Source organism: Acomys minous (genome assembly GCF_964271855.1).
Source record: "Acomys minous genome assembly, chromosome: 12".
In the NCBI taxonomy this organism is placed as follows: Eukaryota; Metazoa; Chordata; class Mammalia; order Rodentia; family Muridae; genus Acomys; species Acomys minous.
In genome coordinates, this window is record NC_140493.1 from 58,449,415 (window position 1) to 58,511,144 (window position 61,730).

General features: G+C 45.3%; 1 protein-coding gene and 1 long non-coding RNA gene across 7 annotated transcripts; one reads left to right on the plus strand and one right to left on the minus strand.

Annotated features, from left to right (window-relative positions):
- Positions 1 to 12,499: 12,499 nt before the first annotated feature.
- On the minus strand, positions 12,500 to 45,812 carry FZD6 (frizzled class receptor 6). Of its 4 annotated transcripts, none has more exons than XM_084748714.1 (7): positions 45,649 to 45,806; positions 44,488 to 44,832; positions 27,651 to 27,847; positions 19,535 to 20,552; positions 17,288 to 17,436; positions 16,115 to 16,543; positions 12,500 to 14,631 (listed from the first exon to the last, which is right to left on the minus strand). In XM_084748714.1, the coding sequence occupies exons 2-7, from the start codon at positions 44,662 to 44,664 to the stop codon at positions 14,463 to 14,465; spliced, it is 2,139 nt and encodes a 712-aa protein (XP_084604840.1). In that variant the 5' UTR covers positions 44,665 to 44,832; positions 45,649 to 45,806; the 3' UTR covers positions 12,500 to 14,462. The 4 variants fall into 4 exon arrangements, with proteins under 4 accessions (XP_084604840.1, XP_084604841.1, XP_084604842.1 ...); XM_084748715.1 differs by having other exon boundaries at positions 45,590 to 45,805; XM_084748716.1 differs by lacking the exon at positions 45,649 to 45,806 and adding an exon at positions 45,417 to 45,578.
- On the plus strand, positions 44,852 to 60,738 carry LOC311578690. Of its 3 annotated transcripts, XR_014772932.1 has the most exons (3): positions 46,111 to 46,224; positions 55,293 to 56,188; positions 57,759 to 60,738. It is a non-coding gene; the product is annotated as an uncharacterized lncRNA (long non-coding RNA). The 3 variants fall into 3 exon arrangements; XR_014772931.1 differs by lacking the exons at positions 46,111 to 46,224; positions 55,293 to 56,188 and adding an exon at positions 44,852 to 45,058; XR_014772933.1 differs by lacking the exon at positions 55,293 to 56,188 and having other exon boundaries at positions 46,139 to 46,224.
- The last annotated feature ends 992 nt before the right edge of the window (positions 60,739 to 61,730 follow it).

Sequence of the window (61,730 nt, forward strand, 5' to 3'; positions counted from 1 at the left end):
AGGAACTGACTGGTGATGAGAAAAAAGAAACATCAGGAAGTTGACATATAAAACAATAAATGTGTGACTATCTGAAGAAAAAAAAACCAAGCATAACAAAGTAATTTATTGTCAACAAAGATGACACAGAAGTTTGCTATTTGACTTACTAACTACTGTGTAGATAATTAAGTCCAAGTGAATTTCCTTCCTACATTCCTTGTAAGAATTTGAAAAATAACCCCTTAGCAATATTATTAGATATCATAATTCGGTATTATCAAAATTATCAGAGAAACCTTACTGCCTATTCCTTCTAATTCTCTATTAAATTAATGATTCATATGCTTATGGACAGTGTTGACCCCTTAATTTCTTTATTGATGCTACAGAAAGCATGATATGACATGTATGTCCTGGAGCCAGAAGAGATGTTAATTCTGTGTCCGGTCCACTTGCACCAAAGCCAGCAGAAGAGGCGATGGGTGGATGTTGTCAGGTGAGGAGGTGACCTCCTGGACTCTGGAATCAATTGACTGTCCTGAAACCCTGTGCCTACTCTGTCCCCCCTGTGACCTTGCCTTTACCCTTTGTCCTTTATCCACAACATCTTCCTGACTGTCCTCAAACCTGAAACGACCGTGTTAAATACTCCCCTTAAGGCTCATAAAATTCTCCCCAGAGTCCTCTTGGTAAACTTCCCTACTGTCTCACTGGTCAAAACTGCCTCACATGTTTATTGCCAAAACACGTCGCTGAGCAAGTAACTTTCTGCGCACATAGCTGCCTGAAAAGGGATGAACGGGTTATTGGGGTTTTTCTAGCAAAGACGGGGCTTCGCTAGTACTTAGTTGTTGGTTGGACAACTGGGAGCATCTGCCACAGAGGGCAGCCTTGCTGAGGTGGGTGAATAGCTTATCAATTTCCTCTTCCTGTAACTGGCAAAGTGTGTTGCTTTTATGATCTCCCTGTTAATGTCTGTCTAGGTACCTTGTGAAATGGGAGGCCTCTAGGGGGCAGGCTTAGGATAAACCAGGGTCACCAAATCTAAGTTCCAAAGTGTGGAGGCCTGCTCTTCTTGTGAGAGTGTAACTATAAAGATGTTCTTATGTCAGGCCCACCAGCCACATTGTCTCAGCTCACTGCTGACAGCAAAGGATCTCTGTACAGGCCAGGGGTGTCCTGTTCTTCCTCCTACAGATGCCGTCACATGCCTTTTAGAGCAGCCAAACCCCCAAACATTGACCATATCAACTTTTGGTGAAGATACAGAGCAGGAGGAACGCTCAGTCTCTACTGTGAAAATGCAAAATGGTGGCGCCACTTGAGCAGTCTGTCAGCTGTCATAAAACAAAACACGCTCTTGCCCGTGTGGCCCGGCAAGACTACTCCTTTGCATTTACTCAACAGAATTGAAATGTTCCGTCTACACAAGACTCTGTTTATATATGCTTACAGCAGTTTTATTCATAATTACAAAAATTTGGAAGCAACCCTGAGCCATCAATAGGTGAATGATAAACTGTGGTGCTTTCAGACAACAAAACGTTACTTAACACTGAAAACAGTTGAGGTGCTAAACCATGAAAAGACATGGAGGAGCTTTAAATGCATGTCCCTACTTTTTTGTTTTGTTTTGTTTTTTAAGCCAATTTGATAAGTCTACATGACATTCCAGAAAATGTAATGTATAAGAGGAGTGGTGGGGAAGGAAGGCATTTTTAAGCCTGTGATAACACCTTGGGGGGATGCCACAATGGTAGACACATGGTTGTGATGCATTTGTCTACACCCTTAGAATGTGCAACATTAGGAGTAAACTCCGGTGTAAACTATAGGCCCTGGGTGAGTTGTCAGCAATAGGCTCGCCAGTGGCCACAAGTACAGCATTCTGGTGGGAATTTTGATAGCAGAAAGAGCTTTGTGTGTTTGAGGGCAGGAGCATATGAGAAATCTTCGCAGCTCTCACTGGTTTTTTTTCCCTTGTAAATTTAAAATTGCTCTTTTAAACTGCTATTTTAAAAATAGATACAACTGGGTAAACAGGTCAATATTGACTTAGGTACCCATATGTGGCTCTGGGTCATATTTTGGACATGGCTGGGGGGTGAAACCCAAGGGCCTTTTGACTATCAGGAATCATTTTACCCTTGGGCTGAATCCTCAGACCTGGGTCATGTTTTTAACAAACACCCCCTAGAACTGCCATGGATCCATTGCAAAATTCACCTCAGCTGTGGCAATTCTCAAATCTCCAGATCACCACTTAGAGTGGCACTTTGCTATGTCCCAAAGAGAACAGGAGCATAGGGTGCAGGAACAAAACAAAGCAAAACAAAACTAAACTAAACTAAACTAAAACAAACAAAAAAGCCCCATCAGCACAGAGGAGCTGAAATTTGGGCTCACATAGATGCAGGGATGATCTCTAGTTGAAGGCATCATAGGGTCTGAATTATAGTCTTAGGATATTTTGGTAGACATCATCTTTCATGTGAGGCCCTCTACATTGGGGTGTAAGCATCACTAGCAAACTGATTAATATGCTTCTAGCAAGAGTACTCAGAACTCAGGGCTGGAGAGATGGTTCAGTTGGTAAAGTGCCTGAGTTCAGATCCCCAGTACCAACAAAGACAGCCAGGCACGGTCGTATGTGTCTGCACATGCAGAGTTGGAGGGGGTAGGGAGGGGAGGGGAGGGGGTAGGGAGGGGAGGAAAGGAGAGGGGAGAGGAGGGGAGGGGAGGGGAGGGGGTGAGAACAGTGCACCCTTGGAGTTTGGTGGTTAACCAACCTAGCAGAATCAGTGAGCTACAGGTTTAGTGAGAGACCCTGTCAGAGAGAGACAGAGAGACAGAAAGAGAGAGGGAGAGAGAGAGAGAGAGAGAGAGAGAGAGAGAGAGAGAGAGAGAGAGAGAGAGAACCAACATCTAACTCTGGCCTCCACATGTACTTACACACACATGTACACATGTGCACTTGCACTCACATGTGCACACACAGACACATACACACAGAGAATGAACTTAATACAACTTAAAAATAATAAGACCATTTATTTCCTTGTAAAAGGCGTTCAGAAGGCAGGCGGATCTAGAGTTGGGTAATTCAGTGACTCAAACACGTCGCCAAGGACTCGGAGCTTTTGCTTCTTCCTGCTTTGCCACTTCCTGGGTTCCAGCTTGGCCTTCATGCAGCCATCTTCCCTTGGTAACATTTGCTCCAGACGCATCTGTTGGATGCAACACATCTAGAACAGCAGTTCTCAACTTGTAAGTCGTGACCCCTTTGGGGGGTCAAACAACCCTTTCACAGGGGTCACCTAAGACCATCGGAAAACATAGATATTTGTATTATGATTCGTAACTGCAGCAAATTACAGTTATAAAGTAGCAAAAAAAAATTTTATGGTTGGTGTCACCACAGCATGAGGGACTGTATTAAAGGGTCAGTGTTAGGAAGGTTGGAGCCTGCTCCAGAGGCAGGAGGTGAGTACTTCTTTTTTTCTTTTTTTTTTAAAGATTTATTTATTATTTATACAGTATTCTGCCCACATGTGTGCCTGCCCACCACAAGAAGACACCAGATCTCATTACACGTTGTTGTGAGCCACCATGTGGTTGCTGGGAATTGAACTCGGGACCTTCGGAAGAGCAGACGGTGCTCTTAACCTCTGAGCCATCTCTCCAGCCCCGAGGTGAGTACTTCTGAAGTGTCCTCCTTCCCAGAGGCCACCTATCCTCTTTCCTCTCAGTGACCAGAAGCCAGCCACACATTAAACCAAACATACTGTTGAACCAGGTGAACATGAATAGACACTGAGTTGACAACAAAAGCGTTTGGCTGAGGACACAGATGTTTTAAACACAACTTTGGTTACTTTGGTCAGAACTTTGGATAGTAGTAGAAAGGATCTATCTAGACGTTTGCCAGAGAGGTGCTCGACACCCTAATACAACCTTTTGACCCTCATCAACACTCACCTCCTTCTTTGTCACACGGTTGCATCTGTCTTCCTTGACTCTGCATACTGTTCCTGAGGTCCCCAGATCATCACAGGAGTTACTAACCCCTAAGTAAAACCCCCAAACTGATGGCCACTTATCTGAGATCTCACCCGGCAAACACTCACATCTTAAGGGGGACACATGTATCAATTCCTTTCCAGAGGGGTGGAATTGGCCACGGGAGCCTAGAGAACCCCAAAGTCCTATTGCGCTGTGGCTTTGTGACGGCCAAGGACAAGAATATGCTAAAGCATATGATAGCGTCCGCGTGGTCAGCTCCCTCCCTGCCCAGCTGATGGAAGAGGTGCAGACACAGTGGAAATCCTGGGGGCTCCCAAGAGGTTTCTTTTGGGATTCCTTTCATTCTGAGATTGTTAGACATTACACTAGAAGGAAGAATGCAAGTCACACCAGGGGCTACCTCAAAAATATTCCTGCCCTCCTGTCTGGCAGAGACTTGGAACATAGGACGGCTGAGGGGACAGGGGACGGCGAGGCTCCCCTTATGTCCGAGCCTAACAGGGTGCATTATTAGCAAATTCCTGGCCTTGCGGTTAGAAATCAGGTCCAGAATAGCTAAGTCAATCCCACTTTTCTCTTGGAGTTATAATAATTTGAGATCTCAGCACATTCAGATCTATGAGCTAAACACATAATCCCTCAGCAGAGTTAACTCATGTGGCTGTGAGTCACTGCTAATATATTCAGCAGATACTCGGGTTTCCAAGGTGCATATCCAAAGGAAGGGTTTTGATTATTTTTCTTAGGGATTTGCTCATGTCTGCATACCACGAGTCAGGCTTGGCTGACCAAAGGCATCTTGAAATATTTAACTTAGGATTCAATATAGGACTGAGACATGCCAAATAGTTCTAAGCTTTCTATCCAGAGACGCGGGTCACTTGTCAAAGTTAAGTTTTAAACCCAGCTACAGTAAGAGAAAAGATCAACTACATCAGTGTGTGTCATGTCCTGGAAAGAAATACGTTGTTCTAAAAAATGGGGATGGGAAAAAAAGAAAATTTTTATTCTAGTGATTATTGAAAATTCTAGAGTGACAGTAAAATGCTGAATAACATTAAGCTTATTATTTTCACATGCACCTGGATATAAGCATACGGAAATGCACACAGAAGTTTGCAGTATGCCTCTATGTAATAGCCGTGTCAGATCGAGCACATAGTAGAAGCTTGCTAAACTTACATATATGTAACCATAGTAAACTTACCATATCATTCCCTGGGCAATGCTGTTATTTACAGCTACTTGGTTCTTTTGCTTTTTGTATCAAGGTATTTATATTTCTGTTCATTCCTTTTAATTGCCAATTCTTTATGTATTCTTATCTCTTGCATGCACAAATTCAGTTTTCTCCTCACTGTATGTTGAGCAGAGACCATATGCACTTGGTCTCTTGAGCAGGTTGGGAGCATTTAGGCTCTGCCTGGCCTTAAAAAACCCAGGATCTCCCTCAGCCCATGAAAACCACCTTTGGGGAGCCAGGTGTACACACAGAAAGAGCAATCGCCAAACATGCCTGAAGCCCACGTTCCATCTCTAGTGTTTCAACTACAACAAAAGCAAATCACCCTGGGGCCATATGAAGTCTGGAAAGCCTGCTCATGAGAAGGGAGGAAGGACTGATCTCTCTCTAGGGGGCTTTGCCTAGGAACTAGGTACTGTAAAATAGTGTTAGGAATGTTAGTGTTTAAGTCGGGTGTAGGGCAGCACACCTTTAATCCCAGCACTAGAGAGGTAGAGACAGGCAGATCTCTGAGCTGAAGGCCAGCTTGGGTTACGTAGTGAGTTCCTAGTCAGCTTAGGGGTTTATAGTAGAAATGCTTTCAAACCAACAACAGAAAAGAGCGGTGATGGTCAAATAGGCCACATTTTCCTTAGCCATTTGTCAGTCCCTGGCCGTCTAGACTGTGGCTGTTTCCTGGCTACCGTGAATAGGGAAGCAGTGAATGTCTACGCACACTATATGTATATGCACACTAATGTATACGCACACTACTCGGGAAGAAAAGTAATCAGCTATCTTACTGAGCCAAGAGCACTTGTTACGACAATGACAGGCCTGTCAAGACATGCCCATGGGTACAGTAGTAACACAAACATCACTCTCTGCTTGGATTAAGTCCCACTCCAACATGAAACCCAGACCTGACACCACTGTCAGGCCAAGAATCTGTTACTAGACATGCCCTAGGCTCAAGGGGTGGGGAGACTTATTACTACTACTCTACTGATGGGCGCAGCGTTAGACTGACTCCTACGGGTTCATAGTTACTAAATCATAGACGAATGCATCTATGACTCTTCCTCAGAGAAAGCTCTCTTCACAGTAGGTGGTGACTAACATAGACACCCCTAACAGGCTGAAGCTAATAGAATACGGGATTGTAGATTGTTTAGCCTGACATACTTTCTCCCCAAGCTCAGGAATCCTTGAAGGAGAGAGAGAGAGAGAGAGAGAGAGAGAGAGAGAGAGAGAGAGAGAGAGAGAGAGAGAGAGAGAGAGAGGAAAGACTGTAAGACACAGAGGCAGTAGATGACCACAAGGAACCAGTGTCCTCTGAACACTGTAGGGCAGCTTCATCTATGAACAGCATGGTTGTGACAACACACGCAGGATCTCTGCAACCTCAAGCCAGCCCAGATTTCCAGTGTGAAGAGGGGAGGTAGACACAGGGTCCCGCCCCAGCACATGGTCCCGCCCCCAGCTCAGGGTCCCGCCCCCAGCACAGGGTCCCGCCCCCAGCACAGGGTCCCGCCCCCAGCACAGGGTCCCGCCCCCAGCCAGGCAACCACTGGAAATTGATGGCTGCTGGGAGAGGGGGAGTCAGTTTTCTTTGAGAGTGCTGCTCCTGGTGCCTCGTCACCCAGGCTCCAGTGGAAGGCCACGCAAGAACATACAGGCAGCACCAACTGGACTTCATGTTTGAAGAAAAAAGACATAATTGGGTGGGTATGGAAGAGGTGGATCTGGGAGGCGCTGGATCAAATCAAATATGATAAAGAACACATTATAAGAAATCCTTAAAGACGTCTTTTTTTTTTTTTTTTTTTTTTTTTTTTTTTTTAGGAAAAGCAATCCTACTATTATCAATGAGTCTGGGAGAATGAGGACATAGAAGTTGTTGGAATGTTTGCCTTGCGTGTATGAATCTTTAGAGTCAATCCGCAGCGCTACATAAACAGGTGGCACGTGTCTGTCATCTCAGTGCTGGGAGGATCAGAAGTCCAAGGTCAGCCTAAGCTCCATAGCAAATCTGAGGCAAGTCTGGGCTACATGAGGCTCTGCTTCAAGTGATATTAACAACGATAGGTCTATCTTTACAAACACTTTATTGTTCAATTTTTCTTTCAAGTCAGTGAGCTAAACTGTTGCAGACCCCAGCAATGGTACTTTCATTAGACTCCTTTCTTGCACCTGGTGTCCCTGGCTGCCTTGAGCAGTGAGATGTCACCCAAGAAGCCCCTCTGTTGACATCTGACTGGCCTGTCATGGTGGCATCCCTGCTGACTTAATAAGTTCATGGGTGGAAACCTCACTTCACCTGCAGGGGACACTGAGACTGTAGCCGCAGCTAAAACCACAAACGTCCGCCTCAGGAAGACTTGCTCGGGCCACGGGGTCTGAGTCAGCGTTAGGGGCAGAAAACTTCCTATCAGCCATGGCCTCTGAATAGTTATAGAAGACTTGACTGTTCTAGAACTCACAATAGCAGTCCTTGACAATGTCCAGGACAGACAGAGAGGGGCTGTGCTAGCACAAACCATGTGATTAACACAAGGCCTGGGACTCATGAAGCTGGAAGTGGGCCCATGGCAGGCTGGGACCGGTGGATTGCTTATCCAAGCACAGGTGCGCCACACCCTTCTTCTGGTGACATAAAGACGCCTCTTCTAGTCAGTCTGGGAGGCTTCTGTCCTGGGCACCATCACCTGCCCCCAACCCCACATCTTGCCAAGTGTTCTTCTAATGTCAGCTCCTGTACAGGCTTCGCCTTTGCCTGCTTGTAGTCTTTATTGTGAGTGAAGTGGGCTGGAGCCACTGCAGGAAAAGCAGACAAAAGCATGGGCTTTCAGCCCAAGGCAGGCGTAGTAACAAGGAGGTGCCTGAGGCATGCCAGAAAGCCACTAGGTAATGGTTCTCAATTTTCCTAACGCTGCGAGCCTTTAACACAGTTGCTCATGTTGTGGTGACTGCCCCCCACCCCACCCCGCACCGTAAAATTATTTCTTTGCTACTTCCTAACTGTAATGCTGCTACTGTTATGAACCATAATGCAAATATCTGATATTTAAGATCCCAAAGGGAGCACGAGCCCCAGGTTGAGAACCACTGAATTAGACGGCGAGAGGCCCTATAGTCCCAGCTCGGGGCTGTAACACTCAAGCGGAGCCTGAGAGCCTCGAACCCTAGACGCAGAGATGTAACTGCGTCACTGAGTGTAGGCAGTGAGCCCTGCCTTGAGTACCCTACGCATGCGCAGACTCTGCCAGTGCTCGGAGCTTAAAGCTGCTGGATTTGGAAGGCAATCTTGTAAATTGCTGGACCGGTCAGTGCTGCCTCTCTATCTGTGATTTCCATCCAGACAGAATAAAAAAGTCTTTAGCCAAGCATTTGTGACACAGGAGCATGAGGGCCAGTGACAAAAAGGTAGTGCTGACTGTCAGGTAAGGAAACACAGGCCCGCTGTTTTTTTTTTACTTTTTTATTTTTTGTTTTTTGTTTTTTTTTTTTTAGTCAGGTTTCTCTGTGTAGCCTTGGCTGTCCTGGACTCACTTTGTAGATCAGGCTGGCCTGGAACTCACAGAGATCCCCCTGCCTCTGCCTCCCTGAGTGCTGGGATTAAAGGTGTGTGCCACCACAGCGGGGCTCTTTACTTTTTATTTGCCCAGTGCCTGCCAAGAGGGACAGCTTTAGAAACAGCAGGCTGTTCTCGGCCCAGAGAGCGCTCCAACTGTGGGAGTGGGAAAGAGATGCAAAGTGCCAGTAAGCGGTTGCCAGTGATCAACTTTGTTTGACAGACCATGAACATTTTCCCGTGGGCAGCTAGCAGAGCAGAGACCACTGGTGACTTTCCTAGCTAGAGTGTGGAGCCTACATAGACTTGGACATTTTGTGATGTGGAAACAAATTAGCCGGCAGTCCCAGCACTGATGGATTACCACAAGTTCAAGGCCAGCCAAATCAGGGTATTGACATTCTATCTCAAAAAAAAAAAAAAAAAAAAAAAGAACAAAATTTAAATAAATACATTATATGTAATAATATACTTACATTATGTGTGTGTGTGACTCTCCACAGAAGTGTGTTAAAATTTAGTGTAAGTAAAAATAAGTAGAGAACACAGAAAGCAAACACACATCTATAGAATATGTTTGCAAAATGATTTATTCAGAAAACTTTTAATAGGACAGCCAAGGCTACACAGAGAAACCCTGTCTCGAGTCCCCACCTCCACCTTCCCCCCAAAAAAGAAAAAAGAAAACTTTTAAAAGGACATTTTAATAAAAGCTTCAAGTAAATTCACCCTTACCTCATTTTGAGGCAGAAAATTAGAAAATTTCTTCAGAGTATTTTCTAGTCTATTTTTATTGAGGGAACGGAAAATGAAAACCTCGGGTTTGGCTCCAAACTTTGCCCATCTGAGCAACCTCTTTCCATCTGCACTGAGCGTTTACCACCACACATCTCAATTTTTTTGCAGTTGTCCCGAGCTGTGCAGTGATTCGCATGGACTTGGCTGTGTCAACTCCCCACTGCCGAGCAGCGCTGGGGCCCACGCCCTGTGGTCATCTCTGATTAGCCTTTAACCTTCCCTTGCGCTCTTCACGGACACGCTGCCGTTGAGAGTTGACGGTAGTTTGATTCCTCTGCATACGACGGATCATGTGGCTGTTGCTGAGGTCTTTGCCATCTGGAAGCGGTCTTTGACCGTGGGCAGTGAGCTATTGAAGAATAAGCTTTACAAGCAGAAAGGACACAGCGGGGCTCCGTGTGGTTATTATAAATTACATCTTTCACTTCCTGGTGGTGTGTCCACTGGCTGTTGCCTCGGCGATGCTGCTTTCCTGGGGCGGCTGGTGGATGCATCCAGAAGCGGCACATTTTGGGGATGAAACTAAGGCAGCAAGAAAACTGACTTTGATGATGGCTGGGAATTCCGAACTGGTTTTGGTCTAGTTTTACCTGGAAAGTATAGGCAACCGTTATGGGTTACCACGGACTATCTGGGACCTTAAGATGGCGTTCTGCTCTGTATAACTCTGTTGAGGATCTCGGAAGACTGCCTCATCACACTTCGGATGCTTTTGAGCATAGCTGCACACTGTGCAAATTTTGTTGCTGCAAATGTAAATCCAATGGTCTTATGCACTTTAGCCAAACTTCTTTAATTGAAAATGCTATGTAATCCCTTTTAATTATTTGTTTAATACATACGGGTATTGTACCTCTGTGTTCCATGTGTATCCCTGGTGCCTTAAAAGGGTATCAAATCTCCCCTAGGATAGTTGTAAGCCATCATGTGGGTTCTGGGAATCAAACCTGGGTCCTCTGGAAGGTCAACCAGTTCTCTTATGCTATGTAAGACTTATACAAATTAATGCCACCTCTTTCTAAGTTACTGGGCCTTTGTGACTTAGTGTGACTTCATAAAACACAAATACACACACACACACACCTGTTTTCTTTCAAACTAAATACTTTTGAGGCTTCTTCAAAGCATTTTAAATAAATGTTTTCAAAATTCAAGTTTTCTGTTTATAAACACTAAGCCAAGAATAAGTGGATGTGTATACATTTTGCTTTACAGAAGTCAACAATATTCAAATTCAGTCACATATTAAATGGCATATTGTGACCAAGGGGGGCTACTGAAAGAAGCACAGGGTGTCACTACATTAGTGGATTTATCACACACGTCACATTGCCTTACTGAAATGCTGGCTGGTGGCTCACCACACCCGTTTCTTCTCCTGGACATGCATCTTGAACACATCTCTCTGCCTCTCTGCTGCAAGGCATTCACTCGTGCCCACATTCTGGCAGATGGGACAGTGATGTGAATGTGCATCGCTTTTGCCTGTGTGACCTTCCTCGGGGGTGTGTGTGTGGGGGCGGGACATAAAGCAGCCGTGGATGGAGTGGGAGCGCGCAGGGCAGAACCATCTCAAGGACACTCATTCCTCTTCTTGTACTTCTGAGATTTGATGACTTATTAAGCGTGGCAGCTAGTTTAATATTAACTAACATTTAGTAACACTTTGCATCTATCACTAGTTTTTTGGAAACAAATGAAGATTAGGGTTTTTTAAAAAACTGATGTATTTTGGTCAATCACATCTCCGTTATTATATAATAGATGCTCTTTTTTTTCCCTTTTTGTGTCAGGGTCTCGCTACATAGCCCCAGCTGTCCTATGCAGACCATTATGTAGACCATGCTGGACTTAGAATTTAGAGCTATCCGCCTGCCTCTCCGCCTTTGGAGTGCTGTGATTAAAGCATGTGCCTTCTCCATGCCTGGCCTGATAGACACATATACATGAATATATTTTATGTGTCCGAGTGTTTTGCCTGTATGCATGTCTGTGCACCCCCTGTATATACAGTGCCCACAGAGGGCAGAATATGGCATCAGATGGCTTGGAACTAAAGTTAGGGCTTACCGTAGGTGCTGGGAACCATCTCTCCAGCCTCCAGGGTCTGTGGAAGGCCAAGCACGGTGGTGTGTGCCTGCAACTCCAGCACTCGGGAGGTGCAGGCAAGACTGTGATCCAGAGGCTTGCCTGGAGCACACAGCAAAACATACGCTAGTTTAGGCCAGTGACCCTGCCTGGAAACAAATCCGCAGAGTATAAACAGTAACTCTCTTTCTCCAAAAGACTTTCATCTGCTTCTGCCCGTGCATGAGGCTCCTAACTCAGAACTACCTTAACCCAGGTCAGAGTCTGAATTCTTCTGTAACCCCCAGACATCCTGAGGTGCTGCTGTTTCAGGCTGGTGGGGTCACAATTCTATATTTACGGCAGGTTCTGGTCCTTCCCCCTTGTCACAGCTTCTCAGCACATGGTCCTAGACAAAAGAAGCTGCAAGGTCTGGTGCTGGCGACTGGAATTCATCTCCTCCCAGACCTTACCCTGGCAATCCCTCCCTACTTTATTAGCTGTTTACTATCTGGAGAGTAATCTTGCTTCCCTGCACTGCTTTACTGCGGAGTTTGTTCAGATGACCCAGTCCACCGTGGGAGCAGACACAGGGCCCTGGCTCCCGTCGCCTTATCCAGCAGGCCTCCCGTTGGCTCTAACATGCTACAGAAAACATGGCTACATAACTTATACTTTGAGAAGAAACTGTGACAAAATGCAAGTGTCTTCACTGCCTTTTCCTTCCTTAGTTAAAAATATTTTTTCTGCTTTATTACTTATGCCTTCACTAATCTGAAAAAAATTACACAATTTCTTGGGTCAGTACTATGTATCTAGCACATAATACACTCTTTTATACAAAGAAAATTTTATTGATGAAAAGATCACACAAAAAAGTTCTTGTGTATAAAGTTTACATAGGTGGAAAAGTTAGTATTTACAACATTTTCCATACAGTACATGATAATTTTCACTTTAAACTTTAACAGAAAGTCCAACAGGTCCAAAGTATCCAAGAAAACTCTGTTTGAGAAATAATACTTAATGAGAAAAAAATTAAGAAAATTCCTTAGTATTTTTAAGTGTGTTGTTTAAATACATTTGCTTGTCTGGATAACATTTTCCCCATTTGATTCACTGCTGTTGTTAGCACACTTTATTTTGCAGGGTTAGTTGAAAATAAGAATTTTGCCTAGCATCTGAGAAAGACACGATACAATGAATCTGAGTATTTTAGACATTTTTTTTTTTTTGGTTTTTGTTTTTTCGAGACAGGGTTTCTCTGTGTTGCCTTGGCTGTCCTGGACTTTCTTTGTAGACCAGGCTGGCCTCCAAGTCACAGCAATCCACCTGCCTCTACTTCCTTGAGTGCTGGGTTTAAAGGTGTGCACCACCATGCCCAGTTTAGAAATCTTTTTTAAAGGTTAGACTTTACAGAAGGTTGAAAGCTGGGTGTGGTGGCGCATGCCTGTGGTCCCAGTGCTCAGGGAGAGATTAGTGGGCGTGGAGTGGGGCAGATGTCTGTAATCTGCCTGATCGACATATTGAGTACCAAGACAGCTGGAGAGGGCTATGTAGGGAGACCCCGGCTCAGAAAATAAAATAAAATAAAATAAAATAAAATAAAATAGGTATAAACAACTATAAATGGCCATAATTCAATCTTGAGTGGTCATGACACACTGAAAAAAAGAAAAAAAAAAAAAAAAGGAAATCAATATATAGCTTAATTTATTAAAAAAAAAAAAACAAAAAACAAAAACCCTAACATTTCACCTGCTAGTTAAAAAATGCAGAAGGGGGTGGGGCAGGACAGTCAGAAAGGACTGTGTTAGCAAGGACCTCCTTTCAGAGACTTACAAACCTCACACATACAGGTAAGCTACAAGTGGCTGTGAGAGCCGAATGCTTCTTGCAAATCTTTCAGTGTGAATCTTTATACTGTAAAAAGGCTGTGTTACAAGTTGCTTAAAAATCCAGTGTAACTGCTACCACAGTAGCAAACTAGCTAAAATATTAGAAAAACATCCTAAAATGTGTGAATCAGTTTTCTAGGATTTTCAAACAAAGTTCAAATACAAATAAGCACATTTTCAAATATATATATATATATGTACATATAAAGGGAAAATAATAAGTTTTAAATACTTCAGCAGAGAAAATTCCTGGTTTTATATCAAAAAAGTAGAACAGCATAAAATATCTTAATATATTTTAATGAAAGAATCTTCACAAACAGAAGGACAATTCCTCTAACGCCCTCTCTACCCCCACATTTAAAAAATATTATCAACCTGGACATTTCTGTTTTTCCAGGTATAAATGCATTGTACTATTCTTGATTTCCCCCAGTATAACAGCTGATGAAAAGCCGGGCGGTGGTGGCGCACGCCTTTAATCCCAGCACTTGGGAGGCAGAGATAGGTGGACCTCTGTAAGTTTGAGGCCAGCCTGGTCTACAGAGTGAGTTCCAGGGCAACCAGGGGCTACACAGAGAAACCCCAACTCAAAAACAAAAACAAAAAACAAAAACAAAACTAAAAACAAAGAACAAAAAAACGCTAAACCAAAAAACAGTACACAAAGCTGGTTTAAGTGCACAAGAAGAGTGTAACAGTGAGCTTTCTTTTTGCAGTGCTGGGAGGTGAACCCGGGTCCTCAAGTATTCCAGGCTGCGCACTTGACCACTGAGCTACCCTCCCAGCTCAACGGTGGGTTGTGTGTGTGTGTGTGTGTTTTTTTTAATAAGACAAATACATTGATCATCTCCAGTGTAATACACATGCGCTTCCAGCGTAACAGGATACAGCGTCGTCAAGTGTCTGAGTGACTGCCGGCACCCTGCTCTTTTCTGGCTCCGGAAGCAGAGTGAACAAGCAGGGACGTGGAGCCTTTGAGGCTGCTGGGCTCTGGAGAACTGGGCACCTGCAAATTGTTGCACTTCATGGGGCCAGTTTCAGAGATGCCACTCTTTGGACTGACCCTGGAAAACAAGAACGTTGACACGGGTATACACAGGAGCACGGACAGGTGTCAGTCATCCTCCTAACTGCTGCTCGTTTACCCCAAGCAGCTCTATCAGAGGATAATCCACCGACGCTCCTGGGTCACACTCCATACAAACTATGCTGACTTCCGACCTTTTACCCAGTGCTCGTCCTGCATGGCAGAGCAGAGCATCTCGCAGGGAACACCATCACTAAGGCAGAGTCCCACTCCCATTTTGCTTAGTCCTCGTCAGTGCCATTAAGAGTTTAGGAATAAGCTGAGCACAGTGGAGCATGCCTTTAATCCCAGCACTCGGGAGGCGGGGGCAGGTGGGTCTCTGTGAGTTCGAGGCCAGCCTGGTTTACAAAGCTAGTCCAGGATAGTCAAGGCTACACAGAGAAACCCTGTCTTGAAAAACAAACGAAAAAAGAGTTTACGAATACACTGCTGGGCATGATGGCAGCACGCAGAGGCAGGTGGATCTCTGAGTTTGAGGCCAGCCTGGTCTACAGAGCAAGTTCTAGGACATCCAAGACCAAAACTACAAAGATGACCGAGACCTCAGCCAGACCCAGTGAGGCTAGGCTAGCTGGCTACAAGCAGGCATATGGAAGCAGTACAGAAGCGGTGTGTCCAGCCCAGCTGGAAACCCTACCTCAGTTAGCTGTCAACACTGAGAAACAAACAAATGGAAAAACCAACCCTGTGCTTTGGATTCTTTTGACCATTGGGAAAAATTCCACCATATTCTTTCATGTTCAGAAACTAAACACATTTTAGAATCATCTTTGTATGAAAATTACACACTTAGACAGAATGATGTAATGTATTGCTTTGTTTCTTTGAGACATGTTCGAGCTGAGCCTGGCCTTGAACTTCCTTGTAAGTAGTCAGGTTGGCCTGGAATTCATGCCCCGCACTAACCCCAGCTCTCCAGTGCTGGGCTTACAGGCGTGGACCACCATGCTCAGCTGTGATGTATGATGATGACAGTTTGGCTTGCATTTCTGACACATTTTATTACTGAGACCATATTTTGCCCAAATGTGCACCTGCACTTGTTGAGAGGGCATAAGGTTTCACTATAAGCAGTTGTGAGCCAGAAGGTGATTACAAGTTCAGAAGGGATTTGAACTTGAGACCTTTGGAAGAGCAGATGGTGCTCTTAGCCACTGAGCCAGTTTTCCAGCACTTCTGACACATTTTAAATACTTACCTAAATGTCAAATACTCTAACAATTATTCTAAGAAGCAAACATCACTTCCCAACTTGAATATCATATATTAAGACTTTTCTTAAATCTAAGAACTAAACTATTAAGTAGTATATTTATTAGTTAAAACCAAACTTCCTTAGATTAAAAGTATAGGTATCTCATCATAAAATGCTCTTGTTCCAGATATGGTAAGTGCCAATAAAAGACCAATAATGCTCTATTTCAAATCATGACAATTCCAGATAGCAAGGCTGACCTCACCTTCCTTCACTGGGCGCCCCTTCGGACACACTGCTTTTTTCCTTCACACTGCCCGCTCGGCTCTTCCTGCCGTTCTGCTCCCCAGAGAGTTTGGAGTCGGGCGCTGCCAGGGAAGCGGGTTCTCCACAGTCCTGGTCCTTTGCTCTGGGCGTGTTAGCTCTGTCTGCTCTCACCTCTTTCACGGATGCTTCTGGAGAGGTCTGGATTTCTGTTGAAGTTTCTTGCCCCAGGTAATCATGGTCAGCAATGGCTACGGCAGAGGTGCCGTGCCCTGCGGTGGCTCCTGTACTGGTTCCCATCGATTTGGAAATGACCTTCAGCTTGTGGGGAGCTGGCTTGCTGTGCTTCTTCTTGTGTTTCACTTTCGAATTGTGCTTCAAGAAAAACTCACAGGACTCTTGCAGCACTCTTCGGCTTTCACTGATGGGGCTGCGGGAAAACCCAAGGACAGGACTTGCTCAGTACAGTTGAGGTGTTACAGACAGAATCGTCGCCCCATTTTCATTAGTAAGAAGTTCTATGGGTTGTAGCATCTATAAAATATGGGGTTCCTATGTCGTGAGGTCTTTTGTGCAAACAGTGTCTTTGCTTTTGCTAGCAGGAGCAGCACACTGCTGAGAAACTAAAGAGTCAAAACTCAAAGCTTGAGGGCAAGGAAACAGGAGCCAGCATGAAGGGACCAACTACACTTGTTATCACATAGAAACATGCTGACATAGGGCACAGCAGAAGGAAGAGGACGCAGCATAATCAATGACCTCTGGTTTCTAACGTTAAAGGTGACAAGTTACAGTAAAGTTAGTATGGGGACATCAGTATGAAATACACATGGTGTGAGCCAGGCATACGGTTCTGAATTAAAGTATTTTTGAGACAGAGTCTTGCTGTCAAGTGAGCCTCACATTTGCTATCTTCCTGCCACCAAGTGCAGGGCCCCCAGCAGGCTTGCCTGTGCAGCTGCGGAATCTGTAACATGAAGAGCTCAGTAATCAAATCAACGGAAAATTAAATATATAGTATATTATATACACTACAATAGCCAAATGAACTATTTTTTCATAAGTACGTATTGATATATTCCGTTGGTTTGAATTATGATCGTTTTGGGTAAACACATTGGTGTTCTGATCTGTTTACTTTAAAACATTCTTAAGATAACCAGTCAGCTCTTACTCTCGCTTGCGGTTTCGTTTAAAGAACCCGGCCCATTCTGTGCACGTCTTTTTGCTTCCAACCCAGAAGACCGCAGAGATACCAACAATTAATGTCATCAGATATTTTATCATAAATAAAGCCAATTCTGGTCGAGCTTTTGGGTTTGCCTACAAAACAAAACAAATACTAACATACTTAAAATATAAAGAAATGTCTGCATTGTCAAAGTAAAGCTTGAACAAATTATAAATTTTCAGTCTGTTTTACTACAAAAGGTTTGAAATAAATAATATGATGAACAGCATTGTAAGTTTGATACATTTTTATGAAGCACTTATGGTGATGTTTAGGATCTAGGCATGGCTTCTTGGCCTGTTCCTCTCCAATTGGTACACTGCTTCTGATAATTGCTAAAATATTTCTGAAGTATTTATCGATTTTCTTTTACTATATATTGAGGGGCTAGGGAGATGGTTCAGCAGTTAAGAGCCAGATTCAGTTCCCAGCACCTACATGGTGGGCCACAACCATCTGAAACTCCATTTCCAGGGGATCCAATGCTCTTCTGTCTTTTGTGGCACCAAGCATCCATATACATACACATTCATATGCATAAAAAGTAAAAAATAAAAACAATCAAACTCATATTTTCTAGTCCTTTTGCACTAACGCCCATGATATTAACTTCTATTTAGCTACAACAAGACAAATATTAATAAGGTGTAAAAGCATAGCCATTTCATTTAAAATCACATTTTTGTTTAAAATACACTATTTTTAAAAATTTATTAAATAATAACATCTTCAAATACTCTTGTAAGTATTATACAGATTGCACTGTATCCAGGTTTTGTTCTAATTAATTAGCCTGGGAACAGATATCAGTACAGACAGTGCTTTGCTTTTGAAGGCTTGTTTCTTTCTGAGTTCTAGCTTACTCAGCTAGCCCCTACTTAAACATATTGTTACTTCCTACCTACTTCCAAATGCAAATTATGTTGCAGTGCTCATCTTTATACTATTTAAAGTGATTCTTCATGAGGAGCTAAAGAGACTAGGAAGAAATAGGAAAGGAGATGAGGAACAGAGGGAGAAGGGGGACAGGAAGGAGGTGAGGAACAGAGGGAGAAGGGGGACAGGAAGGAGGTGAGGAACAGAGGGAGGAGGGGCACAGGAAGGGAAAGCTGTCAGGTCCCAGGGCCTTAAGCATGTCGCACAAGTGTTCTGCCACTGAGCTACATCCTCAGCGATTTAAATCTATTTTACTTTAATAAATGAATTTATTTGAGACTGAATCTTACTATATTAACCAGGCTGACTTCAAACTTGACAACTCCCTCCCTTGAGCTCCTATGAATCCAGGCACACTATGTACTACTAAAATTTATTTATTTTTAAATATATAATTTACCATTATGTCATGTTCATTGGTGTTTTGCCTGCATATGTATCTGTGCATCAGAAGCCCTGGAACTGGAGTAACAGACAGGTGTGAGCGGCCAGGTGGGTGCTGGGAACTGAACTGGAGTTACAGACAGGTGTGAGCGGCCAGGTGGGTGCTGGGAACTGAACCCAGGTCCTCTGGAAGAGCAACCAGTGCTCTTAACCACTGAGCCAGCTCTCCAGCCCCTAAACTTTAATTTTTTTTAAAGCCCCAAATTCTTATTTTAAAATGCAACTGAAATACTTTAAGACATTATATATTTTCAGAAATTTGCAATATTTAATTTAAAAAATGGCACCTTATACTAATCATAAGCATCAGAGACCCATGAAATGCATTTTCAATTGTGTGTTCTTTCTCAGTTAAGAATGGCAGGATGGGCTGGGCAAAAATCAAATTCTATTTTTAGAAGCATACACTGCACAAAATGTTAAACCCAAACAGGGGGTTTTTCTTACTAATCAAAGAGATGGAAATAAAAAAAAAAAAAATCAACCAACCTCCAATTCAGTAGAAGATACTTACTTTTTCTTTTCTCCCTATGATGAGGCCTATTCTTTATAGTTGTTAATCTGCTTTCATAACCCAATTTCATTGTTTTCAATGTAATGTTTCAAATTCTTAGAGGAGACCCGCTGTGTTGTAACTGTAAGCAGAGCTACTGCTTGAAACATGAACTCTTGGGACGGTCACCCAGCAGCTACTTGCTACAGCCGTTAGGGTTTCTCAGACTGACGCCCACTTTCATGACCGTGACTAACACATGCACTTCCAGGAACATGAGCAGTGGACAGTGTCCTACTCCAAACGGCAGCTCCTACCTGGTAAGGGCACGGGATGCGGTACTGCTGGCAGTGCTCGGAGAACCAAGTTATCTCCCAGGCGGTCCTGTTCACTAGCTCGTAGACATAGCAGCCGAGCAGCGTCACTAACGGCACAAGATAGAGGCCACTGAAGACTCCAATGCGAATCATAAATTTCTTGAGTTTCTCTTGGTTTCGGCCATCGTGCTGTATGACTTGCCGGACATGATTTAAGGAGATGATGCCGGCTAAAAGGAGTGACAGTCCAACAAACACACAGAGGCAGAGAGGCAAAAGGACAAAGTAGCGAGAGGCATCCAGGTCGTAAAGGCCGACGAAGCACACCCCACTGATGTTGTCACCCTCCACTTTGTTCATAGCGAGCAGCATGACAGTCAGGAAGCCAGGCGCCCCCCAGGCGACAGCGTGGAACCACACTGCTTTTTGTTCAATGGCTTCACAGCTCCATTTTCTTCCTGCGGCTAAGAACCACGTAATGGTGAGAATTACCCACCACACAGTGCCGGCCATTGTGAAAAAGTACAGAAACATGAACACCACACTGCAAGCCTTACTCTTTGACCCTAGGACAACCGTGCCCCCGAGCCCCAGTGTCCCGTCTGCCTCGTCACAGGCTGCGCTGGTGCCCAGCAAAAAGCCTATGAAGTACATGAGAGAGACGATGCTGTAACACACAGAGTAGTATATAATCGGACGCTCTGGGTACCTGAATCTTCTAACGTCAATTAAAAAGGTAAGAAATGTGAACAGAGTTGCACAAAGGCAAAATATTGAAACTATTCCTATAAAACTTTTGGCAAAGTCCAGTTCATCACTTTTAAAATACATGTTGGGGCATGGAGGGGCACACTGGCCAATGCCCAGAAACCTATAGCCTTGGTCCCCAGAAGTCCTTAGGTGCTTTGGACACCAAAATCCAATGTCTCTTGGGACTTGTTCTGTTTTCCTCTGAGGACCAGAAAGCTCTGTGTGTGGATCAGGAGTTACAGGAACAGTGTCATCACAGTACCGCAACCTGTAAAGTTCACAAAAAGTCAGTATGTGAATCCATCAATTTTAAAATTTCTAAGTATCATTTTCATTAATTCTTTGAGGATTTCAGACACGCATGCAATGTACTTTGATCACATTAATCCCCCTGCCCCAAATTCCTCTCAGATCCACCCACACACACACGCTTTATTTTATCTTATGATTTCCAAGTATAAGTTGTGACCTTGTTGTGGTCAGTTGATGGAAGGCATTCCAGGCGGAGCAGATTATCTTTAGGGTTGGGTAGAGTTCTGAAATTGACTAGGAACTGTGTTTTTTTTTTTTTTCACGAAGCACCAGCTCACATAAATGTAACAGCGAGAAGATAAAACACCGTGAAAATCCACTTCCTTGGAAAATAATTAGTTGCATCATAGTTTATATAGTTTCTGCTTTTAAGACTAAATCTGTAAGCGAATGTACAACTAACTTCATTTCTAATCTCCAGACGAAGTACTGGCTGCCTAGTTGTGGCCTATGGAGTACAAGCCATGAGGAAACATTTGCCTGGGCCCGAGTGTGTGCGTCTGCACAGACCGGCTGTGTGCTCTTCTCACTGAACCCTACCCTGCTTCCTTTTTCTAATGGCCACAGCAATGCCTGATGAGTCATGTGACCAAGTGGAATAAAACTAAGATGGTGAAAAGGAGACTCTTCCCTGGAGTCTTAAAAGAGGGACAGGGACAGGGAAATGGGGCTGTTTACCACATACTCCCCTCCACGCACCATGATGGTTTTTCCTGAAAGCATACTCCGGCTGAAGCCTGTGTCTGATCTTGGACTCCACCACCCGCTCAGGCTCAGCACCTGGGAGGCAGCTCCGGGGCTCTGCGTCTTGTTCTCCATGGCTGCGTTCAACAGAAATTCTCAGGGACCAGGCTAGGCCTGTCTGGGTTGTCCCCTAATCCTGGCCCTCTGAGCTGGAATGCACTTCTGTAAGGAGCAGCGGAGTTGGCCTCCTGGCCAGGTGCACCCCTGCCAGTGTCAGGTGTGGCCTTCTGTTTTTCACACATCTCTCTCCTTTGATACGTATTTTCGAAATGGTAAAATCGTATTGACAGCTTATAATTTGGTTGTATTTTATACCATTAAAAAAAAAAAAAGTACAGGGCAGAGCAGCCATCAGGACACAGGCTCAGGACCAGCTTGGCCCACACCACCAGCTTGATTGGCTGTTTGCCTCCTTCGTAGGAAAATCTGGGTGACAGACGGATATTTCTCATCTGTGCTGAACGTTATCGCTGAGTTGAGTTTGTATACACTAGTATTATTTTGATGGGCCAATGTGGTTTAAAAACAACACGAACACATTCAAAATATAAGAGGCTAAGGTTAAAGACAGAGAACAAGAGGCTGGAGAGGTGGCTCGGTGGTGGAGAGCACTGGCTCCAGCTCCCGAGGACCCAGGCTTGATTCCCAGCACCTTCGTGGCAGTCACCAGCTTTCTGTAACCCGAGTCCCACAGGCATATACACCCTCTGTGGGCACTGCGCACACAGGCTGCACAGACACACACGCAGGCAAAACACTCCTACACGTTTCAATAAAATACTTTTTAAGTTGAGAGAAAAAGGGAAAGAGAAATATGAGAAGAGAGAGAGAGAGAGAGAGAGAGAGAGAGAGAGAGAGAGAGAGAGAGAGAGAGAGAATATGAGACTGAATGATTAAAGCCTGGACGTGGTGTCACACACCTGACCCCAGCACTCAGGAGGCAGAGGCAGGCCGATCTCTGTGAACTGGAGACCTGCCTAGTCTACGTAATGAGTTCAAGGTCAGTCTGGTCTACAAAGTGAGTTCAAGGTTAGTCAGGGCTACACAATGAGACCTCATCTCAAAAGAAAGACAGGAAGATAGAAATATATTCCTTTTAAAATGAATACCCCCAATCTTTCAGCTTTATTATAAATGTCACATCATTCGGTTCTGCTTAGTATCTTTTTAAATAAAGCAACACAGCATTACAGTCAGGACTCCTTTTGGGTCTTACTCCCTTTTCTTGAGCCTAAGAAGCATTAATTACTGGAAACTTGGTTTTTATTCTCCTTAAGCATTTAAAAATATTCTACTCTATTATTTACTAGCCAAACCTTATATTGCAGTTTCAAAGGTTCTGAACGTTACATAAATGACAGGCTATAGCTTCTCTTTCTACAAGCAACACTAGTTTTCAGCTTCATGTTGACAGGTGTCAGTCAGCTGCATCCATTTCATCACCTGTATGGCAGGAGCTCAGTGTGTAAGCGCATCATAACCTGCTAGTTGTCTTTCCGTGAAGGACATCCGGGTATTTTTCTACTTTAAGGAAGGTAAGGGTGCTTGCTGCCGTGACAACTCAGGTTTGATCTCAAGGACCCACTGGCGGAAAGAGAGACCTGACTCCCACAGGTTGCCCTCTGGCCTTCACGCATACGCTGCGGCACGCAGACAGCACCTACCATAAATACACTTTTTAAAAGGGAATAATCAATAATCTTGTTGATGGCTCAAAATTTCATAGGAATTTCTATAGAAGAGGATTTCCTAGATTTAGGATATGGGCATTTTCAATTTACCAAATATTAAATTGTTTTGGAAAATAAAGTCAAGCAGAGTATGTGAATTCCACAAAGTTTCTATACTTTCTTCAGCCTAGAGATAAAAAACAAACTAATCTTCCCCAACTTGCTGTGTGAGATTTTACTCTATATTAACAAAATACTTAAAATTCTAAACTCCGACTGTCTAGAGAATAGGAAACAAAATAATTAATCAAGATTAAAGTGCAAAGTTCAATGAATTGATAAGGGTCATTCATAAGCTGTGTTTAAAACCCTCTCCAGTGAGTCACTGTGTGGACGAGGCTGGCCTAACCCTGGTGCACACCTCAGGCATATGTACCTCAGGCATATGTACCTCAGGCATATGTACCTCAGGCATATGTACCTCAGGCACATGTACCTCAGGCTGGGCTCCAACTCGGGGTTCTCCTACCTTAGTGTCCTGAGTGCTAAAATTACATGTGCGCACCACGGTGCCTAGCTCTTCAAATCCTATTTTCTTATGAACTGTAACTATCATTGGTCAAACCTACAAAATACTAATCACATTTATTCACTGCCATAAAAAAGCCCAGAAAGAATTATTTAAGTTAAAAAATATGTATTCTTGAGATTCTTATATCTAATAAAGACAATTTCCCTTACCCAAATATTGCATTAATACTAGCATGAAGGTATAGATGACAAATACAACTGGCATTTGACCCTGACATAGTAGGATATTTCACATTACAAAAACATGTTAAGAGCCGGGCGTGGTGGTGCACGCCTTTAATCCCATCACTCGGGAGGCAGAGGCGGGCAGATCGCTGTGAGTTCAAGGCCAGCCTGGTCTACAATGTGAGTCCAGGATAGCCAAGGCTAACACAGAGAGACCCTGTCTCGAAAAACCAAAAAAAAAAAACAAAAAAAAAAACCATGTTAAGTGAGCACTTTTGCATCTTTTTCATTAAGGAATGCGCGCACTGACTTAGAACCCTGCCACAGTATACCAGGTGAGTGGCAGAAGCACCTGCTGACAGACTACACTAGGAAAGTACATTTTCTTTCTTTAAATTTGTATGTATGTGTGTCTGTGCATGTGAGTGCAGGTGCCTATGCAGGTGAGAGGGATCAGATCCTCAGGAAGCCTCAAGTACAAGCAGTTGTGAGCCACCCGACATGGGCGCAGGGGACCAAATTCAAGTCCCCTGCAAGAGCAATGTAACCAGTGAGCCATCTTCCTAGCCCCAAAGTAGGATTTGTTGAAAGCTCGGCTATGAAAGACTGAAAATGAGAGACAGAAAGAGTGCGAGAGGAATTAAGATGCCATGACTCTCCCACGCTGCGGTAGGTAGGCTGTGCTACGGGAAAGGCAGGCGAGAGGACAGAGGGAGGAGGTGCAGTCAGAGAGCAGCACCGAGACACTGACCTACCAGCCAACTCTCAAGAGACTTCCTGGAGCCATGTCTTTGCCACATAGTCCTGCCTGGGCCTTGACAAGCTGGAGACTTGCCACCAAGAACTGAGGTGCTCTTTCTACCTGCTCCAAAGAAAGGCATTTGGAAGGGCAGAAGCATTGTCCTGGGGACACAGGGCCTAAAATGTGCCATTGTTCCAGACTCCCAGAGTCAGATAGAAGCCTCCTGTGTGAATGCACGAAACTTCTCAGCAGGCTAGGACTAAGGTTCTAGTCAGAATTTCTTCTGCTTTTGTATTTGCAAAATAAAATGCCATGAAACTTTGATGGCTGTCTTTACAGCTAGGAAGAAATGAGAGCACTTCTAGTGACCAAATCAGTGGACAATTTAAAGCGAGGGGCTTGTCTGCTTTACAGTAGCAGGATATGGTCTGATTCTGGGCTTACATTGTGTCTTTAAAAATGGAGATTCCACTTCCTAAGGCAATGTATCAAGCATTCCCAAACACAAAACAAATTTGATTTAGCATAAGAGAATAGTGTTTGTTTCTCAACAAAATCAAACTTTACAGATTAAAACTCCCAAAGTGGGGGAAATGTGAGCTTCGGTACCAGTGGTTGCTTCTGTGAGTCATGACCCCCTCTGCTTTGAAATCCCATAAAGAGCAAGCATCTTGCATTACCTTTGAGTATGCCTATAATTTATTTATTTCATCTCCCCGCAACTAAGAAGTAAGATCCACAGGACAATTGGATTTCTCCCCGGCTGCACTTTAGTGCTTAGGACAGGACAGGGATGCAGTAAGTGCACGGCGAGGATCAGGTGACGAGTTTTCTAGCCTTTCTTCTTCTTGTCATCGTCCTCAGTGATTTGACTGTCCCTGCTGACAGCTCATTAAACTCCGATTTCTTAGCCTTCTTCTCTCCAGTGATAACCCCTAGCCACTTTGGCTACCTGTTGTTATGATGACACAGAAATCTGGCCGCTTTCTGCAGGAGTACACTGTCTTCAAAAATCAACCCAGACATCCCGCCCTCGGTCTGGAAGCTCCGATCTCACAGCGTGTTTATCAGAAAGGGACATACTGTTTACACATGGCAATTCTTTAATTTTTTCCACCTCAGTTCTCATCTATTTAGATAGTCGCAGACTAAATTAATGTTGAAATACTACCCTTCTCGTTATTTTTCATCTTACTGTTTCTTGTTATTTATTTTATGTGCATAAGTGTTTCGTCTCCATGTCTGTATGTGCACCCCATGCATGCCTGGTGCCCTTGGAGGATAGAAGATAACATCAGATCCCCTGGGACTGGAGTAATGGTGGTCATGAGCTATCATGTGGGTGCTGGGACTCAACCTGGGTCAACTGCCGGAATAACAAATGCTCTTAACCGCTGAGCCATCTCTCCAACCCCACACCATGTCCTTTCCCACCTTTGTTTGCACTGTATCCATCTGATACAACTTCAACCACAGACAAACCCAAGCATCCCACCACGGCTACAGAATGTTTCAACACAGCAGAGCACCTGCTACAAACTCAGAATCACCCACATTACCTCAAGTGCTACAAAGTCCACTGACTTGCTCCTTTACTTGCTACACCTGTTGCTTCTTGAATTTACAAACTGCCCTCCAAGGCTCAGCAGGACCCAGACACCAGCTGCCTCCCAATAGGTACCAGTAGGTAGCACCCTTCAAGCACCTTGGTAACCACACAAGCCTGACCTCCATCCTGCCGTTCCAGCAGAGGCACCTCCTGTCCATGGGTGTGCTTGCGATCCTGTCTCCTCTCAGAAACCTCCATTGCCTGTTTCTTTTACCTTGTACATGCCTGTCTTTCCTGACCCTGGAAGTTCTTACAGCAGTCAGTTATCGCTCCCTTATCTTTATACTAAATCTGCGTAATAAAACCCTAGCCACTCTGTGCTTTCTTATTCTCACCACGTATCTCATTAAAGTAAATCCTATGAGCTTCCTTCTGGCTGCCACACCCTCTTCCTCTGTTTCAAAAGGTTCCTGGAGACCATCACCTTCCACACCCCCACCGGTCCCCCTGCAGTCTATCCTCTGCCACACCACTTTAGTACAGAGTGAATGCTCCGCCACAGTGACCGCACCCACGTGTGTTCAGCCTTGGACTCCTCCCTCCTTTCTGGATGCACATTTCCCCCTTTCCTTATTAGTTCAGTTGTGACCAAATTGGTTGACATCTTGTCAAATAAGGGCTGAACTCTCAGAGGCTGTTGAGGTGAGTTCTGTCTCTTCACTCCCTCCCTCCTCATCAAAGCTAGAAAAGGGAGGTGTCTGGGAGTTCTGAGGTGAACTTCCAAGGAGAGCTTTCCAGCAACCCTCAGGAGACTGTAGCATGTGTGCTCTGTTCTACACGGAGGCCATTCGTACCCTCACACACCTGACACGCTCGCCGCTCTCAGCAGAAGGCCACGGTAGGAGGCCTGGAGAGACCTAAGAGCCGCTTTGCCCTCCTTATCTTGCACCGTAGTTTTTCTTACCCTCATCCTACAACTTGCTTTCTTGTCCTACTTGCTTTTTGAGACAAGTCTCACAATAGAGCCTAGACTGGCCTTGAATTCTTGATCCACCTAGCGCAGCCTCCTGAGCACTGAGATTATAGGCGTGTGCCACCATGCTCGGCTTCTCACGGGCATTTTAGTCCCTACTATGTTAAGCTCTCTCCTGTCACAAGGTATCTGAACCAGCTGTTCCTAGTGCCCAAAGCATTCTTCCGTTTCCCATCACCTAGTAACTCAGCCTTTAGCTCCACAGTCAGCTCCCCCTGCCTTCTGCCCAGCCCAGGTATGGGGAAGGCGCCCGCACATGTTCTCGTGTGATGACGCACCCTCCTTTGCTGTGCCTCTCAAGTCATTACTGCAATTACTAGTGCAATTACTTGATTATTATCTGACCCCTTTGCCCGCACTGTAAGCTCCCTGAGAGCAGGGACTAAGTCTGTTAACCAGGAGGTCTGCAGTGCTTACCACCACTGTGCCTACCTACAAGTGTGCAGCCAACATTTGCTGAGTCAACTGATGCTAGTGGATTCACAGAGGGCTAACGACACTAAAATGCCATTCATTCTTCTTATTCGTACTTTTCATTTTCAGTGAAAAACACGATTTACCTGTTACATTCAAGTTCTTCAGGCCATCGGATCCCAAAAGTGTCCATTAATTTTTTGCAATCAGAATATACTTTCTCACACAATTTACGACAAGGTGGAAGCACATGGATTTGCTCTGTGCAGGTTGGCACGAAAGCTTGGCAAAGGAATGTTTCAATGTTTGGTGAACATTCCAGATTTGCAAGAGGCAGAAAGTGCTATTAAGAAAAAAAAAAATAGCAAGACACAGTTAGGAACAAGCTAATCACAATAAGCATATACTTTTCACTTACCCTCCAAAAGGAGTCCTTAACGCCTCCTCTCAATGCTTACATTTTGAGGTAGTAACCTTTTGTCTGTTAGATTTATGTATGAACCCTTCATACAGGATGGAAATGATCATTTCACAGGTTACACCTTTTCAGGAAGTCACGCTTTGTCCCTGTTCACTTACCCTCTGCACAAGCATTCACTATTCAGTTACGTTCATAATAGACATCATCGGGCAGCAGACGCTACCTTAGACGCTGGGGATACAGCCGTGCAGAGAATAGGCAGTTTAATTTAATCCAGGTGGTAAAGGCCACCACTGAGAAACAAATGGTATGTAATGACTTTTAGACTCAGGAAAGGACAAGTACAGTGGGAGGGGAACGTGACAGGATATTTTAGGGACGGTGGTAGAGGATGCCTCTCCAGGTGACAGGGGAGCAGACTCAGGTGAGGTCAGCAGTCATGACTGGCAGAGTGAAAGAGCAGTTGGTGCAGCTGCCCGTGGCAGCCACAGCCTGAGTCCAGTGGCCCCTCCCCGGCTCTGTATTCTACTTACACATAGACAGACATGGTTCCTCTTTCTGAAGATTTTTCCTTTGGTCTTACAGGACGATACTTTTCCTGGATTCCACCCACCCCCCCCCACCCGTCCCTCTTCCGGTCCTCTGCGTGTTAATTCTAAATAAGGAAGTGCTCTCGAGGGTAGATCCTGAGACACTCCAGCCAGAACACTGCTCCAGGGACCCCACCAGCTCCACCTCTCTAGTACACTCCAGATGTGAACATCTGCCTCCTGAACACAAGCACCTCACACTCAGTCCACATGCAGCACAACTCAGCGCCATCCTGCAAACAGCGCCCCCCCCCCCCCCCCCCCGGCAAGGACCCTGAGCTCCATTCCTTACTTCCTTCTTTCACTTTATATCCAGTCCATCAACAACTCCTACAATCTTCCCTTCAAGTATGTTTCAAATTTGACCATTTGCACTGCTGCCACCCACTGAAAAGGCCTCCTATGGGCCTCACCATATCCCATGCTTGCTAATCTTCCATCCGTGTCAATCCACATTCCCGCCAATGTGACTCTTTAAAATCTAAGTTTGTCCTCAACCATCCCCCCCAACCCCCCCGACCCTCATACCGGCTCCCACTCGCTGCTCTTTGCTCCCTATCACTGGCGGTGCTTCTGCCTCAATCTTTGCACCTGCTGCTCTTTCACTCTGCCAGTCGTGACTGCCGACCTCACCCTGTCACCTGCAGAGGCATCCTCTACTTATCTATCCAAAATATCCTGTCCTACTACTGTACTTGTCCTTTCCTGAATCTAAAAAGTCATTCACATACCATTTGTTTTTCAGTGGTTGCCTTTACCACCTGGATTAAATTAAAGGAGGGAGGAACTCTGTCTGCTCCAGGCACTGCTGTATCCCCTGCGCCTAAGGGAGCATGTGTTATAACCGAGTAACGAATGCCTGGGCAGAGACTGCGTCAACAATGACTAAAGCTGACAAAAGAAAAAATTATACCAGCAAAGCCAAGATCACAACTGTGTCCAGGGGAGGCAAAGGAATTACATCCGAAATATGTGATAATACGTCAGGTGCCAGAAGGCAATGAAAAAATAGTTCCCAGGCTCAGATGGAAAGCCATTCTCAAAACAGACTCTTTATCTAGCAAAATATTTACGCTAGGGTAAAATATTGACATTTTTGGCCCTGGAAGAAACTTCAAAAGTTAACTTTCAAATTAAAAGGTAGTGTATGCTCAGAGATGGTTCCTCCTGCAGCAGGTGGGAACAAATACAGACAGACTCTATGTAGAGAGTGTGAGACCTTAGGACAGTCAGCCCTAAATGCAGCTTCTCCACCAAACTCCTCCCCTCAGGAAAAGCTCTCATCAGTGAATTACAAGGTCTGAGAAGTTTCTGGAAGATAAAAAGGAATAGGGATTGTGCTTTCTTTGGTAAGGCCAATGAAATAGCTCTTGACACAAACCATTTAGATTTTGAATAACTTGTCACAAACACACTTTAAAATACGCTGCTGGATATTGCTTATACCTAATAAAATTTCCGTAAACTATAAACAGTAAAACAACCGGGAGCGATGGATTATCTCTTGATCACAGTGAGGCTGAGACAGAAGGCTAGAAAGTTCAAGGCCAGGCCAGGCTATCCAGTGAGATCTTATCTCAAAGCTTGCAGAACCCATACCCAACAGCCACAGGGCAGTAAGTAGTTTTCAAGACTGATGGACCCATGGAGTGTTCGCCCAACCTGACTGTCACCAAAGTGACTAAGAAAGAACAGAGACACCGCAGTTGGTATTCTGGCATTCTGGTTGTGGGCCTTTGAGCGTAGCCAAGCTTTCTCTCCAGCCACAGCTGATGTCTCTGTCTCTGTGTCTCTGTCTGCCATTAAAGCATTTAATGGTCGGCCTTTCACCTGGCCAGGAAAAATGCCCAGGACATGTGAGAGCCTCCACTGGGGCTGAGGCAGGTGAGGAGACATAACAGCTGGTGTGCTTACTTCTTTGTTTATACTGTCCTCATCAAGTCTAATTGTAGTCTAACATCTCTGAGTGTCTGGTAATCCCTCTGGCCAGGGAAGTAGGTAGGCCAATTTCAGATCTTCACCTCTCCCTCTGCTCCTCTAAGTCAAATCCCCCAGTCTCAACCCAGCTCTACACAGACCACCTGCTGCACCCTCCCTCCCTTCCTGCACCCATCTCCAGCGGATCACGCAGAACACCAGAGCATCCACCCTCCCCCACAGCTCCAGCACACACTCCCTGGGAACCCACAGGCCACTCCTGCCAGAGAGGCAAGTAAGCTAAGTGCAGAGCCCCCCCCCTCTCCTCCCGTTCCTCAAAGTCCAACCCCTGGTCTCATCCCCAGCTCTACAGCAAATATTCTGCTGTGGCCTCTCCTCACGCTCTGACTCCATTCCGAGGGAACGAACTTAGCAGACCTCGGTGGAACACCCTGCTTTCCTCCCTCTCTCGAAATCCCTTGTCTCCCCGGCCCTTCCCTATTCTTAAGCCTCAGCTCTCAATAGCCAGAACATCACCTGGAGGCCCCACTGGCTACTCACCAGAAGACTTTCCTACGAGGCAACAGCAGCCACCACAGACAGGAAACAGAAACCAAGGAATAAAACACCTAGCCAACAAAGACAAGATATCCGCACCTAGAATTACAATCTCCCGATCTCAGATGTCTAGACGCCAGCGTAAACACAATTAGTAACAGCCAGGACACTGTCTCCACTAGAGCTCAGCAACCCTACCACAGCAGGCCATGAATCTCCCAACATAGCTAAGCACAAGTAAAGACCTTAAACAGCCTTTATGAATATGGTAGGGGTCTTTAAAGTGTCTGATGACCAGACTCTGCAGTAGAAGAATGCAAGCATACTGTATTGGTTCTAAAGAGAAATCACTTTACAACTGCCACAGTGAGCTGATGGCCAACATTTAACATTTGATGTCCAGTTCAATGGCAAGATGAAAGTCGCATGTATACTTTGCTTTACAAGTTTCTTACAGGACCAACATGGCAAGCTGTGGTATCCTGGCAGCTACTGGCTTCTCAGCTGCTCCAGCACCTGGCCAGCCATTGTTGGACTACCCAGTCCATATGTAAGACAATCTAATAAATCTACTTCTTTTATTTGGTAGTTTTTTTGTTTTGATTTTGGAGACAAGGTTTCTCTGTGTAGCCTTGGCTGTCCTAGAAGTCTCTCTGTAGACCAGGCTGGCCTCGAACTCACAGAGAGGCACCTGCTTCTGCCTCCCGAGTGCTGGGATTACAGGTGTGTGCCACCACCTCCCAGCAAATCTACTTTTAATACATATTTATTCTATGGTTCTATTCCTCTAGAGGGCCTTGATGCAAATAGTTTGCCTACTGTAGCAAAACTGATATTTATATACAGAAAAGAGAGTAAATCACACTGAAAACTGAAACTATATCTGAAGGCCAGGCTCAGCAGTTGAAAATGTATGAGACAGGGAAAGTGGCTGTCAGCAGCTGCCACCCAGAGCTACCAGACCTTTGCTTGGAGGTGTGAACACAGAACTGTCAGAAACATCAATTTTGTATACACAAAAAAGAGAGCCTCGGTTTTTAGGTGAGAAAGCTCCCAAATATTGAATCTTGGCACTTTGATTAATGCATTAAAAATACTGTGCAGAACAAAGAAAACATGTCTTTGTGTCAGATCCAATAGCACCATCAACTTTCAAGTTGTTTCATAGTAACAGACAAAGGATTTAGTCTTGGGGGCCTGAGAGGACGTTTGGGCCAGATATTCTCAAAGCATCTTTGTACACCTCATGTAGCCAAGAGCCAGTGAAATGGGAAGTTACAAAAGATATTAAACAAATAAAGGCACAGCTGCTCTGGCCCAGAAGGAATCTACCCTGCTGAGACGCTTCTCCTGGTTTCCTTCACTGCAGTGACCTTACAGCACCTCGCCATCACAGACCCACAACAACCTCGCCATTACAGACCCACAACAACCTCGCCATCACACACCTACAACAACCTCGCCATCACACACCCACAACAGCCCAGCTGGGCCACGCCTTCAGATCACTAGCAGAAAATGTGCCAATTTCTTATTGTAAATCATTTTGGAAATTCCAAAACCTATGTTGGATTAGAATCTTAATGTTCTTATTCCAGATCACCGTTAGTAATACCTCAGCTGTGAATCATAAACCTTATCATACTATCTATAATATTATAAAACATATCCTACTATCAATACTCATAATAAGCTTTTTCAGACACCACAATAACCCTGTGAGACAACTTTGCAGATGAGGGGCCAGGCTCTAAGAGGTTACTTCACCTTGTGTGGTGGTGACAGAGCAGCAACCAACAGGAGGCCCTAGTCTGTCCTCTCGACTCCAATTCTTGCTGAAAATTACTCTCTCAAAGCAGAAGAAAAACAAATGCGTCAATTCAACAAGGATGGGGGGGGCGGTCGGAATATATCAGGAGAGGACTGGGAATTTACATGAAAAATGCTTTTCAGGTTGTAAACAACAGAAACTCACAGGTCACACATCACAAATCCCAGGCTACGGTTACCATTCTAAATAGCGTGCAGACCCCCTAAAGCCAGGCCATTTTGGAACAAAGAGTTTAGAAACAGGTACAGCTTCAAACAATGGGTCAGCCCACAACTGAGCTCACAGCAGTCATTTGAAAACATGAACAGGATGGGACTGTCTCGCCGATCTTTTGAAGTAAAAACTGTGTTAGGAATCAACAGTTTCCCACAGAATGTCAAACTCCGTGTTTGGAAAGCAAACTTTGAGAGGTGAAGACTGCAAACCTTCAGTTTTCACTTTGAACTCCACAATATAGTAATGAGTATTTCCACAGAAAGGGCCATGTAGGCTTCTGAACTGAGGAAATACTCAAACCGTATGGTTTCTTTAGTCTGCGTGCTAAATAACTCAACTCGCTCAGGGATCTTGTCTTCAGGAGCACACTCATGCATTCTTCTGTTTTCACTTCTCTGTGACTTATCAAAAAAACTCAAACACTGGCAAAATATCAACAACACTTTTGAGGGTCTCGCATTTAATAATGACTAAAATAGCCCTGTTAACTGCAGTTTTAACCCTCAAGAGAATGAAAAGCTGATTCCTTCAAAGGTCAGTTCTCAGCAGTGGAAAGCCTACACAGAGCTGCCAATATCTGTACGAAGCCACCGGGGAGGGGAGGGCAGGTCTGCCCTGATCAACAAAACCAAAGGCAGCTAAAACAGGACACACGCATAACGAGAAAGAGAGCACAGCGCTATTTATATGATCTTTCAACTGACAGACTGTTTAACTACCTGTGTTACGGGTCTCAGGGTATTCTCAGAGTGAAATGGGAGAAGATTCCTAGATGACCTCTAAGGACACTCATGACAGCTCAAGAGCTTATGAAGAAAATACCAGAGGCGTTAGTAGCAAAGCTAAACTCCCAAACAACAAAAGGATCTTCTCGGTAGGCAAGCTGTCTTGCACAGAACTCTAGCACGATCACTTAGTATCTCCCTATTCAGCATCTATGTTTTGGGAATCTCAAGGTAGGGGACATTCCCTGAGAGAAGCTAAGGAGGGCACAGGGAGGGCATCGGACTCATGGGCCTGGCCATTTGGATGCCTCAGGTAGATGAGTCTTGGGAAGAGGCTGGCAAAAGAGAAAGAAACAGACGAGGTGAGACAGCGGCTGTGGGATCAACCACCTCTGCAGCGCCAGAATGAAGGTCCACTGCAGAGGTCTGGCACGAGCCACAGTCACTCTCTGGCACGATCTTGCCTGTGCTCTGGCTGTTTCCTCCATATGATCTGAATCTGACCCTCCAGCCTCGTCATGGAGTCTACATGCTGTTCAAGACACACTGTTTGTTTGTTTGTTTTTTTCTTTACCTTAAATCAGCAAAAAAAAAAAAAAAGACTGACTAGTATGGAAATTGCACAAAGAATGGATCGTAAGTGATTTCAGTGAACAGGAAACAGTTCTAGAAGGCCAACAGCAGTTATTCTATTATGAATAGAATGGAAACGTGGCACCATATGGTACATCAATGACAGACAGACTTAGTCTCGCAGGCTCTTGGGCCCTGAGTCCATCTGAGAATGGTGTGTCCAGTGACGGAAAGACAACAGGAGAAGGACGGAGGAGCTGCTGCCAGAAAGACAGAACCAAGACCACCAAGATGGCGGTGCCAAGTAGGGACGCTCAGGAGCCGCTTAGTTATGGAGCCGAATGATTAGCACTCCTCATTTCCTGCTTTATATGAAGTAAAACACAAGGCTTAAAAAGGACTGAGAACGCAAGACGCTGAAAACCAAATGCACAGTTTGGTCCTGCAGGTGATCGAATTCTATCAGTGTGACGTCATGCAGTGACGCAGCTTTCTTAACCCACGGCCTTCAAGGCAAGATCGTCCTTCTTGAGAAGTTTGACTTTGTAAGAAGAAGGTAAATAGGTCCCTGCTCTATCCCCACCGTTCTTTAGTGCGTCAACAGAGAGGTCCACTCTGGAAGATGGGTGAGGGCGAAATGAAAATAAAACCTGAAAGCAAGAAGCGAGAATTAGTTGCAAGACACTGCTGAGATTTACTTCTGAGGGCCCAGAGAAAGAAAGAGCAAAAGGAACACAGCTTTATATAGGGATGTGGGCTTGTTTCTCAGAGAGTCTAGATTTGGTGTGTTGGCTACAGAAAGAGAGTTCTTAGAAGCCAGACAGTAAATGGACTTTTGGCAGAGGACTGTCATCTATCAGCTCTCTTTGTGTATGCCTTAAAATAGCTGTATCTAGCAAAAGCACCATCACCATGTTGGTTTTCTACAAACATCATCATGGGAAGAAAAGCCAAACACAAACTATTAAGAGGTCTTTTCTCTATAATAACATAAGATGTAAAAGCAAAGCAATAATGTGGATCAATAGGGCTTTCTGAGATTAGTGACACCATCAAAACTGATAATTACTGCTACTTGACCATTTTAACGTTCTAGTGAACCCACATGTGTTCTTAGCAACCCTAGCTGCATGGCTAAGGTGCTTCTTCAGATGTACTTTCCTTACTGGACCAAATCCGTGCAGCCATGGCACTTGCATGCAGCTCTAACCTGGCCAGTGCTCCCTTTTAGTGCACACAGAAGGGTACATCTGGGCTAACTCACCACAGAAAGAAATTCTCAAAGAGTAGTCCCCAGATCACAGTAGCAGCGCCTGCCATGGGCTTCTCAGAACTGCAGCTCCTCCATATAAGCACCTAGAGGCAGGCTAGTGGAGCGACCTTTATGCTAACAATGGGAGAGCAGCGAAAGCATATTGTTCATGGTCTTAGAATGTCTACGTCTGCCATATTAGGTTTTTTTTCCTTAAAAATAAACATTGATGGACTTGGGTATAGCTTGATTTTAGACAGCTTGCCTGGCACACCCAAGGTTCCTGCGTTCAGGTGCCAGCACTACAGAACAAACAAGTAGCAACAGCAGCACTAATGGCTTCATGGAGAGTTACCTCTGACTAAATGACAAAAGAGCATCAATAACAGCCTGCCTTATACAAGCTGTCCGGCCAAGAGTAAACTGCTATATGGTGTTAGCCTTATTCAGAGGTAGCCCTAAGAAACAGAATTTTAAACATTATGTTGTATCCATATTATCAGTAGAAAGACTGAGATAAGAAGTCACACTCATAGAATACGGGGAACGACATAAGCAGATGGGGATTTTTTTTTAATTGTGTGTGTGTGTGTGTGTGTGTGTGAGAGAGAGAGAGAGAGAGAGAGAGAGAGAGAGAGAGAGAGAGAGAGAGAGACACACACATTTGCTGTGGCATGCATGTGGAGGTCAGAGGACAACTTCTGAGTTAGTTTTCTCCTTCCACCGTGTGGGTCACAGGGACCCCACTCAGAGCAGCCTAGGTGGCCGGCACCTTTACTTGCTGAGCCATATTGCTGGCCCCACGTAGTTATTTTAAAGAGGAAGATGGAAGAACTTGTGATTAGCAATCTGAAAATGCCGTTTGTGAGAACACTCTTCCAACATGAGCCTACAACAGCCACTGTTTTTGTTGTGTGTGAATGTGACCCAAAAGGTTTCAATGCCGAGGAGGCGCTTAACCATGTAGACTAAATATTTGCTGCGTGGGTATCAATAAGGTTCCTGTCCCCCCATCCCCCAGTTATTTCAAGATTTGATTGTTAGACTCTGGAACAAGGGGTCATAGTGGCAGGAAGAGACACTTAAATTCAGTAATCTGACTTCCCCTTGAGGTTGACCTAAAGCAGAACAGCAAACACTGTTCAGCCCTGATTACGGCACCACATCCACGTGGACTGTACGGCTATGTGGGGTCAGGTTCAGACCTTGGGTCCCTTCCAGTCAGCATCTGCCCTCAGGGGAGCTCCAAGTGCAATCCTCCTGAGTAGACTCCTCCTACATCAGGGTCCGCGGTGTAACTTGCTTCCTTGGAGCCTGGGCTTGAATTCTCCTTGATCAGAGGAAACTAGTATTAAAGTAGGTCTAAATGTGTATTTGGTTTTGTTTAATGAGCAGCTATGGGCAAAAGGCAATCTAAGAATATGAAGCTTTACTGAAAACTATAATAAAAAATAGTAAGACAAAACCAGATAGTTTTACATTTCTCTGATGAGACTATAAATTCCATGAGAGCATCAAGGTCTGATTCCTTTTTGTACGCCTGGTGAGTGGTGACTCTGGTATTTATTGATCTATGCACTCAAATATTTTGTTGAGTGGATGGGTTGCAGCTAGTCCCAGTGATGCATACAGGAAAAGGACTTGTAACTCCCCGTACTACGGTGATAATGGGAGAAACCCTAACACAGACCTGGGGTTGTAGTACTAGCAGGGCTGAAAACTGTGGGCTAGAATTTTAACTGAGGTACTAAGAAAAAGAAAGGTGTTTGACGGGACTGAAGAGACAGCTCAGCAGTTAAGGGCACTGGCTCTTCCAGGGGACCCAAGTTTAATTCGCAGTGCACATGTGTTGGCTTATAACCATCTGTAACTCAATATCTAAGAGCACCAGGCACTGATGTGGTGCTCAGGCACACATGCAGACAAGGCGTCCAGACCAGAACAAAATAAATACAACTTAAAGATAATAAAATAAAACTTAAAAGAAGAAAGTTTGTGTTTGGCTTTGTAGTTTTTGTTCATTTGTTTGTTTGGAGAAACACGGGAAGGGTAAGCCCACGCTGGGGGTCCTGCAGCCAGCACCCTCCTGCCTGGGCCATGTCTCCATCAGCGCTGAAGAACATTTATTCTTCTACTGAGGCATGGATCAGAATCCCGTTGGTTCTGGAAAGTGACTGCCAAGTATCTGATTTTACTCAGAATCTGCACTCTTTCCTCTTGGTCACACACTCAGTGCTACCCACAGCATGATAAAGGCTTCACTTTCTGCTTTTAAAAGGCACACACACACACACACACACACACACACACACAAAGCTGGCATCTAATGCTAGTGATGAAAATTGAGAGACAATCAAGAAATCTGCAGGTTGATTTAAAAAAAAAAACTTTAGTGAGAAAAGGTGCAATGAACTGTACAGGGTCCTAAAATGTTAATAAAATTCAAACACTGTCAAGGTGGTTATAAAAGTCTAGAGAAAATTGTTTTGGTTTTTTGTTTTGTCATTCTAGATAGGGTTTCTCTGTGTAGCCCTGGCTGTCTCGGAACTCACTTTGTAAAACAAGCTAGACTTAACTCAGAAATTCTCCTGCTAGCACCCACCCCCCCGCCCCCATGCTAGGATTACAGGCGTACACCACCATGCCCAGCCTAGAGTGGCACTTTTAAGATGGTGGTTCTGAACCGTCCTAATGCTGCAGCCTTCCTATACAGTTCCTCATATTGTGGTGACTCCCAACCATGAACTTATTTTTGTTTCTATTTCATAACTGCAATTTTGTTATTGTTATGGATTATGATATAAATAACTGGGTTTTCTGATGGTCTTAAACAGCCTCTATGAAAGGGTCATTTCAGGATTGAGACTCACAGGTTGAAAACCGCTGCTTTAAGAAAATTAATTACTTGCCGGGCAGTGGTGGCGCACACCTTTAATCCCAGCACTCGGGAGACAGAGGCAGGTGGATCTCTGTGAGTTCAAGGCCAGCCTGGTCTACAAAGCGAGTCCAGGACAGCCAAGGCTACACAGAGTGACCCCCCTCTCAAAAAACAAACCAAAAAAACCCCCACCAAAAAAACATAAGACAACTTGAGCTGCATTCTACAGTCTCAAGGAAAGAAAATAATGACAGTCTTCCCATACCCCTTTGTGTTCAGGCTCTTCAGAGGGTGTGGCTAACAGTATCCCAGACTGCAGGATACCAAGGAACAGGACAGGAGCTCTGTGCCTGGACACAGCCCCCTTTCTGTTCATGTGTAGGTCTACCTGTACTCTGTAGACCCAGTAGTCCAAGGTACGACACCCCAAAGGAAGGTGAGCTTTGGGTCAGCAACCATGTTGCCTTTCTGACTGAGAATACTTTGAAGCATTTATTTCATCTCTATGACTCTTATATTATTTGTGGGATAACTACATAGTAAACCCTAAAAAAAAAAAAATAGCTGAAGGACTCTAGACACCTACTCTGTTTTGGAGACGTGGATATGAGAGAGTGACAGAGGTGGGGAATGACGGCAGGACACAGCCCATTGGATTATTCTAAAAGCACACGCACATGAAAAATTGTAACCGTCTAAAGAAAAGTCACTCTACAACAGAAACAATTTTTTCTTAGCCATCTGTTGATCCAGTATCTCTCTATTCCTTTTATTTTTAATTGAGTGTCGACACTTTAATAGTACACACAAACAGGTAGAAAGGAAAGGGTTTTATGGCTTCCTTCCTTTAAACTGTTTCACAGAAGAATGGCCACACTCGGGTCCAAACACAACACATGACTCAGGATCTCAACAGAGGACAACACAACACTCCTGCTTCCATCCTCCCTGCATCACCCCCAGCCCTGCGGGATGAAGTCAGCCTCTCACGGGACGCCAACCTCACAAGTTCTAAGAAGATGCTTCAGATAGGAGACAGAAGAAGCTTGCCGGAGAACCAGGCGCCGTCTGCTGTCCCACCAGGAAGAGTTCCGCTGTGCCACACCCTTATCTTTACAAAGTCGAGCTGCTATTCAGTCATGACTTAACTCCTTGTAAGACAAACGACCTTATGTTTGGATATAAAATGAGGGGAATACTCTGAAATCTCTTTTTTCAAGCAATTTCTGAAGCAAAACTGAAGAGCCATGATATCTCTGTCAGATCCTTTTGCCTTGTATCAAATTTGATATTTATATGGAGTAGGGTGTGGTGGCATACACCTTTAATCCCACACTCCAGAGGCACAGGTGGGCGGGTCTCTATGAATTGGAGGCTAGCCTGGTCTACATAGCAAGTTCTAAGACAGACAAAGCCATACGGTGAGTGCTTGCCTCACAAGAAATAACCAAATGCGTATGGTGTGGGAGGGGTGGAGCTGGAGAGACAGCTCAGTAGTTAAAAACACTTGCTCTTCTAGAGGACAGAATCTCAGTTCCCAGGATTCAAACTGTCTAATTCCAGCCCCAAGGGATCTGATGCCTTTTTCTGGTCTCTGTGGGTACCTGCACTCACATGCATACTTAATGCCACGCCTTTTATCCCAGCACTTGGGAGGCAGAGGCAGGTGGATCGCTGTGAGTTCAAGGCCAGCCTGGTCTACAAAGTGAGTCCAGAATAGCCAAGGCTACACAGAGAAACCCTGTCTCAAAAAACCAAAAACCAAACCAAACCAAACAAAGAAACAAACAAAAACCCAACAACAACAAAAAAAAAAAAACCACCATTACCAAGGCAACTTATAGAAGAAATAATTTACTTGGGGCTGATGGTTTCAGAGGGTTGGAGTCCATGACTGTTATGGTGGGGAGCATAACTAGGTGAGAGCTCGTATATTAATCTACAAGTAGACAGTGTGTGTGAGGGGGATATGAGGCTGACTCTGAGACTGAAAAAGGTGCCAGCTTTTTGAAACCTCAAAACCCATCCACAGAAACACAGCTATCTCAAGCAAGGCCACATCTCCTAATCCTTCCCAAATAGTTTTACCACCTGGGGGTTGTAGAAGGAATCTCTTGTGTATTGTATAGATGCAACACCTGTCAATTAAAAAAAAAAAAAAAAAAAAAAAACCTCTGGCCTATAGCTAAGGCAGGAAACAGGTGGGATATCCGGCAGGCAGAAGGGATTCTGGGATAGAGGCAGATGCTAGAGACTGAGCCGCTAAGATGTGAGGCAGACGGATGCATGGCGCCTGAGCTCAGGTAACCAGCCACATGGCAAAAATGTAGATTAGCATAATGGGCTATTTTAAGTTATGAGCTAGTCAGAGAAGAGCCTAGCTCTGTGGCCAACCTATCTGTATAATATTTAATGAATCTCATGAGTCGTCATTCCAGGAACTAAGAAAGAGAAGGAAAAAACACCCGCACAACATAATGACCACCTTACTGTAGGGGACAAAATATCCACACATAAGCCTATGGGGCCGTTCTCTTCCAAACCACCACAAGCAGCAGGAGCTGCAAGCATGGGGTTCTGAATGTGAGCCTGCAGCATGTGCATAAAAACCTGAGTGTGGCTGTGCATGACAGGCGGCAGCTCCCAAGGGCTTGCTGGCCACACTGCCTAGCCAAACAGTAAGACTGCAGTTCAATGAAAGGTGGAAAGCAGAAGAAAAGGACACCCAACACACTCCTCTGTCTGGCCTCTTCTTGCCTCCCCGCCCCCCCCCCGCACCCCCATACACAAAATATAGAAAAGAAGAATGCCCAATAATGTGTATTCATTCCACAATCTACTATCTGTGAAACACTTTCAAATACTTAAAGGTTTAATCAAGTACAGCTCACAGGCCCGCCCACTGCCCATTTCTGCAAAAGCATTAAAGTTTTATGAAATACAGCCATACTAATTTGTTCATATATTATCTACGACAGCTTTCCGGCCACAATTGCAAAGGTAAGTAGCTCTGACAGAGACTGCATGGTCTATAAAACCAAAAATATGTGGCCCTTCACAGAAAAGGTTTAATTAGAGGGTCTTAGACTTTAACAATCATCTCTAGCACTGGGATAGCTTATTAACACAGCTGTGCTTGTCCTCAGAGATCATAGTCTCTCAGAAGCTGCTCTCTATGAACTAAACATTGAGAGCCACCATCCTATCTCATCTAGTCATAGGCTAGCATTGTCTCACAATATCTAAACTAATAAAAGAGGCTAGCGAGCACAAAATGAAAACTGAGGCATTAAAAAAAAAAAGAGAAAAGCCAGATGTGGTGGCGCACGCCTTTAATCCCAGCACTCGAGAAGCAGAGGCAGGTGGATCGCTGTGAGTTCGAGGCCAGCCTGGTCTACAAAGTGAGTCCAGGACAGGCAAAGCTACACAGAAAGACTCTGTCTTGAAAAACAGAGAAGGGGGAGGGAGGGAGAAAGGGAAGGAGGGGAAGAGAGGAGAGAAGAGAAGAGAAGAGAAGAGATACGGTGGCTCAGTGGTAAAGGCATTTGCCTGAGTAGATTCCTAGAGCCCATGGTGGAAAGAGAAAGCTGATTCCTATACATGGTTTTCTGACCTCCACATTGGTATTGTGCATAGAACACACACACACACACACACACACACACATACATGCTGGGCATATATACACACATACAATATGAATAAATTAACTTTTAAAAAAGAGAAATATGATAGGTCTCTGATGCACATGGAATTCTTGGTAGCCAAGAAAATACATTTGAGGTAGGCATGGTGGTGGGTGCCTATAACCCCAGCATTCTGAACACGGAGGCAGGAGGATTGTGAATTCAAAACCCAGCCCAGGCTATATAGCAAGTTGCAGGCCAGTCTGGAAAACACAAGAAGGCCCTGTTGATTACAAAACAAAGGCGCCTGCACTGGCTGCACAGACTTCTAACCCTGCCGCTGGGGAGGAAAGAGAAGGAGGACTTAAGTCCGAGGACCACCTGGGCTACAGAGACGGTTCAAGACCAGACTGAGCAATTGAGCAAGATCCTGTCTCAAAATAAAACCTCTTTGCAAGAAGACAAGAGAGAAGGAACACGTGTTTGCCACAACCACCACACAATTCTTCAGCCTGCACCTTAAAACTAATTCACCGGAAATGTAACAAGAAAAACCTGGACAGCCCCCAGCATCAGGAGTGCTTGGTATGTGAGGACCACACGCAAGGAAGAGCCTGGCGATGATGCCAGCCCTCAAATCCAAATGCCTTGACGGTGTCCAGACATACAGCTACCCGGGAAAGAAGCTAGGTAGGTAAGTAAGTCATCGTCATCGTCATCATCAATAATACAAAAAACTTAAAAAATAGAACATAAACACCTCTTTAAAAACACATGCATGTAACAGAAACTAGTTGCTGCTGCTTCAAAGCCTTTTAAAAATAGCGGGATGCATCCTTCTGATTTCCTGCTGCCGTCTTACAAGAAGGAAGCTGAGCGTGTATGTTATGAATTTATAAGGTCACGGTTAGGACTCACACCTAAAACGTGCGCAGTTACCACATGCAGAGGAAACCAGATTAAAATAAGATGCTTTAAGAACACTCCCTGAAGCAGGAGTTATAAAACATTATCACGAGAGAGAGCGAGAAGGAAGGCTGTAATTACCGCTCGGTGGTATGCCCACTATACACTTATGGTTCTGATTAATCAATAGACGGCTCCCTGCATCCTTTGCTGAGTGTTCAAACGGACGAACCCCTTGCAGGGCTGAGGTCGTAGCTCAGTGGCAGAGAACTCGCTGCATCTGAGAGGCCCCGTGTTCAAGCCGCAGTGCCCCTCCCCACAGATAAAAGGCAAGGAGATTTTTTTGCTCTGGTTTGGAGAAACTACGGAAAGATTATACAATACTATAACTTGGAGATCTTTAAAAACTATATTTTAGTATTTAGAAACAGTCCTACCCAGACAGGAGTCTGCAATGAGGCGGCCAGACAACTATTCAAGGAGACAGCAACAGAAGATGGTCCAAGCTGCAAGACCCTATCTCCATTACGATTTCTAGGGGTTTCCTCTCTCAGAGACGATCTAAATAAAATCCTTTGCTGCCTTCAGCTTTTTTAGAGAAAGATTACAAAAATGACACACTTGTCTTTTTTTTTCCCCCTTCATGAAACTTATCGACCTCACAGATCTGTGCACCAGGGCAGGTTCCTGTCTCTACAGGCAGCTTTTTCTTCCCACACCTCGCTTAGACATTTGCATATCTCTAAACCAGAGACAGGTAACTGAGGCACCTAAGGCAATCTTTAGTGTCACTCTGCTCCTCGCCCTACAAGTGGGGTTTCTTCTAACAAGTATCTCATATTTTTAAAAAATCATACTTACATGCTCTGTCTGGAAAAGTCACTTTTTAGTAAAAACGTTTTCTTTAGCACCAAAATGTTCCAATCATTTATTTGCTTTGGAAAAACTAAACCAAATGAATTTGACAAGTAATTTTTGAAAACGAGTAAATGTCTTTCATTTAAGCTCAGGTAATACAGATTATACATTCAGTCAACCATTAAAAGTTCAGAATTTGGGGCCAGATGTAGTGGCACACACCTTCACTCATAGGCATCAGGAGGCAGTGGCAGGTGGACCTCTGAGTTTGAGGCCCACCTGGTCTACAGAGTTCCAGAACAGCAAAGGCTACACAGAGAAATCCTATCTTGAAAAGCCAAAACAACAACAACAACAACAACAACAACCAGAATTCATGGTCTTAGAGAAGCAACCACACAACATTTAGAAGAGCAAAATATTTTTTATCATTTGTAACCACCTTTCATTATGAACTAAACCTTCTACTAACCAAATGAACTAGAGGCCCCAATTGGTAACTTTAAACATGATTTGTACAAAACTTGAAAAAAAAACTATGCTTAAAGATAAAAAGTAATAGTTTAAGGGAAAACAAACCAACAAACCCACCTAAATATAAACGGATTTTCAATGCAGGCACGGAAACTCACCTCCATTTGCACAGCAGCAATGCCCTGGTCATAATGGCCCATGAGGTTAGGGAAGAACGTCATGTTGTAGGCCATTTTCATACATCTGGGAACAGTGATTGGCTCACAGGTGAAAAGGCTGTGGCCCCAAACGAGGGGTAGGAAAACGCACGTCAACAGAAACGGGGACACTGCCATTTTCTTCAGACTCCCGATGATTTTACCACATGGTTTGGGCTACTCTTAACGCCCCTTTCATCATCAGAAGACTCTCAACCAGAGATTAAAAACGTGCAAATTCCTCATTTCATTACTTTTACCATTGTGAAGGAAGTTGTTTCCTGAAAGTGAGTTCTGGGTCAACTGCTGTAAAAACAAACCCGGAGTGTGTTATCAGCAACATCTGTCACACAATCAAATTTACGTTAAATTTCATTCTAGGTAGCTGACGCTGGGGGAGAAGAAAAAAAAATATGGAAAATTCCATCCTAGCAAGATACGTTTCCACCTGCCTTGGCGTGGAATGTATCATTTTGCTAAGGAAGCCTCAATTCTAGCAATGATGGAGGGTTTATACTGTCTGGAACACTGGGTAAGAGAGAGGCACTGCGTGAGCAAGTTGGGGAGGGGCGGGAAGGGCTGTGGGGTGGTTAGAAGTAAGGGGGTGTAAAGGTCTCACTGGGGGAAAAAAATCAGGCCAAGTGGGATTCCCTAAGATCCAGAGGCCTTCAACTTCAGCTCCTCTCTACAACAGCCGTCTTCTGCGGACACGCTTTTCCTGTTTTCCCAAAGGCGAATCTGTCTGCCAGGGTTGACCGAGGTCTCCTAAGAGGAGCCGGCCTGCGTGATGACTATTAGCTCCTTTTCAGTCCTTCCTCACCTCCAGCATTTCCCCTTCAACGCGCTCATCCCAATGCCCCCCTCTACCCTGAGTGCCAGCGGGCGCAAACCTTCGATCGGCAGCTCCTGGAGGTGGGGGGCTCCCCTGAACTCCGGGTGCCCGGCGCCCGCCGCCGCCGGGGCACCTGTTCCCGGGCTGCAGCCGAGCAGCTGCGTCCCGGGCCGGCGGGGACCGGGAGTCACTTTGCAGGAGTTGCGTGGGACTCCGGGGAGACGGACGCACCTGCGGCTCCAGCCCAGGCCGCGGCTCGCCCGCCCCGTCGGGCCCCGGGGGCGCCTCACCTCGGGCGGCGGGCGGCGGCTGTCCCTCGGCGTCGCGCGGCCCCGCCACTTCAGACGGCCGGGGAGGGCGTGGGCTCGGGCTCCGGCTCGGGCTCGGGTGGGGGGTGCGGGGGGCAGCGTCCGGGCCTCGACCGCCTCCGGGGCCGCACCGGGAGCGAGAGCTGGGCGATCCCGCGAGACTGCGCCGCCAGGTCGGGCGGGCAGGTTGGGGCTCGCGGCGGCGGGACCGGCCCTGCGCCCCGCCCCGCCCAGCCCGCCGCCGCCGCCGCCGTGCGGGGGCCGAGGAGCCCCGGGCCACGCCGCGTCTGCACAGCGGACCCAGGCGTCCAACCCGGCGCTCAGCAAAGCTCCCTGCAGAGCACGCTCGTCGTTCTGGAAGGCAGAAGCCTTGAGCCGCTTGGATCTGCTCCGTAGGGGACTTCGCGGCGGAGAGCTGAGTTACCTGTAACTTTCTGACTTCTTGCCTATTAAGTCGGGGAGTCCGGCTACCCACCTTGAACGGCAGGTGCCAGTGGAATGCCAGCTTCGGCAGGTTCTACAGCTTTTACTGCGACAAAAGCCCCACAGAAACTTACGGTAACTGCTTTAGTCAGCGTGGGTTTTTAGTATCAGCTCTGCCACCATCACTTCAGATAAATTACCTAAAAGGGGCGCGTGAGTGGTTAGAACCCTCATTAGGTAGACTTGGTTAACAGGTCCAATAATGGTTACTGATTTGTGGAGTCCTTACATTCACTTATGGCTAATCCGTAGGACTCTGGTATGAAGTACAAATGGACACGTAAGAAACTCATTGCTAAGTGCAAAGTTACCTACTGGAGATAGAACCCAGGGCCCTGTGCACACTAGTAATAGCATGCTTGCTGTGTTAAGCTACGGTTCCAGCCTATAAAGTAACTTTTAAATAGACACTGTTATTAGCTGAATCACTGAGCTGCAGAAAATGCCACTTTTCAGTACCTGGATAAAGGACACCAGACCAAAAAACCAGATGAGATTGGGGAGCTGCAAAACATCAAAGTGGAGATGAATTTGGAGAAAATACTTTCCCCAGCTTTATCAAAAAAGTTTAGGGCAAGCCGGGCATGGTGAGGTACACCTTTAATCCCAGCACTTAGGGGGGCAGAGGCAGGCAGATCTCTGAGTTCCAGGACAACCAGGGTATACAAACAAAGCCTGCCTTGAAACAAAACAAAACAAAATAGCTTAAGACAAAGTAAAGGAGGAGGAAGTGCTAAGCAAATTTTAGGGCGGGGCACAGTGAACCACAGCTTTAGTCCCATCACTAGGGAGGCAGAGGAAGAAGGATCGCTGTGAGTTCGAGGCCAGCCTGGTCTACAAAGCAAGGCCAGCCAGAGCTGCTCCACAGAGAAACCCTGTCTCGAAAAACCACCACCACAGCAATAACTAGTCTTAATCTTAATGTCATTAAAAGCCGGCCAGTATTGAATACTGAATTTCTATGTAGGATGTTTTTGTGTGAAAAATTGACCTTCTACATGGGAATAATATTTCTCACAACATTTCTAAGTTCCTATATAAAAGAAATATATTTCTCATTTGGGTGTGGTGGCACAGGCCTGGAATTAATTGCAGTACTTGGAAGGCTGAGACAGAAGGATCTTAAATTCAAGACCAGCCTAGGTTACAGAGCAAATTGAACCTTGGCCTGGAATACACAGTGAAAGCCCTTGACCAAAATACAGAAGGAAAAAGTATTTATAGCTCCCCTACTCTTACAAGCTTTGTGCACATTTCTCTCATCAGGCTAGAATACCAGAACCAGGCAGTGGCATTTTAATGTGATACATTTAAAATTCATAAACACATACTATATGATTTGGAGGAGAAATGCCATAAATTTATACAGAAGTGCAGTCTATTTTTATCCTTAATTACATTTAATTATATGGTGAGTAGTGATGAACTAAAATGATTTGGGGCATTAGAGGGTGGATTTGGGGCTCTCAGGCAATTATCTGTATCATCTTTGTCTTTCAGTGTAAAAGGTTCATTTCAATGGCAGAAGATTAAAAGAGTTCAGAAGTGCCGGTTTCAAAGCCTGTCTCCAGCACTGCCTGCCGTGTGAACGTGGGCAGTGCTCAGCCACTCGTTGCTTTAGTTTCATCATCTATAACACAAACTTTTTTCACACAGTGATGTTTTTCTTCATCTTTTTTCCTTCTCGGTCCCTTCATGTTTCTCTGATCTGATGCTGGAGATGTGGTCACTGAAAGTTAGGGCAGACTTTCACTTTTAATGTGAAGCATATTTTTCCAAGGTATAGAAATTTTAGGGAAGATCTCTCTCTCTCTCTCTCTCTCTCTCTCTCTCTCTCTCTCTCTCTCTCCCTCCTTTATTTTTAATTTTTAATTTTTGTTTTTGTTTTGAGACAGAGTTTCTCTGTGTAGCCTTGGATATCTTGGACTCACTCTGTAGACCAGGCTGGCCTCGAACTCACAGAGATCTGCCTGCGTCTGCCTCCTGAGTGCTGGGGTTAAAGTTGTGAGCCATCAACACCCAGCTGATAGTTTTCTCTCTTAACACGTAAAATATTCCACTCCACTCTTCTTTTGCACTGTTTCTCATCTGTCCTTCTATAGTGAATTTTCTCACCATCACATATATTAACTAAATTCTTTACATACAGTTAATCAGATATTACAAAAATATTCTTTAGCAACTTGAATAAGCTGCCTTCTAGTCCTAGTTGCTGAGAGTCAGATTTTTGTCAAATGCTTCTGTATCCATTGAAGTGAACATGTGACTTTTCTTTAGCCTATTCATGTGATGAACTGTATATACTGATTCTAAAGTGTTGAACCAAAGAATTAATCATAGTTATAATGTATAATTTTAAGTGATTCAATCTTTTATTTTTAAATTTATGTTTATGTGTGCATGTGTGTGCCTGCTTGTTTTATGTGCCCCACATGCATGCAATGCCCATAGAAGCCAGAAGAGGGCATTAGAGTCCCCTGAACTAGAGTTACAGGCAGTTGTGAGCTGCTTGGTGTAGGTTTTAAGTGTCCCTCAGTAGAAGATTGGCTAAAGAAACTGTGGCACATTTACACTATGGAATACTACTCAGCTATTAAAAATAAGGAATTCCCAAAATTTATGGACAAATGGATTGAACTAGAAATAATCATAATGAGTGAGTTAACCCAGAAGCAGAAAGACTCAAATGGTATATACTCACTTATATCTGGACGCTAGCCCAAGGGGCATGTCCCATGAAAGTCTTCACTTACCAGGAAAGTGGGACAGAGGGGAGGACACTCTATTGGGAGTCTAGGTGACAGAAGTATGGGAGAATGGGGAAATGGAAGGATCCAGAGGGTCCTAGAAACCTACAAGAAGAACATTATGATGGGCAGATCTGGGCCCAGGGGTCCTGCTCAAACTATGGCACCAGCTAAGGACAATACATGAAGTAAACATCAAATCCCTACCAAACCTAGCCAAGGGACAGGACATTCTCCACAGCTGAGTGGAGAGTGGGGTCTGACTTTCACATGAACTCTGGTGCCTCATATTTGACACGCTCCTGGATGGGGAGACCTGGTGGCACTCAGAGGAAGGATAGCAGGCTACCAAGAAGAGACTTGATACCCTATGAGCATATACAGGGGGAGGAAATCCCTCTCAGTCACAGTCATAGGGGAGGGGAGTATGGGGAAAGCGGGAGGGAGGGAAGAATGGGAGGATACAAGGGATGGGATAACAATTGAGATGTAATATGAATGAATTAATAAAACAAACAAACAAACAAACAAACAAACACATGTCCTCTGCAGCAAGTGCTCTTAACCTCTTAGTCACCTCTTCATACCCTTATTTTATTTCTCTCTCTCTCTCTCTCTCTCTCTCTCTCTCTCTCTCTCTCTCTCTCTCTGTGTGTGTGTGTGTGTGTGTGTGTGTGTGTGTGTGTGTGTTAGGGTTTTATTGCTGTGCAGAGACACCATGACCATGGCAACTCTTATAAAGGAAGATATTTAATTGGGACTGGCTTACAGTTCAGAGGCTTAGTCATGTCAGGAAGCATGGCAAAATGCAGACAGACACGGGGCCGTTCCTATTCACACCACCACAGTGTGTGACTGTGTGGGGGTGCGTGCACGTGACTCCAGGTACACACAGAGGCCGGGAACAGTGGATCTCCCTAAGCTGGAGTAAGCTAGAGTGGCCTCAACACGGGAGCTTGAACTCAGGTCCTCACAAGAGCAGTGTGCGTTCTTAACGGTTAAACCATCTCAGCAGCTAGTACAGTTATTTTTATACACTGTCAACTATTTCATAATGTATGTATTTTGCATTTACATTGAAAGATACTTGTCTGTGTGATGTTTTTGTCTAGTTTTGGTATTGGGCAATGCCACTTTCATAAAATATGCTAGAAAATATTCCCCCTACTTTGTCTTCTCGAAGAGATTTATGGAATTAATCTTAGCATTCTTAATCATATGGCTTTAAATAGTTCTTCTGTTTGATTTTTAACTTTTTTCCCTCTGCTACTCCCATCACATAAATGAGCCAGGGTTTGGATAGTGTTTTCCATTGCTTTCCCCTTTTTGGTTTAAAAGTTTCTATTGATTTATGTTGAGCTCAGAGTTTCTCTTCTCAACCATGTCTAATTCATTGATATTAATGGGCCCATCAAAGGCATTCTTTATTTCCGTTACAGTGGCTCCTAAACGATTCTTCTTCCTCTTCCTCCTCCTCCTCATCATCATCTTGCTCTTGTCTGCATGTATGTACATGCACCTTGTGCATGCCTAGTGCCCACAGAGCCCAGAAGATGGTATTTGATCCCCTGGGACAGGCAGTTATGACTTACCATGTGTGTGCTGGGAGCTGAACCCAGGCCCTCCGCAAGAGCGGTAAGTGTGCTTAATTGTCAAGCCAACCCAAGTTTCTAAGGGTTTTTCACATCTAGGAAATTCGAACTTACTCTCCTTAGAGTTTCTATTTCTTAATTTTTCCCATTTGTTTTTGTGTATTTCCTGCTGCTTTCGTTAACAGTTGTTCGGTGGCTGAACTCGTAACTCCAGTGTCGCTGCTGTATCTGACGCGCTTGCTCTGATGCTTTCTCTGCGTCCTAAGACTCTGGGGTTGAGCTTTCTGGTGCCTTGAGATTTTTGGTTGAAAGCTGAGCAAGATCCATCAGGTGGATGAAGCTGCAGCCGTGGTGACTTTTGTCAATGTGCACAGGGAGGGAAGGCTGCAGAGGCTGGGAATTCACAAGAAGGTCACAGGCATCCCCCTGCCTCTGCCTCCCTGAGTGCTGAGATTAAAGGTATGTGCCACCTCCATGGGCTCACAAGAATGTGTTAAGTTTTCAACCTCCTTTGAGAAGACAGGTGGCTGGAGGGGCTGGACTTTAATATTTTACTTTCTCTATTTGGTTTAGGTTCTAGTAGTTTCTCTGTAGTTCCGGTTCCTAGTAGTTTCTAGTAGTTTCCCAACAGGCTCCTGTGTTGTGTCTGTCAGCTTTCTATCATGTGGCAAAGCGCCTTGTAACGGGACGTTTATTTTTGCCTCATGGTTTCTGCCCATGGTCACTTGGCCGTGCTGCTTTTGAGCCTGAGGCAAGGCAGCATGCCATGGCTGCAAAGTGTGGTGGAGATGGCTGCTGCTCACCTCCCGGGAACAGCGGAAGCAAAGAGAGACCGGAAAGGGACACACTTTCCCTCTGTGCTTGTGGCCACACCCCTGTGACCAGTAGGCCCTGCCTCTGAGGGGGTGTGTGTGGGTAAGCGGGTACAGGGTACAGACGGGGCGCATGCCATAAGGACATCAGAAGTCAGAAGACAGCTTCCAGGAGTTAGCCCCCTGCTTCCACCGTGAGCTCCAGGGAAGGGAACTCGAGCTCTATTACCCGCCATGTTGCTGCCACCCAGGCCCTTAGAGGCTCCCCAGCCCTCTATAGCACTAGCAATAGCATGAGCCGTTGAGCAGCGTTCAAGGTCTGAATTATAGAAGTCACATCTCAAAAACAGTTACCTCCTCTCCCCTCCCTCCTGGATATAGAGGAGGATTTTTCTTTGACTCTCAGTGGGAGACCCTAAAAGTAAAACTCACAGCCATGGGTGTGGCCCCCAGAGGTCCACCTGAGCCTCTAGCAACCGAGCTGTGGTCACTGTGGTGTCGTTCCCTGCTCCAGTTCCCCAGGAGGACTCTGCTGGCGTGCTCTGCTTTGGTCAGCTGGCGTTCTCTCTCTCCATCTGTTTGCCCTACCAAACAGTTTGACCCATGGCCTTTCTTCTCTGTCAGATTTAAACAACTGAGAAAGAGCTGTTGACTTTGATTTGTTCAAGTGTTTGTTGATTGTTAGGACAGCATGACGCTTTCTAAGCTCTTTATATGCCATATCGGAAGCTCAAAAATATGTATTACTTTAAGAATTTTATCGATAATTCCAAAGCCAGGTGGTGGCGGTACACTCCTTTAATCCCTGCACTCAAGAGCCCAAGCCAGCCTGGTGTACAGAGCAAGTTCCAGGACAGCCAAGGCTACCCAGAGAATGCGTTATTGGTAATTCCGGCCTTAAAAGAGAAAGTTTCTCAGAGCTATTTAAAAATGCCAAGAGCAAGGTCAGTGGGTCAGCACTTGCCTACTATGCATGAGGCCCTGGGTTCAGTCCCTGAGATCAATAATAAAAATTATGATGGCCGGAATTATAGTCAGTTAGGAAAGTCACATGATTTGACACTCCTGTTAGTAGAACACTCTAATGTATGTGTATACATCATAAAGAGGCTTAGTGGGTCATAGCTCTAATCCCAATGCTTGGGCTTGCCGTGAGTTTTAGTCCAATGTAGACTACAAAGCGGGACCCTGTCTCAAAAAAAAAATATTACAACTCAATAGTGAAAGGATGTTTGCTGGAATGAACGTGTGGTGAGTTGAATGAGAAATGTCCTCCATAGTACTGGGCATGTGAACGCTGGGTCCCAGTTGGTGGCCATATTTGAGGAGATTTAGTTGCCTCGGTCTTGCTGGAGGAAGGAAGCGTGTCACCGGGAGCAAGCTTTGAGATAACTAGTCTCTGCCCTGCTTCCGCTCAGCGCCACTTCCTGTTCGCTCGCTCTGCCTTTGCTTACAGGTCAAGAAGTGAGCAGACTGCTTTCTGCTATGCCGTCCCCACTGTTAGGGGTTCTAACCCTCTGCAGCCATAAACCTAAATAAGCCCTCTCCTTTTAAGCTGCCTGGGCCAGGGTGTTTTACCACAGCAACAGAAAAATAACCGTAGGGTCTCTATTGCTGTGAAGAGCAGTGACCATGACCACGGCAGCTCTTATGAAGGAAAACATTAAATTGGGGCTGGTTACAGTTCAGAGGTTTAGCCATTATCGTCATGGTGGGAAGCATGGCAGCGGGCAGGCAGACACAGTGCTGGAGGAGGGGCTGAGAGTTCAGCAGGCAGCAGGAGGGAAGACCATGAGCCACTAGACCTGGCTTATGAGCTTTTGAGACCTTAAAGCCCACCCACTAGTGATGTACTTCCTCCAACTAGGACGCGCCTACCTCAAAAGACCACGCCTCCTAATTCTCTATGAGCCACTGGGGACCATTCTTACACCACCATAGTAACCTAATATAGAATGTAATAAATAGTTTAAGTAAGTTACATGATTTGGGTTTTTTTGGGGGGGGGGTTGTTTTTTGTTTTAAAAATTTTTTGAGACAAAGTTTCTTGGTGTAACAGAACCCTGGCTGACATGGAACTCCCTTTGTAAACCAGGCTGCCCTTGAACTCACAGAGTTTGACCTGCCTCTGCCTCCTGAGTGCTGGGATTAAAGGCGAGCATCACCATACCCGGCAATAATTTATAAACTGTGGAAACTTCCGTTGCCCTATTTATCCAGGCATCATCAGCCCATCACTAGGCATTGCAAATACATGCAATAATAAATTTCTTCATTTCTGACATTTTCACCAAGGCTCGTTCACGAATGCAGAGTGTTTGCATGAAGCCCTCTCCCAATTCCGTCTTCCCTGAAGCCTTGAAAGCTCTTCCCACGGCTCAGGTTTCATAAGTGGCATTTGTTAATTTATTCTTGCATTGACTTGAGGGCGAATGTGAACATTACTTAAACACTAACCTTCACATGCAATGCATTGTCTGTTGCTTTCCGCTCTAAAGTCTAAGTGCTGTGGTGTCTGCGGCGTGATAATTAACCTTTGTGCTGCGTCCACTCAGCTAGCCAGACACGATAAACTGTCTAGTTACTACGTCTAATATGACTGGGAAAGTAAACTTTCAATGCAGTAGTAACATGACACGGTGGGATAGAGCCACATATTTTAATGACAGTTTGATGCTTAAGATTGCCTCTTTAGAGCTCTGCTGTTGTCGTTTGCAAATAAGGAGACTTATAATGCTGAGGAAAAATAGCCTCAGCCTTATTAATGCTTTGTTTGAGTCACATTTTTGGTTCTGTGAGTTTATTTTGCTGGGTTTTGTTTTCAGTGGCTTTAATACTTGCCCTCTGGTCATCTTTAATATTCAATATCTATCTTTTTATTTTCCTTTAGCAAAGCCATATTAAGTCAAATAGTTGAAATAAGCATTTTCCCCTCAAGCTACTAGCTAACATCTAGAAAAGGGCTTCTGCAAAAAGCTTATAGTGATTTAGATAATAACTAAGTTACTTTCCTTTGATGTGAAAACCTAAATTTATACCTAATTGTATATCCTGGGCTGCTAATGGCTCTGTGTGGTTTTAAAAATTGCCCTAAAAGTAGATGGAATAAAGTCATAAATTATAAGAATTAATATTGTTAAAATGTTGATACTACCCAAAGTAAAATAGAGTCAGTGCTCATATAACAATTCAAATGAGCTTTCTTACAGAAATGGATACATTTGTATGGATCACACCTGTTGCTGTGATTAACTATGGCAAAAGCGACTTAAGGGAGAAAGGGCTTACTTTGGCTCATGGCTGAAGGGTGCAGTCTACCATGGCAGAGAAGCTGAATTAGCAAGAGCTTAAAGCACCTGGTCACATCATAACCACAGTCGAGAAACAAGAGAGATGAATACTGTCAGGTCACTTTCTTCTTCTTACAGGACCCAGTCCTAGGGCATGGCGCTGCCCACAGTTAGGATAGCTCTTCCCACTCAGTTAATCTAACCAAGGAAGCCCTCGCTGATGTGTGCAGAGCCTTGTTTCTTAGTTGTTCTCAGATCCAGTCCAATTGACAACCAGTATCAATGGTCATTACAAGCCTGCCTCTGGTCCGTCTGACACCCAAAGGCATAACTTTTAAAGCATAATACCCCACCTCTTGCCCCCACCTTAGAAAACAACAACAAAATGCCTTCACCTGACATGCAAAGTGCCCAGGGTCGCTAACACTGCCAATCCCCTTTAAAGGTCTGAGAGTCAGCCAGGTGCGGTGGCACACACCAGTAATGCCAGCCCTCAGGAGGCAGAAGCAGATGGATGTCTGTGAGTTCGAGACCAATCTGGTCTACAAAAAAAGTCCAGGACAGCCAAGGCTACTCAGAGAGACCCTGTCTCAAATAAACAGATAATGAAATAAAAGTCCCAAGTGTCATCTAAGACCCAAGGCAATTGAGCCTTGAAGAAGCTGCTTTTTTTTTTTCCAATTTTTCCAATTTTTTTTCCAGCTACAATATTTCAACATGTAAAGACCCAGAGAAAATATTCCTATTCCAAAAAGGAGGAATAGAAGCATGACAAGGAATTACCAGACCAAGCCACGGTCAAAACCTAGCAGGGCACCAAAAACCCATCAGGGCAACACTCAAGCTCTGCAACTCCATGTCTGGCATCTGGAGCTCACACAATATCTACAGGTCTCCAAAAGGCTTGGATGGCCCCTCCCTCCAGCTCTGCTGCCTGCAGCACAGGTGTATTCGCTCTTGGGGCTGGTCTGTTTCCCACCTGCTGTCGTCTTTGGCGTGTGTCTAGTGCTCCCTGCATCTCCAACATCCCATCCTTGGCAGCTCCAGCTTCCCCTTCAGAACTTCGTACAATGACCTCCGAGGGTCCCTAACTGTGGTTGGTGGCCTTATTGGACTGGAGATGGAGTAAGAGATCCACCTTTTGATAGATATGTGAGGGTATGTTCAACGGAAGGATTGACCGAAGGGGAGAGACCCTCATGTAGAGTGGCAGCACAGGACCTCCTTGTCACAGCTCAGGTGCAGAGCTCTGAAGGAAAAGCAGGGCTGACTTTACCTGGAGTCGCTACGTCCTGATACCAGAAAGCAGCTTCTTCAAGCTTCCAACGCGGGCTCAAGCTAAGCTCTCCAGGAATCCTCCAGGCCTTCAGCACCAGACTGGGACCACCCGGGCATCACAGTAAAGGGCTGGGCAGACACCCAGTTCTCGGCCTCTCCACCATACAGACAGCGTTAGACCATCCAGTCCCTGCCACGTAAGCACTCGACTCAGCCCCCTTAGGTGGCGTATAGTCTGTCTGTTCTGCTCCGCCAGCAATGCTGACTCACGCCTTTGTATTAGGAGACAAGTGACAGAAAGCGTGGGACGGAACACTCAGGTAAAGTCGGCTTTAAGGGCATTCGTGCTCAGCTCAAGAATGTTTAGAGGATGCAGGGTCAGGGAGGTACCTAGGCATAAAATTCTTGAGAGATTTGAGTTCCCACCTACTATGTGAATAGGTTTGTAGATGGTTAGCACTTGACGCAATGGATTTTAGGTATTTTCTCTTTATGGCAGAGGCCGGGCATGATGGCTCACCTTTAAACCTGGCACTCGGGAGGCAGAGGTTGGCAGATCTCTGTGAGTTCGAGGCCAGCCTGGTCCTCAAAGCAAGTTCCAGGCCAGCGACTGTGTGGTGAGACCTGGTCTCGAGGATTAAAGTCTCCTTAAGGCAGAGGCAGATCGCCTATGAACCAGCGAAGCGTAAGCTTCAGAAACTTGGGTCATGCTCTCGCCCTGCCCTGAGCTCTTCCGGAGCCTCTCCCTATCCCTGCCCAGCCAGCTTCAAGTTCGTTTAAAAAACAAACAAACAAACAAACAATAACCCAAGAAAACAGCAAAACTCCTCAAAACCAGGAAAACGGAATAAAGCAGCACAGAAAAAGAGGGGAAACAGCACACAAAAACACTGGAGTCTGTTTTACGTCGCTGTGTTACTCCTGAGCGTGAGGCCTACCCAGGAGGGTTGACAATGCCCAGTGTCACTCTCCTAGTGAAAGCGGACTGTCCTTCTCCCAGCAGGAGTAAATGGCAGCTCAGCTGTTAACCTCCACCGGTGTGGCTTTCAGTTTTCCTATTTTAAAATATGGCAAAATAAAATATAATAAGATGAAACAAAAACTATCACAGCAACGTTAGACAAGACAAACAGAAGGGAAAGAGCCTAACAGAAGGGGCAAAACCCGGAAACCTACTTGTTTGCACACTCAGGAATCCTAGAAGAACACTAAACTATGCAGAGGAAACGGTGCAGACCCCGTGCAGGCCCCCCCTGCAGGCCCGGTGCAGACCCCGTGCAGGCCCCCCCTGCAGGCCCCGTGTAGACCGCGTGCAGGCTCCGGTGTAGACCCCGTGCAGGCCCCATGCACGCCCCCCGTGTAGACCCTGTGCAGGCTCCCGTGCAGACCCTGTGCAGGCTCCCGTGTAGACCCCCCCCCCCGTGCAGACCCCGTGCACGCCCCCGTGTAGACCCCGTGCAGGCCCCGTGTAGACACCCCCCCCCCCCCCCCCCGTGCAGGCCCCGTGCGTGCTGCTTTACTCTCTGTGAGCTCCCGGGAGCTTTGCTTACGTTGACTTAGAGGGCCTTGGTTTCTTAGTGTTCGCCATCTCTTCACACCACTGAAAGGGAAACTTAAACATCAAGCCAGCCACGGTCCTTTATCCAAATGATACTACCGCCTGTACGGTACGCTAGGGCAATGGTGGCGCAAAGCTTGTGGGCGTAACCAAACCAACAGCTGATTTGACTTAAGTCCCACTCCAAAAGATGGAACCCACACCCAACAGTGCTTAGATGACCAGGACTAGATGGCCCAGGGATCTAGGGTAAAAACAAATAATTCTCGTCTAAATAAAAAAGAAATTGTGGTGATAAAATGACTCCTAGTGATATTCTGCTATCTTCATAGCTCAGTGCCTTGTTCAGCCGCCAGCGGAGAAGCTTCCTCCTGCAGCAGACGGGAACCAACACAGAGCCCAGCGGCCAGACCCAGACATCACACAGAGACCGAGAGACCTTGGAGCAATCATCCTTGAATGGATGTCTCCAGCAGATCTCTCCCCTCAGGGCTGAAGGAGCCCTTCAAAAGAGGAGGTGGGGGGAATTTTTGTTTTTTGTTTTTTAAACAAAAGGTGCCTAAACTTCAAGCTTCCAGAGTGTCAAAATAAGAAATAACCATGGAGACCAGGGGAAAGGAATGATCCAATTAATGGGTTTTGAGGCCGTTAACATTTACAACAGTTGTGCTGAGTTCTCCTAGAAAGAGGGTAAGGAGACAAGAGGCGATGTTTGCTTTGCTTTTCTTTCTTTTTTTAAAATTAGCAACACATGGTATAGAACGAGCCAAGTTGCCTATGTATCGCTCTGACAAGCTGAGAGATGAGCACTGGGCAGCCGTGCACATGCTCGTCCTTTAGCTCAAAGACCAAAAGATGGCAGTTCGTTCCTCTGTCCTTCCGGACGCTATAGTGCCGTGAGGTTCTTCTCCAGCGTTGCCCGTCCCGGCTCTCCACGAGCTGGGAGAAATGTCTTTCCAGCCGTGGGGTGTCTCCAACCCCTTCCCCATGGACCGGATCTCCTCTCATGCCAACATATTCATAAGTAGAAGTTAGCCGTCCTTGAGGTGATTTTGATGCCCCAAATAGCGGCAGAATTATACCTATAATCTGAGCGCCAAGAAGATCTCTGTGAGTTCAAGACCAACCTGGTCTACATAGAGAGTTCTAGGACAGCCAAGGGTACACAGAGAGATGCTGTCTCAAAAAACAAACAAACAAACAAAAAAAAACAAAAACAACAACAACAACAACAACAAAAAGGAAACGAAAAATATAAAATATTTCATCCTCCAAGTAATGGACAACTGATGATGATGATGATGAACAACTCTAGTTTGCTTTTGTTTCTTTTCAAACATGGTTTTGAATGATGCCGTTCCACCTATTTTTCCTACAAGCTTAAAACTGCTATAAAATGAAAGATCAGGAGGACTGGCTGCTCTTGCAGAGGACCCTGGCTAGTTTCCCAGCACACACATGGCTGCTCATAACTGTCTGTAACCCCAGTTCCAAGGGCTCCAATGCCATCTTCTGCACTTAAAGGTCACCAGGTACACATGTGATGTGCTTGTACACATGCAGGCAAAACACACATGTGCCTTAAAAAAAATGAATCTGAAGAAAAGAATTCTGAGAGCTTCCTAGAAGAGGACTAACAGCTTGTTTTGACGTGTTTCATGGCTAATTTAAAGGGACAAGGGCAGTTGGGCGTTCTCTATTGGGACCTTCAAAAAGTATAGGCCGAGGACTTGATGATGTTATTACAGGAATATCCTAAAACATTAGACAGTGGGTGAAAACCTAATTGAGGTCTGTGTGCATTCACACTATGCTGCCTGGTCCCACTCTCAGTCAGTAATTACTGAGTCCAAGCATGTTATATCTGGAAAGGATCTGAGTCTAGGTCCTGGGCCGTGACTAAAAAAACACAAGAGGCAGAAATGAGTATTTCCTAACCTAATAGGAAAACTAGACAGGCAAAGACATTTCCAGGAAATCGTATCTCTTGCTTGTGTTCCATCCAGCTTGTCAAATGGAGTTCTCAGTTAAGAAATCTTACAGCACAAAGCTATCCGCTGTTGTGCTGGGCAGAAAATATTGAAGGACACATTCCTTGGCTTTTCTCCTGGTCAGACTGGTTTAACTATAGTTGAAGTGTTGGCAGCTATATTCAGCAAGAAAAACAGCAATTTCTTGAGACATTTCCTAACTACCACGAGCACCGGAGAAGCTGTATTTAGAGGAGAAAACCAAAATTGCCTTGGATCTTAGGCATGCCTGTCAGGTCTGCCTTGATCAATTTGTCTAGCATTTGAGTCCCTGCAGAAGTATTTTGCAAATGCCCATCTCGTGTTTTTCTAAACTTGATTTGCAGACATTTCCATTTCTGTGGAGGATGGAAACTCTCATGTGCTCGAATGCTTGGTCCTCAGGGGTGGAACTGTGTGGAGGTGTGGCCTGGCTGGAGGCTGTGTGTGTCACAGGAGTGGGCTCTGAGGTTTGAAATGACGCGTGCCATTCCCAATGTCACTGTGCCTCTAAATACAGGACCAAGAAGTGAGCTCTCAGCTGTCCCTGCTGCCATGATGTGAGCTCCTAGCTGTTCCTGCTGCCATGATGTGAGCTGCTAGCTGTTCCCGCCGCCATGATGTGAGCTGCCAGCTGTCCCTGCCACCAAGATGTGAGCTGCCAGCTGTCCCTGCCGCCATGATGTGAGCTCCCAGCTGTCCCTGCCGCCATGATGTGAGCTCCCAGCTGTCCCTGCCACCAAGATGTGAGCTCCCAGCTGTCCCTGCCTCTATGATGTGAGCTCCCAGCTGTCCCTGCCGCCATGATGTGAGCTCCCAGCTGTCCCTGCCACCAAGATGTGAGCTCCCAGCTGTCCCTGCCGCCATGATGTGAGCTCCCAGCTGTCCCTGCCGCCATGATGTGAGCTCCCAGCTGTCCCTGCCGCCATGATGTGAGCTCCCAGCTGTCCCTGCCGCCATGATGTGAGCTCCCAGCTGTCCCTGCCGCCATGATGTGAGCTCCCAGCTGTCCCTGCCACCAAGATGTGAGCTCCCAGCTGTCCCTGCCGCCATGATGTGAGCTCTCAGCTTTCCCTGCTGCCATACCTTTGCTCCTCCATCATGGACTCCGACCCTCTGAAGGTATAAGCCAAATTACATGTTTTCTTTTACAAGTTTGTTTTGGCCATGGTGTTTTATCACATGTATTATCACAATTTGAATAAATGGTCTCTATGGTCTAGCATATCTGTGATGGAATCATGGCTCGGCCATTTAAGTCTCAGTTTACAAGCATACAAAATAAAGAATATAATCACTCATAGCTTTGGTGTGAGAATTATATGAGAGAAGGCACATAAGCCCCTTTCACAATATCTGGCAATTAGAAAGTTCCTGAACTTCCCACCAGGTAGAAACTGGAGTGTTATGTGCTACACATATGGTGATGTACACATTATGTACATCATGCTGCCATGAAAAAAATTTATGAGAAAGCTTGGGCCAAACTGCTGCAGCTCTTGGAGTCTTTACTACAATGTGCAAGGAGAGAGGCAAAGTCAGTGTTTCCCAAATTATGTCACAGTTATAATAGGTCATAACTGTGGCGGGAATTTTGGCTCCTTTAAAAACCTAATTATGCTACGTGAATATGTTTTTGTTTTAATCCCAGGTGTGGGACATGGGGCTGCTTCAGTTTGTCCACAGCCACTATGATTTGTGTCATGCTTTAGGAGGGGTGTGATCTTTGCCAGCTGCAGATAGTTTAATTCTGGGGACTCTGGGGAGGGTATAAATGGGGGAGCCCTGAGAGCACCTATGGCAGCTGCTGGTCCCCCTGCTGCTGTGGTCCCTGCTGTTGTTGGTCCCTGCTGCTGTGTTTGGTATCATTGGATTGCTGGATCACTGGTTTACTGGATTGCTAGATATTCTGACGAAGAAGATTGGACTTACTCCTAGGCTAACACCCCTGATCAGCAAGAAGTAGTCTAAAGAGGTCTATGCCCCCTTTTCCCTTTAACCTTCTTTCTCACCTACCTAGTATTGAGGGGTTGGAAGGGATTGGGGAACAGAAGGGTGGAAGATATAAGATCCCAATGAAGGAGCACAAAAAAGTACTCCTACACATAATGGGTCACTTTCACCTTGATGTTCTACTACAGTCCTTTATCGGAAAGAGAATTATGGGTGTCCGGTGGAAAGGCCATGAAAACAGAGGCTCAAAGCCTTTCCAGATTGTTCTATAACTGTGACAATATCAGCTCTCCAAGAATGTGCCAGGTCCTCCTAACACTGGTGATCAAGTATGACTATTTG

Bases quoted from the DNA above. Each gene is read 5' to 3' on its own strand.
- FZD6 (XM_084748714.1), bottom strand. From the start codon at position 44,664: ATGGCAGTGTCCCCGTTTCTGTTGACGTGCGTTTTCCTACCCCTCGTT. The intron at 17,437-19,534 runs GTAGGAGCTGCC...TTTGTTTTGTAG, and splicing joins GCATCCCGTGCCCTTACCAG to GCAAACCCAAAAGCTCGACC. The intron at 14,632-16,114 runs GTGAGGTCAGCC...CTTGTTTTCCAG, and splicing joins GGGGCGCCCAGTGAAGGAAG to GGTCAGTCCAAAGAGTGGCA.